The sequence below is a fragment of the Fringilla coelebs genome, assembly GCF_963513975.1.
Source record: "Fringilla coelebs genome assembly, chromosome: 20".
NCBI lineage: Eukaryota > Metazoa > Chordata > Aves > Passeriformes > Fringillidae > Fringilla > Fringilla coelebs.
In genome coordinates this window covers 11247240-11316448 of record NC_140046.1, presented here as the reverse complement: position 1 = coordinate 11316448, position 69209 = coordinate 11247240, and the positions used below count along the sequence as shown (strand labels likewise).

The following is a 69209-nucleotide window of genomic DNA, read 5'->3' as shown; positions in this document are numbered from 1 at the left end:
GGTGCAAACCTCCCTTTCAGACCATTTCTTTACTGAAGTCCCATGTCTTCATTTTCTAGCCTGATTTCTGTGGGTCTGCAGCTTTGTTTCCCCCTCTGTGATCCATTACAACCACCTTAGCCTGTCCCAAGCTGCCTGTCAAGATGCTGAAGAGAGAACTAATTTTAAAAGTACTGTCTGTATATATTTTAAAGTAGCAATGGGCATGTGAGTGACCTGGGAAACTAAGAATTAGGCAAAGCACAAAGAAACAAACATGTCAGAGATACAGAGGCTTTCTGGGCACATTCCACTCATGCTGTGCAAAAGAGGCTTCCCAGGATTTTGACCAAAACCATTTGCCATCTGTTCACCAGTCCCAGGCAGACTTCAGTCCTCTGGGATAACATCTGTTTGTGGGAAACAGAGAAGTACATCAGTGAGGCTTTTATGAACATCACAACTCCCTCACTCCTGATCCAATAGATCTCATGCTGCAGAGAAGGGAAATCCCACGGGCAAAGGGCATCCAGCCTGGGGGAGGGGGTGACAGATCCTTAGTCAACCAGGGAGCAGAGCAGGAGCCCTACACAGGGGCAAGTGGGCTGCAGAGCTGAGGAATTTTGTAAAAGGCTGTTTGGATCCTAAAATGTGTGATGCCATTGGAAATGAGAATCAATGTTGATGAGGGTAAAGTGAAGCACATCCCTCACAGGACACTGGGGGACTCTAGATGAATGCCAGTCAAGAGAGCTAAAGGTAACTGTAAGCAGTTCCCTGAAAACATCAGCTGAAGGTTTGCGAGTAATTAAAAAGTAAAAAAGGCTCCAGATATTGCAAGGAAAATACTGCTTGCCCCCATATAAAGCAAGCTCACAAGTGTGTGTGGCTTTGGTGCCTGGCTCAGAAAAGATGGACAAACATTGGAAAAGGTCACAGAGATGAAGAAAATGGGTGGTCAGAAGTGGGAATGGCATCCTTGCAAGAAAAGGGATCAGGACTGTTAGGAAAGAGGTGAATGAGGTGACAGGCACTGACAGTGTAGACATGAGTGCAGCAGGAACGGGGAATGGTGGTTATTCAGCACTTTTCAGAGCTGGAGGTTGGAGTGGATGATCTCCAGAGGTCCCTTTGAACCCTGAATATTCTGTGTTTCTGGGGGCACCAGGCAAAGGAAGGGCTGGCATGTTCATCTCAGGATGCTGTGAAACCAAAAGTCCAATCAGGAATTGGATAAACTGATGGAAGACTGGAACCATTAAAATTATTTGTGTGTCCAAAGCAAAGTTGACTGATGGGAACTCAGAGCTTGTAGCAATCTGGTCTAGTGCAAGATGTCCCTGCCCATGGCAGAGGGACGGAACCAGATGAGCTTTAAGATCCCAAACCATTCTGTGAGTCCATGATTTGATATCTACGCAATGAGGTTCTTGGTGATTTTTTCCTTGGATGGCCTCTCACATCCCCTGTGTGAACAGCTGGTGCTGACAGGATCTTAACACTCCATGCAGCAGCAAGACAGGGTAAGGAACATATAAAAGAAAATTGCAGCCTGCAGCTAGACTCCTCGTAGAATATTTCTGAGCTCTCCTTGTCTGCCAGACTTCCTTTCCACAGGAACCTGCCTGGCAAACCCTGGGCAAGAGCACCCTCTGGGGACCAGCAGAAATGTAGTGGCGATATTACACTTCTCAAATCCCTTCTTTTCACATTGATGTTGCATTTTAATTGAGTTTCATGATGGTGATGCATGCCAGGTTGTTTGCCCAGAAAGCGGAGCCTGCTGGAGAGGGCTGGCTCACTACACCCCATCTCTGTTACTCTGGGAAAAGCTGAACCTCCTTGGAGAGAGCAAGAGAGGCCTGAGAACACACAGCAGCCTTGGAGCTTCTAGGAAAAGTGAGGTATCACTTCAAAAAATCATGGAATGGTTTGGGTTGGAAGGGAACTTAAACAAATTTCATTCCAACCTTACTGCCATGGCCAGGAACACCTTCCACTAGACCAGGTTGCTCCAAGCCCAGTCCAAACTGGCCTGGAACACTTCCAGAGGCAGGGCAGCTTCTCTGGGCACCCTGTGCCAGGGCCTCGCCATGCCGACAGGAAAGAATTTCTTCTCAATATCCGATCTAACCCTGCCCTGTGGCAGTGGGAAGCCATTCCCCCTTGTCCTGGTACTCCAGGGTCTTGTGCAAAGTTTCTCTCCAGCTCTCCTGGAGCCCCTTCAAGCACTGGAAGGAGCTCTAAGGTTTCTTTCCCAGGCTGGACACCCCCAGCTCTCCCAGCCTGTCTCCAGAGTAGAGGGGCTCCAGCCCTTGGAGCACCTCAGTGGCCACCTCTGGACTTGCTTCAACAGTTTCACATCTTTCCTGTGCTAAGGACCCCAGAGCTGGAGGCAGCTCTGCAGGTGGGGTCTCACAAGGGCAGATGGGGACAACCTCTTCCCCCTGACAAATGTCATACTGGTTAAAGATAATGAGGGGACATGGTGCAAAAGAGACTTTTCTGCATCTTGCTAAGGAGACTCACCATGAGGATGGAATATCCAGTGGAATTGTCTTTCATGTCATGGAAGGGAATGCGATGCTAGGAGTCCAACACAGGTGGGTGGTGCTGCCCCTGAGCTGCCTCTCACTCTGCCTGGATGTATAGTGAGTGTCCAGCCTGGGGGGGAAGGCATTAGCAGAGGGTTCCTTTAATCATGCATCTCCATGTGCATCTCAAGGCAAGAGAGTTAGCCAAGAAAAAAAACAAAAATATTTCTAAATGCAACAAGAAATTCCCAAGTTTGACAGCCAAGAACATTTTATGTAAGCTATTGTCTCCTACACTGGGTTTAGTCTCCATTCTGAACTGGCAGATGCCTACTCCCACCTGTTACACACCTCACGACCCACTGCAGAGCACCAGGAGGCAGTAGGAGGCAGGGAGAGAAATCCCACCTTTCAAGGCAGACATGCAGTAAAACAACAGTGTAAAAAATCACACACAAGCATGACAAAGTAATATAAGATTTGTTGTTGATGATTTTTATTTTCTAGCTTGTGTCTCTATATTGCTTAGGAAACAGCTCTCATCTCCCTGAGCCAAAAGCACTCCAGGACTCACATGCCACTGGAGGCAATTTTAGTACATAAATACCATGGAGACTGGAAGCTGGAAAGGGTGGCATCTGCTGAAGGGTTCTGCCCTCAAAGATGAGGATGTATCATAGAATCATTAGGGTTGGAAAAGCCCTCTACATCAAGTCCAACTGTTCTACCAGCACTGACTCTGGAAAGTCATCATGGCCCTGGCTCAGGGAAAAGCTGAACTGCAGTGGTAGAAACCCTCTAATGCATTAACCTCTTTGAGAACTTCAAAGGTCTGAAATAGACTTTCACAATTCAGACAGTTCTTTGAATACCAAATTTTTGTCTAATTAACATTTATTAAGCTTTACCAGCAGGAGGTTCAGAGTGGGAAGTTGTCTGTGCATCTCAGTATCTTGAGCAAGATCTTCAGTAAAAATGAAACTAAGGATGTAAATTAACTGACAAAGCCACAGAAGTCTACTGGGTTGACCATTTCACATGTTGTATAAAGTGCACTACCGATCTGGAAACTTCTGAGTTTCCAAGACACTGTTTCTATTATTAATGTAATTAAAAGTATCTGACTCTGAACTAGAGGACACAGGTGCAGCTGAGAAGCAGAGAAAATCTACAGGAGAAAGAAAAAAATAAAAATGCCTTATTTTATTCAGTAGCTACATATGATCAACCTCTGCAAAGACCCTGTGGCACACCCAGTTTGGTTTTGCTTTGTTCCAATTCTTTGGAGAACCAGAATTAGCCCCAGGTTGGACAGAAAGGAAATGAAAATGCAACGAGCAGTAGGTGGTGGGTTTGATGAGGATGGCCGAGGCTCTGCAGTTCCCTGGGCACAGGCTGCCCCATGTCATGGCCCCTTTGAAGTTCAGACGCACAGAGTAACACCCTGAGAACCACCACCCACCCCTGGAGCTGGTGGCACAGTTCCCATTAGAAGTGTTCTGATCCTGATCTTTAGCAGAGTACTTCATGTTGTTGTGCACAGTGGTCGTGCCTTGGAGGCCATGGCATCCTCCGCTGTCCCCGAGTGCACTCCCAGCCTCAGCTGGTAGCTCTGGACTCATCATCCAGGCTAAACAGGCTGTAGTCTGCAAACTTCATGCTATTTGAAGCATCCCAGATGACAAACCTGACCTGGTAGACCTTCTGCCTGGTGATCTGGTGGATGTACTCAGTGCCCAGCCAGAACTCGGTGTGTACATTCCCAAAGCCATGCTTGTAGGTGCTCCAGGACTCGGCCCAGCTGACTGGAGTATCTCTGTGGTTCCTCTGGATGACAGTCCAGCCTCCATCCTCCCTGTTCATCTCACAGTAGACCACGATGGTTTGCAGTCCTGTGAGCTGGATGATGTAGATGCCACTGGGGCTACTAGCAGGGAGCTCATTGCAGAGTTTGGGCCAATCTGGGGCATGAGAGAACATTGGAGGACCAATGCACAATATCCCAGTCTGCTGTCCCTGCAACTCTGTCATCCACTGCATCCCAAGGGTTGAGAAGGAGGAAGCCTCATTCCCTTAGCATTAGACCCCATGGATGGCTGTGAAAGCCCAGGGACATCCTGGGACTGAGAAGGGACATCCTCTGTGGACTTGTGGCAGCAGAGGAATGGTAGCAAAGAAATGGCAGTAGAATCCTCTGAGATCACAGAATCCCAGAATGAGTTGGCTTGGATGTGACCTTAAAGCCCATCTGGTTCTACCCCCCTACCATGGCCAGGGACCCCTTCCACTGAACCACGTTGCTCCAAGCCCCATCCAACCTGGACTTGGACACTTCCAGGGATGGGGCAGTCACAGCTTCTTTGGGCAACCTGTGCCAGGTCCTCACCACCCTCATTGTCTGACATTTCTTCCCCATTTCCAACCTGACCCCACCCTCACTCAGTGGCCTTCAAGTTTGGAGGAGTACTTGGAGTTCTGCTGAAGCGCTGGGCTGGCTGATCTCCAGGCTGACTGCCAACCCACCACCACTACTGCACCTTCATTCCCTACACTGCCCCCTCCCCCCCTCCCCCTCCGCCCTGTTCCCTGGGGGATTTGGGTCCTTACTGCTGCGGTCCTGTGCCTGCTGAGCGTCAGCTGCCTGGTTCCACTGGATGATCCCTCTAGCTACATCTGCATTAGGAAAACAAGGAGTTAGAAGAGCAGCCCTGTGCTACGGCACAGAGGTAAGTCCACCCCCAGAGGATATTATTTCCAGCCCTGAGTTTTTTGTAGGGCATTTCAATGATGCCACTTGGCTCATTTTTCTTCCCGTGTGGTAGTTTTTGGTTGGAAAAACTTCAAAGGCATCAGAGACCAGGAATAGGAATGCTGCAGCCATTAAGCAGCTGCCTATTTGCTCCTCTCAGCAAGGAGCAGACAGCATATCTGAGTAGAACCACAGAATCATGAATGGTTTAGGTTTGAATGCACCTTTAAAAGACTACCTAGCCCAACCCCCCTGCTATAAGCAGGGACACCTTCCACTTGAACAAGTTACTCAGGGTAGTAGTGATGGGTAGAAATACGTACAGAGAGAGAAGGATCGAGAGGGATATCAGACCATGGGTGCTCTCAGACCAAGATCAAACAGATGGAAGGTGTTGCTGTGAACCTGCTTTTCAGTGATAAAGGATTCATGTGTTCATTCAATCCATAAAGAGCTCCAGAAACCTTCAGAGTGTGAGGGAGCTCACAGCTATGAGAGAACAATGCTCTGTTTCAGAGAAATATCAGCACCCATCTCAGTAAGACTGTTTCCCTGACAGCCTCTGGAATTTGTACCTCCATCAGTGGTGTGATGAAGTTTTGGGGCTGTTTAGCCACATGCAAGCTTCAGAAAGCATTTTCATTAGTCATTTATACAAAGTCTCTTGGAAGTTTCAGGGCTGTGAATGAACCATACAAATATATATGGGAAGAGAATACATAAAGGAAGAGAAACAATCTGTCTAGAAAAAGCTGCCACATTCAACCTTGTCAATAACAAAGAAGGCTGAATTACCAAATCTGGTGAAGTTTGGTTAAGATATTAAATTAGAGGATGATTTGATCAGGATCCTTTTATTTCTACATGACTATTTTCCACATCTCCCTTTCTGTATAGAGGAGAGGGCTCCTGATATTTGGATGAACAGACTTCAGGGATATAAGACAGAGAACAGATACCAGGAAGAGGCCCATTGGAATGGATATTAACCATTTCATCTAAATTTACTTTCAATCTCTCCAGGTTTTCAATGTGCAGAGCAAGAGGTGGGGATAGCAGGGCCAGCATGGGGGTGAAAAACAGAGGACTGTATGATAAGCAGCTGGAGAAAGAAGATACACAGTGAATTTGGGAATGTGAATCCTCTGGAGGAGGACTGATATGTTGGGTTGTGGGCATTGCTGGTACCTAAAGATACTCAGGAGCTGCGGCAGGAGGGATAAACAAAGCACAGGGACCTAGGACTTTGGAAAGAAAGGCTGGGATGCCCAGCTGCACACAGAATTCATCCCATCCCATCCCATCCCATCCCATCCCATCCCATCCCATCCCATCCCATCCCATCCCATCCCACACTCACCCATGCTGTCTCTGTTGGGACCCTGTGGTGTGGGGAGCTGAGTAGGTCTGGTCTGGTGGCAGCATGGCCAACCCCGATGTTATATAGGGCTCATCAGTGAGGTGAAGCAGCTAATCAAATAGCAGTACGCATCCATTCCTGGAAATTTATGGTCTGTTTGTCCCCTCTGCAGGTACCTCTGCTCACGCACCATCTCTTGTGTGTCTGTGGTAAGGGTTCCCAGCTGCCAGGGTTCACACAGGATTCCACAAAACCAAGAAAAGCTTCTGATAACACCTACCAGGACCCCTAGGGTCAGCCAGCAGGTCAGTGCAGAGGACCTGCTGGTGTTGCCCAAGCACTGGATGAAAATGGGGACTGAAAGCAGGGGGGGAAAAAAGAAGAGATTCCAGCCTGGTGCTGAGGATTTACCAAAATACCCTGCACAGATGTGACCCAACAGTTGCAGCTGCTGCCTGATGCACTGGCCACAAGACAATGGAGATGCTCTCTGAGAAAGCACCCGGGCTGGGGTAATGCCCACCCACACACAGTGAGGGAGAACAGGTCAGCAGAACCCTCCTGAGCTTGTTTCTCCCTCTCAGGACATATGGGATAAGGGCAGGGAGTGTAAGGAAAGCAGCACTGTATGACTACAAGGTTTTTGTTCAGAGCTGCCGCAAAGCATCTAGGAGTCAGGGATGACCCCTGGGAAAGATTGTTGACCTTGGCCCCAGGCTTTGCTGATGGAAGGCACGAGGCATCTCTGCCTGCAGCCCAGCTCTGTTTGTCAGCGAGGTGTAGTCAATCCAAACAGCAGAACTCACTCATTCCTGGAAATTTATAGTTTGCTTGCCTCCTTCCACAGACACCTCTTCTCACATGCCAGCTGTTGTGCTTCAGTGATAAGAGTTCTCAGCTGCTGGTGTTCACACTGAATTCCACAAAATCAACAAAGCTACTGATAAGGATTTTTCTCAGGGTTGTTAATACTTATGGGGTTTGAATCCAAGCCCTGTAGGGACAGTCTGTCATCTGGTCATGCCAGAAATCTCTGTTAGACATCCACCAGGTCTGTCCACCTTCACCTGGTGCATCACTTGAGGGGATGCTGTGCTCCGACATTTCACATGGGATTCCACACACACTGAGCACAAAAGGGCCTCATCTGCAGCCCTGACCCTTGCTTCCAGTGCCATATATAACCAGGGACTGTAGCATTTGTCTTAAACACATTTCTGGCAGTCCAATGTCAAAACGGATGAGAAGGGTCTCCCCAGTCCTTCCAGCAGCACTCCCCATGCCACACAGAAGCAGGGCTGGCTCTCTGCACCCACCTGGGCACCAAGTGCAGCCCCGAAGCCAAGGTGCCAAGCTGTGCCTGACATCCCAACCTGTGGGCACTGGGGTAGCCCTGGCTGCTGTTACCCCTTGGTGACATCATCCTACAGCTATAAGGGAGGTCCTTGCAGCCAGAACCCCACCAGGAGCCCCTCCAGCATTGTGGACCCCTGCCTGGTGATCTGGTGGATGTACTCAGTGCCCAGCCAGAACCCAGTGCACATTCCCAAAGCCATGCTTGTAGGTGCTCCAAGACTCATCCCAGGAGATCGCTGAGCTCTGCTGGTTCCTCTGGATGGCACTCCAGCTCCTGTCTGCCCCGCTCATCTCACAGTAGACCATGATGTTTGCAGTCCTGTGGGTTGGATGATGTAGATGCCACTGGGCTGCCAGTAGGGACCTTGCTGCAGTCCCTGGGCCAGTCTGGGGCAGGACAGAGGAGGATCGAACAAGCCCAAGGCACAGACCTGTGGCTGGTTCTGCAAGACCAAGACACTGCCAGCCCTACCTGGCTAAAGAGTACAGATGAGGCATATCCCATTGTCACGTGAGCACATTAATTCCCTTCTGGAATTAATGCCCGCCTCCTTGTCATGCCCACAGTTGTGCTCTCCCCACATCTGCGATGAGCAGTCACTGAGGAGCCTCTCCATCCCATTGCAGATAATGTTGTCCATCCCAGATCCCCTCCCAAAATAAATGCTGCCCAGGGCTGATACTGCATTACCCCTAGTCACACTGCCTACACACGACAGAGGCATCTGCTGTGTCCCAGGAGTCATCACACACCATCCCCCACACGTTGCTGTACCAAACCTCTATCCATCCCAAGCACTGGTTGGAGCCATTCACCAATCCTGCAAGTCCTTGGAGAAAAAGGGCTCAAGGAGCTGTCAGTGTGTGGACACAGACATCATGAACAGGCTTGAGCAGAGGCAGGTCTGAATATGGCTTTAGAAAGGCAGAGCCAACACCAGATTGAGTGTGACAAGAGCAGTTCAAGGAGGGTTTTAACAGGAGTTTAAAACGTTAGCAGAGTTCTCTAGCTCTTATCATTTTTTCCATATGTAAACATGTGATGAACTTCGTTACTGATCTTCCTGGTGTTGTCAACATCTGCACATCATTGTTCTCGACCTGAACCTGGCCATGTTTGTGATGTCACCCCCTGCCACAGAAAGCACAAGGTCACTGCAGAGACACAGGGATGAAACATAAGGACATTTGAGTTTGCCACAATAAGCAGAAAAATCAATTTCTCCAGATGAGTCCTTGTTATTCCAAACTCAAGGATGGAAAAAACAAGATGATACAGATGTGCTCCCATCATCCTGGAGACATCTACAAATAGGCACTTGTGACACCCTTTTTACTGTCAGGCCAGTGAGTTTTTCATATGCACTCATGGTGAGTGCAGCCCCACAATGCAAATGCCAGGACTCATCAGCTCAGCATTCGCTTTGCAGTGCTGCAACACTGGACAAGAGCATCCTCTTCCCTGTGCCAATAGCTTGGAAATATTTTGTGGTCAAGGCTACTTGTCTCATGTCCCAGGTGACTTTTCTTCCTACCCCATCCTAATAATTTGTCTATGGCTACAGGCTTGTCAGGTCTCTGACAGACACAATAGCAGCAATTATTGCCCTTTCCAGTTTCCCACACCACAGGGAAGAGCCTGCAGGTCCTCTCTAAACTTTCCTCAGGAGGAATTCAACAGTGCTGTGGTCCAGCCCCATGGTCCTGCAGTGACAAGAAGTGATGGGTGGCCGAGGAGAGGCTCTGGTTCCTGGGGAATCCGAAGCAATTTTTCAGCAGCAACACAGACACCATGCCAGGAGGAGTGTAGTGGTTTTGGTTCGCCAGTTTGAGATTTCAACCAGTTTTGAGATTTCCCAGCCAATACACCAATGCATGTGGTGGGTTAAGTGCTGGCCAATCACCAATACACTCACTTCCTGCTGTGAGGTAGGATTAGGAGAAAGGCAAAGCAGGGACAAAACTTTAAAAGGGTATAAAGAAAAGTTTATTAACAGTAACTAAAAGAAAGAGTAATAAGAATCAGAACAAGCCTTCAGGACACTTCTCCTCCCCCCACAATTTTTTCTTTCCCACTGACAATGTAAAGAAACAAAACCTAAAATTTCAGTCAGTTTACCACCTCTAAAATAGTCTTTTTTCAGTTCACTTGTTAATGTTATGGAGGTTTCTCTACAAGAAAACAGTTCTCTCATGGCTTTTAATTTCCATGAATAGCAGCTGCTGGGGGAAATCTGCAATCATGAAATCCTTCCCATTTTCCAGAAGCTTTTCCCACAGCTGTGTTTATGGGCCATGTCAACTTATGGGGTACTGTTTTAAAGATGAACTGTTCAAAGGCAAAGGTTCTCATTATCCATCTCTAAAATCATCTTCATCTTTCGGAACAGAGGTCTTCTTCTTCTCTCCCTGAGGGCACAGGGAGAGAAGGGGCACTCTTCTCTCTCCCTGTTTAAACCTCATAGATTACAACTGCTTTATCATCTGCTTGCTTTGGCATAGAGGCCTTTGCTCAATATCAGTTTGAACTCTTCATATCCCCATGGTTTCATGTGCTGCAGGGAAACAGAGTCTTTTCTCCATAGCACTACAAGGGAATTTCAGCCCTAAGATTAAGACATCTTCTCATCCCTCCCATCTGGGACTTAACTTCTCCACTGACCTCGATGTCTTCATGTTTCTCCTTTATATTGCCTGGATTTTATTCTTTTCTCTCACTCAAGGGAGGATTGAAGCACTGACAATTAACATCTTGCCCAGGGCCTGCGGATGGTCACTTGACCCTGGCCGGGCTGGGTGCTACAGAGGGCAGGAACTGTGGCTGGGGGCGGGATGGGAGGCTAGGATCTAATCAGCCAGGCCAGAACTCAGCAGGAGCACGGTGGGGAAGGTGGAGTGGCTCCTCCTTCCCCCTGCCTGGTGGTTGCAGGCGAACTTCCACAGTGGTAAAATCTTGGCCAAACAGGCCCGGCCCGGGCTGCTTCTGGCGGCTGGCAGACTCAGTTTGGCCCCGGGTTAGCGGCAAGATGTTAGAAATCACAGCCATGGCCTGGCCCAGCCCGGCTAACAGCACTCCCTCCCCTGCCCAGCAGCCGAAAGGAGGGGGCTGGCAGGTGCCCTGGGGGAAGGGGCCCCGCCCATGGCAGGGCCACCTGGCCTGGCCGAAACAGAGGGCCAGAGCGTGTTACCTCTTTGCCAGCTGGAAGTTCCCAGGTTTCTTTCATCTTTAACGTGTTTTTCACAGAGGTGTGTACAAGTTTCTAGTGGCTAAAAGCTTTGCATCACTTCCATAAATGTCTCCTGTGCAAAACCAGGACATTGAGGCACCACATACCTCAGCTGGAGCCACCAAGCTTCCCCCCCAAAAGGAAAACTGATGGAATAGCAGCTTGACATTGCCTCCCCTTGGCGAGCACTGAGGGCTGCAGGGAGACCTGTGGGATTGGGCCCTTAGATAGGTGTCTCTCAATTCCCCAGTCACAGAAACACAGCACATGTGAAGGAGTTTCCCTGCCCATTCCTCAGCCTGAAAAAAAAAAAGCTGGTTTTTAGGCCAGAGCAATTTCTCACCATGTAGAAGACAGCAAAGAGACGGGAGAGGACCCTTTCCCAAACGGTTCCTTGGGTACCAAAGGGAAGGTGGTCTGTTCAGATGCAAAAGCCACCTCTAGGCTCAGAAGCCTACAGCACCCTACTTTTCGCCCATATGGGTACAAAGGAGCTCCCAGCACATGCAGGATGCCCCATGGCTGTGACTGACCCAAGGCGGGATTTTCTCCTTGAAGACACGCAACTGTGAGTAGGTGCTTCCTACCAGGAATTTGGGAGGATTGGAGCTGAGCAGTTGAGTAGGGTTTGGCAATCGCACACTTTTGGTGCAGCTGCCTGTGCTGCAGTGCCAGTCCAGAACCCTTGGTTCAGGAGCTACAGGGATGTGTATTACTGGCTTGTCCTAGGGTGACTTTATGATACTTGCATCCCCAGTCATCTGTTCTGTTTATGCTGGATATTAAGTTCTGCACCTTTAAGACTGGTTCTGAGAGTGAAGCGGGGAGAAAAGAAGCAGTTTGTTTTCAGAAACAGTACTCGCTTCCCCACATTCCCTCTCAGCGACTGTGTTGTCTGCAGCATGGACAGACAGCGGGAGAAAGCTCTCCTTTTACTTTTTTTTAGCTAGCTAAGGCAGAGAACTTCCCCAGACTGTGGCTTTTCTTTTTCTTGGAACTGATCAGCACTACTCTGGACTAAAACCCCAGAAAAACACCAGGAACTCACACCTGTGGCCCACTAGGGCCAGGACGTGGCATCTTCCAGTGCAGGAGGGATTGATTAAGAGACTGAGTGAACCAAGCTATACCCGAGAAGGACTTTGAATTTGCCATCTCTTCAGAACAGCAAGAGGTTTTACTGGTTTGTTTTTTGGGTTTTTTTCCTTTTTAATGCTTGTGAATACTTTGCTTGTTAAAGAAACAGGTTTATTTCCACTTTTCTCCAGGGAAATCTTTTCCCAAACCAGTAGGCAGAGGGGCCACTTGAATATGCTTTCTAGAGGGATCTCTTTAGAAGTTTCCTTCCAAATTTGCCCTAAACCAGGACAAGCTCTGATAGTGAAAGATTTTGTGACCAAAATATAAGGATGTATATTTGCACTTGGGATGGCCATGTACTGCCTGAGCAAGACCACCTGCCCAAAAACATGCTTCAGGCTCACAGGTATGGAGTAAAGCCAGAGCCTTTGGTCCAATTCAAATGTTCACTGTTAGAAAGGAACACGATTATATCTAGCATCCAGATTAACTCCAGGCTGGAGCAGGAGAGCTGACTCAGACACACCTGGGATGTCATCACCAGCAGCAAAGGGAAAGAGCATCTGCAGATGTCCCATGGAATCTGTTGTGTGTGCTATGAGCCAGGAGCTGGGCGGTGTTCACCACCTGACTGGGAGAAGGTCAGTGATGCTGGGGATGTTTGGGGACATTCCCTAGAAACCTGTTGTTTTACCACCCCTGGGAGCTCTGCAGGTGCTGCTGTGCCCACTCCACCAGGAACCTGCATGCCTGGCAGGGACATGATGTCATCTCAGCATCAGGCAGGCAGCCAGTTCCACTGGAAGTGATTGCCTGGAATGGGTCAAGGAAAATAGTGTCAGAAATCAGAGTCTCCTGGGAATGTATCAAAGCAGCACCAGGCTCTTCATAGATTAAGTACTGTAAGCTGTCCTGCACATAGAAGTAGTAATGGGGTATGGCTTCCTGCAGGAGATAGTTTGATGTATCTGGGACATTTCTAACTAAATCCTCCCTGAAGTCCCCTCTTTGTGGCTCTTCCAGCTCCTCCAGGACTGATCAGCTCTCTCCTTTTTCTCTGAAAGACACAAGGCTACTTGCAGCTCCAAATGCAAAGCCCTGTGGGAGCTCCTCTCTGGGGCGCATCAGTGGTGACAGCAAGGTGGCAGCCTTGGCTACCCACCCACAGCTGTGTCCTGCTCCCAAGTCCTGTGTTCTTCATGGAAGCCCTTGCCAGCAAAATGTCCAGACAGCTGGCACTGAGTAGTCCAGCACTGTGTAGTCCAGCAGGCACTGGGATGAGGGCAATCCCTGATTTTGGATCCTGGCAGCTACCTGGGGTGAGGGGAGAGGCATGTTAAGACCCACATAGCCAAAATCACATTTAGGATCAATGACCTTGGAGCACTTAGGGCAAAGTTGGCTTCTGCTGGTTCACCAGCCCAGAGAAGAAGTAACTGCAAAGTCCAGATTGCCATGGGAAGGATGGGGAAACCAAGAAATTGCTTGAAGGTGTAGGAACACAGGAAGAAACAGTTTTCAAGCACAGATCACAAAAACAGCTGACAGATCAGCAGGATACTGTGCCCAGAAATTAGGCACATTGACTCCCTCCTGTGTCAGTACAGAGAAAGTCCATGACCCAGAGAAGGGCTTTGCAAACCACCAGGTCAAACACCAAGTGTGTTTGGAAGCTCTTAGGAACAGCATCAATGCAGTACCTCCTCAGGTGCCCTCAGGCAGCCTGGACAGACCCCTGTGTCACCTCTCTCACCATTCACCAGCTCCCCACTCCTCTGGGTCACCAACTCAATATTGCTCCCTGAACACACATGTACCAGACTTGCAAATCTGCTTTTGTTTCTGAAGACGGAAAATCTGAGAACATCCCCATGGACACAGCTTCACCTCCTGTATTCAAGTCATTCAGATAAATCCACTTAGTTCCACCAACATTTAACAGGAGTGGAAGGCAAGTCCAAATGCTTTTATTTCCTGTATGTCCACTGCTGGTGAAAGCAAAGGAAGATGGGGACTGAGGGGAAAGGCAAGAGCAGTTAAGGGCTGTAAGGAGCAGGGGGTCCAATGGTGATTTCCATCATGTGCTCCCTGCTGGAATGCTAAAAGCACCAGCCACGGCTGAGAAGAGGCAGCTAGTGGTAAAGCTTCATGACAGTGGGCTCTGTCCTCATAAGGATACTTTCATCTGGCTGTGATTAAAGCCTTCACACCTGGAGGAGCTGCAGCTGGATGGACTTCATATCTCCATGTCCTCTATGGTGATAACTACTTGACAGTGACACCAACCCACTGCTGGAGTTTCTGCCACCAATACACACCCAGGAATGCCTGTCTGCTCAGCAGAGACTGTTCTCACAGCTCACCACCCCAGTTTTGGTATCTCCCAGAACAGGACAGATCACCAGACCCTGCAAATGTGGCCACTTCCCTCCCTAGTAGAGCCAAACAGGTTGGGATGATGATGGGATTTTCCTCTTTAGACAACCTCTGGTGTCTGGAGGAGAGCTGCACACACTGTCCAAATGCAGGAGTGCCATCTCCTGGGCACTGGGAGACAGTACACAACAGCCTTGGAAAACCATCCTGGAGTAACTCAGAGCTCCTGAGGCTAAGAAGCTGCTGCAATGGGCAGGCACCGTCCATGAAGAGAAACCCCAACCTTTGTGTGCCTCAGCAAGCAGTTATAGGGTCAATGAACAGCTCTCAGGTCAGTGCATGTTTAACCTGTGCTAGGAACTACACACAGTTTCCCAGCCTGAAAAATGACTGAGGACACCAGACCTTGACCAGTCCTGTATCAGCACTGGAAGGTTGCCATGCCTCAGATCCCGATGGTTTGCTATGGAGGAACAGGCACACGGCTCCACGGTGGATATGCAGGGACAGGCACATCAGTCTCCCATCCCTCCCTGTTGTTCTGCCTCCCTCAGCTCCCTGCCCTGCCTCCGGCTCCCCTGAGGCTGCTCCCTGTCCAAGGACTAGCCCTGTGCCTGCAGCCCCTCTCCCTGCATGCTGCCATTCCCTACGGTCAGACCCCTGATGTGTCCCCACAGTGTCAGAGCTACAGAGTGGCCATATTCATTCAACACTGCCTTTCAGCTAAGCATGTTCTTCCCACATTATACTGCTCCACAGGTCTGTATCTGCTCCTCATTCTCCCTCAGTTATTTCATTACGCTCAGTTTTCCTTCTCCTCCCCACTTTGCCCTGCAGCCCAGAGAGGCAGACATACACCACATAGTATTTCAGCTCAGGGACTCTAATTTCTGACAAAATTACATGGAATGAAGCCAAGCTCCACGTGAAGTCCCACAAGAACCCGTTTCACTGGCTGTGAGCTGACTGTGCTTTCAAGCAACTCTTACAGCCCCTTACAGGGGTAATGGGAATCCTCAACAACCGTACTTACACTCACTGATGGATTTATGGCAATACATATCTGCTCTGGTACTAAACAGAATCATAGAATCATAGGATGAGATGGGATAGGTTAGAAGGGACCTTGAAGACCATCTTGTTCCATCCAAATAATGGACAGGGACACCTTTCACTAGACCAGGTTGCTCCAAGCCCTGTCCAGCCTACCCCTGGACACTTCTAGGGATGGGGCATAACTTCACTCGGAACTTGTTCCACTGCAGAATACTACTAGTACCAACAACAATAATGTAAGAGTGAACACTTATGTTACAGCACTACCCTTCTTTCCTGCCTGTTTACAATGATGTGGAAAATACACTGCATTTCTGATTCCAGCAGACCCTGTGCTCTGTGTTCCATTATGCAACTGCTGTGTTTCAGGGATACTCACAGCCCAAACTTCTCCCCAGAATTACACAACACATCAAATGAGTGTGCACCCAGGGAAGTTAAATGATTTTCATACTTCACCAGCAGAAATGATGGGCTCCTCATTCCTATAAAGCAACCTAGTAAACTAATAATAATCTGATTATTACATCTACAATCTGGCAAATACTGTGTGGGATCCAGTTACTCTCCTGTCTTCTAGGGAAATGAATGATACCATTAATTCTGTTGCTCCAGAGCAGAACTGGTCCCAGTTCATACATCCCCTTGGGCCAAATCACCCAGAAGAAACAGCCCTTTACATGCAGGGGGTAATCTGAGTGTCCATCTGCCTGACACAGTGCATGGTTAGATTGGGTATTGGGAAAAAATTCTACCCTGTGAGAATGGTGAGGCCCTGGCACAAGTTGACCACAGAAGCTGTGGCTGCCCTATCTTTGGAAGTGTCCAAGGCAAGGGTGAACAGGACTTGGAGCAGCTTGGTCTGGTGGAAGGGATCCCTGCCCATGACAGGGGTTGAAACAAGATGTTCTTTAAGGTCCCTTCCAACCCAAGCCATTGTGGGCTTCTATGATTCTAAACAGTTTGCCAGGGCTGCTGCTTCTCATCCTGTAGCAGCCACAGCAGGGCTGTATAAAGCAGACCTAGTCCTCAGTGCTATGAACAGCACAGGATCCCTAGAATGTATTTGCACATTAAACACAAATCTGCTTTCTAATCCCTGGGAAAGACCTATGAGATCACAGCTTCTGCTTTGACTGCTTTAGGCAGGCAATGCTCGAGCTGCTGCCACTCCAATACGCAGGAAATGTTCATGCCACAAAATCTCCCCACACATTTCCTATGAAAAAAAAATAAAACCATAAACCCACAAAACCCAACCCACAACTCTCGAATTTTTGTCTTTCCTCCATTCCCAGGAGCAGCACCCACGGGGTGGCCGGCCGGCCCTCCCTCCCGACTCTCCCAACAGCCCCCAGGCCGCAGCTCCTGCCTCGTCTTCAACCTCACCCGCCCCAGACGCCGTCCCGCCGGAGCCGCCGCTCCGCTTCCCCACAGAGCGGAGGGACCCGGCGCCGAGGGGAGGCTGAGAGGCCGCACCGGCGGACCCAGCCCGGGACTTCTTACGATAGCGACGGCGCCCGCCACACAAACCCCACAATGCCCCGCGCCAGACGCGGAGGACAAAGCCCGGCGCGCGGCCCCGCGGAGGTACCCGGATAGGCGCGAGGCGGGGCGGCGGCCGGAACGCGCTCTGATTGGTGGCCACGGGGCTGGAGGGGGCGGAGTGCCCTGTGATTGGTCGCTGCTCGGCAGGGGGGGGAGGGCGGATAACGGGGGGCTACAAAATGGAGCCGTGCGCTGCGCCGCCACTTACATAACGCGACCTCTCACCCCGCCGCGCCGGCGGGGCGGGGCGAGGCGGCACGATCGACCGGCCGTAAGACCAATCCGCAGCTGGCGGAGCAGGAGCCTAGCCAATAGACTGTCATTGCCACGGCGCGGGGGGTGGGTGCTGCGGGGCGGGACGGCAGGGTCGGGGCGCGCGCGCGGGGCCGGTCCCGCCGCCCGCCGTGAGGGGGAGCGGAATCTCCCGCCATTTTTCAACCGTCCCGCTCGGGCCCCGCCGGATCTCACCATGGCGCCGCTGCTCGGCCGCAAGCCGTTCCCGCTGGCTAAGCCATTGCCTCCGGGGGAGCCGGGCGAACTGTTCGTCATCCCCCACACGCAGGAGGCCTTCCGCACCCGCGAGTATCCGCCACACCGGGGGGACGCGGGGGGGGGGTGGGGCGGGTCCCGGGGCCGTGGAGCCGAACAAAGCGGTGGTGGGGTCGGGCGGGTAGCGGGACCGTGAGGAGAGCACGGCGGGCGCTGCCCTGGGCTCGGCAGGGTCGTTGTTCCCTGAAGAGTTCCGGAGGGTGGGGAGGGTGTTCCAGGCGGGTGGGGGAAGTGGTGCAGCAACTCCCCGGGGCTGGAGCGGGCGGGGAGCGGAGCTAACGGGGACCGGGGACCGTCAGAGCGGGCTATGAGAGCAATTCATGCACTCCTGGAGCGGGTGCGGACATTGGGGTCCCGCGGGCCAGGAGCACACTGACACCGGAGGCTTCCGCAGTTCTTAATTTCTAGAGAATTAAACAGCGGCGGGAGCTCTCGCTGTGTACATCCCAAGCTTTCGTTCTGAGCATGTATCTTCCTGGGCTCCTTTTGCATAAAAACCAATGCTTTAATTTTTTATTTTCTCTGCGTGTGACAGTCTTTGATCGCAGGAAGTGGCCGTAGGCCAGGCTGGTGACTGACAGAGCTGCGCGGCAGCAGAGTTACTGACCAAGTCCGCATCAGGGCTGAAGGGGCAGGACCTCGGCGCTGTAACATGCAGACTTGCTGCTTCAGAAGGCTGGGTTGGTGTTTGTCACCAAAAATCAGGACCTGTGTTGAGAACTAAGGAAGGGCTCTGAGTGAGAGGGAATGCATGGATGTAGGAAGGAGGTGTTGGCAGTGTGGAAGACAAAGGGGCGCCAGAACTTCCATAGCCCCTGTGTTGAAGAGTGTCTTGTTTCTGCATCGAGCAGAACAGGCAGAGGAAACCCCTAAGAAGGATTAGGTGGCCTTTGAAGAGGAAATGCATGTCTTGAGTGCAGGTAGGCATTGTTAATGCACTCAGCCCCATAAAACAAGTTAGGTGGAGTGTTCAAGACTTGCTTTTTAACTGTGTTTCAAATTAAAACATGCAGTCTGTCACGCCAACCTGCTCTTTTGGTGTGTACAAACTGCAAGTAGCTCAGTCATCCACCTGACCAGGCAGTTCTTTCTTTTTCCCTGTGAGGAGTGATCAAAAAGATGAGTTTAAGCCTAAAGACTACTTTTATAAAAGAAGACAGGGCTTTAAGGGCCATCTGCCTTGTCAGAATAGCACAGGGGAGCTCTGGGGCTCCTGAAGGCACCATTTTGTTGGGTGGCTCTTGTGGATCTAGCGAGTAGGTGGAGGACATGTTTCTGCAAACACTTGGGTGGTATTAAAATTAAGGGGGGAAAAAAGATAGTTTCTGATCCTGAGAGGGGGGGGTGTTAGCTGTAGGGTTAGAAGGAAAGAAGAAACAAAGGCAACCACTGAGCTTCTGGAGAGGCTCTTGGAGGAAGTATTTCATGGGGTACTGTGGGAGGCAGCCTAGCATGTTCTAGAAAGTTCATCTTGGCAGACAGACGTCATGAGGCTAAAAAGAGAAACCAAGCAATGCTGGGTTTCTGCTTTGCCTTGTTGACGGTGTATAATGTATGCTAGGCCAAAAGTGGAACAGAAAATTGCAAATGAGCCAGTGAGCTGGAGGGAGATGTTACCCAAGGCAGACTTGGAGGACTTTTTTAGTCACTTCCATTTATCCTCGATAGTGTTGAGGAGGAGTGGCTCTGGAAGATGGAAGAGCCTACTAAGAGTGTGCCAGGAGGTACCTGAGTTTTCACCCAATGTTATTTATGCCAAGACCTGACAGAATATATTCTCCTGGTTTGTTTTCTATCTTGGAAAATTATTGATTACCTCTTCCCCTAAAGATTGTGTAAGTTCTTGTACTGCACAGCTACAAGTGAGGCATTTGGAGGACATCAACACTTCTTTAAGCTTTTTTTTTTTTGTTGTTAAGATTTGCAGCTGCAGCAGATTGGGTCACACAAAAAATGGAGACTGTGGTGGTATGCATGAGGAGAGACATCTTCCCCTTGGGTGTGTGTTATGGAAGTGTTTGATAGCAGTGGGAGTGGAATAAGCTGGTCAGCAGAGTTCAGGTGTTTGTTTGGCCTCTTTTTCCTTTGTAGCTTTATGTGGTTTCCTTTGCCAAATCCTACAAAAACCTTATAAGAGAAGTCCTGCTGTGTAGAGCCCTTAGCATCCTGGCAAAGCTTTGTCCTGCTAGGCCTCGTTCTGGTCCCCCTCACGGTGGGTCCTGCTAATTGTGTGGGTGTGGGGATGGCAGATCATGGGGCAGCCAGGGATAGACTCATCCCTGCAGGAGCTCAGTGGGGTCTGCTCTGAGCTACCTGAAGTGTCAGGAAAATGCTTTGCATGTGTACAGTGCTGTCACCAGTGCAGTGGGTGCTGAGTATTTGCAGTCTCCCAGATTCCCTGTCTGTACCCTGGTGAACAGTCAGCTCAGCTGTGGGCATGTGGGTCTGCTGCAACACGGTTTGGAAAACTGCTACCGGATCAGGAGATATGCTGGGTTCAGAGAGCTCAGCTGGCCTGGGCTGTTCCAGCCAAAGCTTTTCCTCCAGCTTCCAGTGCATGGTTTTGGGAAGCTGTATTGTCTCCTCTCTGGATAAAAGCTTGCTGTCTTTCTTTAGTTCATACTTCTGTATGATATCAGCGCAGGGAAGAATAAGGGTAGGGCTGGGTTTGGCAAGTTAAAGGCTGCTGCTCACATCCTCACATGCGATACTGGCCAGACTCTGCCTGGAAGGTGGCAGCACCAAGACACTGCCACACATCCAGGGAGTAGCACTTATTATAAATGTACCCACATTTCTGGGAAGTTTACCTTCTTGGCCAATGTAAGTGCAAACAATTCAGATGGAGTAAAACTTTTTTGGAGTTGATATTAGTGCTCTCCCAGAAATTACTAACTGAGGAAAAAGTAAACATTTTATTCCGTCAACTGTCGTTTTGTGCAGTGGTTAGCTTGGTTACTTTTAAACATCTTTCTTGGAAAAAAGAGTCCCTTTTTTCTACTGTAATTTTGTTTGTACTTTAATTTCGACATCTTTCAGCATTGGGTGATCTGCAGTGGGATGCAAGCAGATGTGATATATTAACAGCCACACAGTGGATAGTGAGCTGTTTCATTTAATGTACATGTTATTTGTAGCTTTTTGGGCAGTGTTCACAAGTAGCTTGTGTCCAGGATTTTTTTATTTATTCATGTGTTGGGAATTTTTGGCAGTGGAGGCTCCAGCTGTGTAGAGAGGTGGGTTGATTATGGCACCTGGGGGCATGATGGGGGCATGATGACTTGCAGTCCTGGGTCAGACCTGCTGAACAATCTGAAATTTCTTGGGTTTGTTTCCAGTCTGAGTGGAAAAGACAAACAGTATATATGTAGTGGAAAGTTTGACCTATAGTAAACTTTGCAGAAACGTCCTCCTGCATTTTGGCTTTGTGCTGGTCCCAAAAATTCAAAGCAGGACCTGACCTGGAGCTCTTGGCAGAGCACAAAGGCAGGGTCAGCACTGTGGGACAAATCTGGAGCCCTGGGTAAAGAGTGTGTCCCAGGGTCAGTGTTAGATGAGCTGACCAGCTGGAGGTGGAATTAAATTGCATGGGAGAGGCAGATCTGTGCTGAACAGGGAATGACCCTATCTGTCACTTCTAAATTCCAGGCTTGTCTGGGAAATGTGAGTCCTGATATGGTGAGGTTAAGCCTGTTCTCGTAGGTGTGCACAAGGAGTGGAACATTCATACGGAAAAGTCTCTTGGATCTCCCTACTGATATGGGAAATGATGTTAGGGAAAAAATGTGTCGTTCAGTTATTCCGCAGATACACAGAAGGAAACCAAGGGGAGAATGTTGAGGCATTGCTGGCTGAAGATGGCTGCTGCTCCTGCATTTATGCTCCTGTCTGCTGTGATGATTTGATTTGGTTTTAAGGCTGTTCTTAGTGGGAAAGGCACAGGAATAAATAGCATTATGGTTGCAACTTAGTCATTATTAAAGTGATTATTGAATCATAGAATCTCAGAATGGTTTGGGTTGGTAGGGATCTCAAAGCTTATCTTGTTCCACTCCCTGCAGTGGGCAGAGACACCTTTCACTAGACCAGGTTGCTCCAAGACCTGTCCAACCTGGCTCCAGGGATGGGGCAGCCATAGCTACTCTGGGCAACCTGTTCCAGTCCCAAGTTGCTGTAAATTCAAAGAGGATTCCTGGTTTCTTGTTTGATTTCATTTTTATTATATTTTTTCTCTCCTAGCTCAGTATCACTACACCAGGCATCACAGTGGCATTCCTGGGCTGGTCAGTGGGGCTTTGCAGATCAGCTGTGATTTTTCCTTGCCTCTGTTCCACCAAAATGATCACACTTCCTGCCCCTGAACCACAGAGCCTCTTTTTTCTGTGAAAAATTTAGTGTCTTTTAAACCCCAAGGAGGGTAAGAATGGACCAGAGGGCTCGAATCGTAGTGCAGTGATGACTTGTCAGTTCTTTTCTTCTGCTGAGGAGCAGGAGACTCCACAAGCAGGACAAGCTGGGACTCCATGGGGTTTCTGCTGGAGTTTGCAGTGTGCTTCAGGAAAAGGGAGTACTGTGGCACACTCTACTGGAATTTACTCTATTCCTTGTTAAAACCTTTGCATTGATTCATTGATTACGGAGCAAGATTGCTGTGTCTGCAGGTTACCTGTACATCAACAACCATAATGCAGCTGCTGTACTTTATTATGCTTTACCTTGGGACTGTGAGGAAACGTTTAAGGAAATTTGCATTGGTGGAGTTGTAATTCCTAAAAGGAATCTTAAAAAAGAAAAAGACATAGGTTGGTCACACTACAATATTCTTGAATGGCAGAAGGTGTGAGACACACCAAGTGCTTTGCTGTGGCTGATGGCTCTGCCTGTGCAAGAGTGTAGAGCAATCTGCTGTTCCCACAAGACTGCGAATTGGTGCTGGTGCAGCAGTGGGCTGAGCTGTGGCTGTACCCAGTGTGCTTTATGCTGGCTTTGCCACTGGAGGGCATATGCAGGAGAAGCAAAAGGTGCTTTTCTTGCTTCTCTTAGAATTTCTCCTCATAACTTCCCATTAGAAGGCATGTGGTGTTAATCGCAGGGCAATTGGTGTGGATTTACACCACGCTGATAATTGTGCTTATGCATCTTCTGTCCATAGTGAATGTGAAGTAACTGCTCTCTGTTTACCCTGACTATTAATTACCACTCAGGGGGAGCAGGGGGAGCAAAGATGCTCACAGCAGAGTAGCTATTGCTTTCTGCACCCCGATGGCTTGCCCAGGCACCCTTTAATTGTGTAATTCCACCTGGAATAACATAACCTTGAGGCAGGTTGTGACATAGGAGTGTTAGCACCTGAAGTGAGCCAACAAGAAAGACAGGGACTTTTTACAAGAGCATAAAGTGACAGGACAAATGGGAATGGTTTCAAATTAAAAGAGAGTGGGTTTGGGTTAGATATTAGGAAGAAGTTCTCTGCTGTTTGGATGGTGAGCTCCTGGCAGTTGTCGTATAGGGAAGCTGTGGAAGTGTTCAAGGCCAGGTTGGACAGGGCTTGAAGCAACCTAGTCTAGTCCCTGCCCATGACAGGGGGATGGAGCAAGATCAACTTTAATGTCCCTTATGACCCAAGCCATTCTGGGATTCTGTGATTCCATGGAGGTGATGTAGTTGGTGAGAGAGTTCCTCATGCTGGAATGCAGAAGGCTAATATTGTTGGAAACCAAAGGAAAAAAAGGCCTTTTTAGGGGTTTCAGTTTCAAATGGTTTAGTTGTTGTTTTTTCTTTTGTCAAAAGATTGGTGATAATGGGTAGCCTGGTAATTTGCATCTGGATTTTGTAACACCACCATAAGGCATTAGTAGTAGCAGTACCACAACAGTTATTGCCAGGAATTTAGCAGCAATCCATGCTGTACTTCCTGCATGTGCCTGTGACATTGATTGTGCTGTTTTCCAGTGTATCAGACTGGAAAAGCTGAAAAGTAAGTTAGCAATGCTGTGAAACCTTCAGCCATCTGTGTTCCCCTTGTGCAGTGCAGCTGAGCTATTGGTGGTGTGGAACCTTCTGTGCCAGGATAAGCAGGACAGGCATTTTGGCCTCAGAAAGCACCAGCACATTTGATTTAGCTCAGCATCCTCATGGTAGTTACAGGGTCAGGCTGTGTTGAGGCTCTCCTTAGCCTTTGTACACTCCAGTCATAAGAGTTTAATTAGATTTTACTGTTTTGTGCTATGGTGATTGTGGTTTCCATTGCATAAATCCTGTTTTCCTGAGCTGCCACTCGTACAGAGAGTACGAAGCACGTTTAGAGCGATACAGCGAGCGGATCTGGACGTGCAAGAGCACAGGAAGCAGCCAGCTGACACACAAAGAGGCTTGGGAGGAGGAGCAGGAGGTTGCTGAGCTGTAAGTACTGGTGGAGATGTGGGTTTGTGCCTATCTTTAGGTGTTGGGGTGTAAGAATGGGCTTGGGAAAGTGTGGCTAGTTTGTGAGGTGAGGTAAGGAGCTCTAAGGAGATCTGGGTATTCTGGAGTTAAAAGCAAATGAAGTCCAAATTTTAAACCATCACTAATACAATTTGGTAATTTACTTATTTGGTGTTGTATCTTGGTATTACTTGAACCAAAATAGTTCAGCATATGGCACTTGGCATATTTTAAAGCCCCTGGAGTGCTGGGAATATTTTAGAGGGAAAAATAACAGATCTTGAACAATGTGCAGTCAAAATAGAATAAAAGGACACAGTTGAAGTGTTTGAGATCAGCCAGGTCTGCACCTGTAATTACTTTCTCCAGATCTGAATTAGAGTTGTTGCACTTATTAAAAAAAAGTTGTAATGAGATTTTGGGGAATCTACTCTACTTGAAACAACGAGGGTCCTTGTTCTGTGCAGATTGTGTTTCTCTGGGCTGCTGTGGCCCTGACCTTCTCCTCTAGCCCACAGGAATCCTTGGATGAGATCCAGTATGGCCCTTGTCATAGAAGTGAATTTTCTGTAAAGGTGCAAGTCCTTGTCTCAACCAGCACATATAATTTACTGTGTGATTACCAAATCATAGGAATTATGTCAAACAAGTGATGTATTTCTCCATTCTGTCAACTTATGACTTGGACATCTGTGACTTTTTTTCCCCTGGGTATAAACTGTGGACAATGTCAGTGGTACCACCCAAGAGCTGGAATTTTCTGCTGCCTCTCTTCAAGTTTCTCATCCTTTGGCAAAGAGTTCACAGCCTTCTCCTAAGGAGAAATTCACCATCATTTGTGGTTAATCACAATCTTAAAGCCAACAAATCAGAAGCCCATTTGCTAATACTCCTAATTTCTTTGAGGGGTGATACGCTACTGCCTTCAGGCTTTGCTCCCCGGTGGTCTTGTTTGAGAGGGCAGGGGAAGTGTGGAGGCAGCTCCATAAACTTAAAATCCTGAGTCAAAACGCAGTGGTCTGCTGCTACTTTCTTTTGGTTGTCTGTGTTGTATTGATTGACCGCTTCTGGAAACTTTAAGAAATGTCAACGAAATAGAAACGGGAGATTTCTCAAAAACAAATTTAGCTATAGTCTGTCTAATATGGAGTGGGGGAGTGGGGTGTGGGAAGATTCTGTGAAATGAGATTTTGGTCTTGTCTCTTTGAAATGGGATGAAAAGCTTCCCAGGTAGTTTGTCTGCTTTAATACCTGACGCTAAGCTGGATAAAAAAGTTCATTTAGACAGGTTGCTAAAGGGATATATTTACTTATGGCAGTTGTAACACAGTGCATATAGCTGAGGGTTCTCAGCCACGGATCCTGGAGTCTGGGAAGATGAAAGTACTTTGGAAAAATGGGGTATTTTTTTCCTCCTTATGGTAATTTGAAACGGACTTTACTTTTTAGCCAGAAGGCTTTGTGCAACATATGCCTTAGTGCCCCTGCCAACTTCCTGAGGTCAACTTTTAGAAGAGAAAGAAGGGAAGTTAATGTCACAGTCCTTTTGCTTCTTTGAATGAAAAAGTTTGAAACATGTGAAACATGCAAGATAATATGATTATGTAAACCTGCCCCTGTCTTTACTGCACTGACAGCCTGTTGGGGGAGAAGTAAATACTAAATCTTTATCAGAATCATGTTGTTACTGGAAACAAGCATTTTAAAATTACAAGCCAGAGGATAATTGCATCATCTTGATCTGTATTAAATATCTAATAGAGAAACAGTAATAACCATCATGAAAGGGTTCACACTCAGTGCTGCTCTTCCTGAGTGTTTACAGTATTCCTTCTGAGAAGAACCAGGACAATTGGGATTTTCATGCCAGCTAACACCTGGGGAAGGGAGGGGAGCAAAAAGCCTTTGGATGTTTGCATGCTAATGGAGCACCCGCCTCATTGTGGCTGTTAACAGGAATTCCTGGAATTGGGAAATAGGAGGGTACTTTGCATTTGGGCTTTTATTCCCTTGAATAATGAAAACTTCCGTGCTTGCTCAGCTTAAAGGAGGAGTTTCCTATCTGGTATGAGAAACTGGTCCTGGAAATAGTCCACCACAACACTGTGTCATTGGAAAAGTTGGTGGATGCAGCTTGGTTGGAGATCATGACCAAATTCGCAGTGGGTGAAGAGTGTGACTTTGAGGTAAGGATATGTTTTCTGTTTTATCCTGTGCTTCTGCTTAGGACTAATTCCAGATAGCTAAAGGTGGGAGATGGGAAGAATGTTAGCCACTCAAGTTATTAGAAGGATCTGAAAATTTATTCTCTATAGAATCCCAGTGGCAGCACCTATTTTTGGATGGAAAATGGTTCTGTAAGCCATACTTCTGGTGAAAGGTGTCCCTGTCCATGTCAGGGATTTGGAACTGGATGGTTTTTAGGGGCCCTCCAACTCAAACCATTCCAGGATCCTGGAATAATAGCAAGCGAAAAATTACTGATACATGTGTGTGCATGGGAAACAGATAAAATTGTTATACTGCTTAAATATGTGATGATCTGTTTATATATAAATACATTATTTAATTAGAAGAAATTAAAAATTATCATCTGTCATAATCTTTTCACTTGACACATTGCCAGAAGGAGCAGTAGCCTGAAACAAATGGGGCCTGAAGTCAAAGGTTAAAAATCTCTAAAAATACCCTAAAGATTTGAAAATTCCCTCCGAAACTGGGAATGTTAATGAAAACTCCAACTTTTTGAAAATGGGGAGGAGTTAATGTTGTGTGTAGGCAATGTTTAAGACATAGTCTCTAAACTGGGTTCGCTGAGAACTAACTTGTGCCTTGTGCATATACTGTGTCCTTAGGCTGAGGAATTAGCATTGGAAAACACTGTAGGTTGGGAGTTTTGCTTTTAGGCCATCTTAGCTGGTATTTTTCCCTTCCTCATAGCGTTAAAGCCCGTTAGCTCACCTGTCTTGTTCAAGTTCAGTCTTCACCAATATTTCTATGCAGGTTGGTAAGGAGAAAATGTTGCCTGTAAAAGTTGTGAAAATGCATCCCCTGGAGAAAGTTGACGAAGAGGCCTCAGAAAAAAAATCTGACGGAGCTTGTGATTCTCCATCCAGTGACAAGGAAAACTCCAGCCAGGCAGCCCAGGACAACCAGAAGGAAGCGATGCTGAAGGAGGATGACAGCAGGAAGGATAGTATGAGTAAGTAGAGCGACAGCATGGCAGTAGGTAGCACCTGGCAGTGAGAGTTGGAGTTTGCTCAGTGACCAAATTTGCATCTCGGTACTGGGCTGTGAATGTCCAAACAGTGTTATAGGGTGAAAATCCAGAAGTTGTCCTTGTTAATGGTGAATTTTTGGGGCATCAGTGCTGTTGGCTTTCAGCTGCTCTTGCCTGATTTAAAGCAGAAAATGCGCTGTCATTCTAAGGTGTAATACCAAAAGCAATGCATGTAATGTATAAACATATAAAGTGTAACAAGTGTTATTTTTAAAAAAAAATGAGGGGAGCAGCAAAGGTTCATTCAGAATTATAAAGTTCAGCTGCAGTATTCATCCTCAGAGGAAATCTCCCTGGTTATAAAGTGTGTTAATTTGGAGTCAGAGATGAGCTCTAGTTCCCTTTGTCCCTGGTTGTTATAAAAACTTGAGTTTTATTAATTTTTAGTTTATTCTCTTTCCAGTTTTCATATGTTGAGACAAAATCTTTTTTTTTTTCCGTAACAGTTTGAAATAAAGCATCCTTTAAAACCTTTTTCGTCTTTCATATGCTCTTCCTTGGTGCAGAGATAGCTAGTGCTGTCCAAGGCTTTTCTTGACTCTGAAAAAAATCCAAACAAAGAAGGAAAAAAAAAAAAAAAAAAAAAAAAAAAATAAAACACCCAAACAAACACATTGAGCTTGTCCTTTGTCCTGTGCAACTTCTTAATATGGAATTATAAGATTCTTTAAAACAGATTACAAAAAGTGTTTTCAAACAAACCGACCCCAATCCCACGACATAGTTCTAACCTGGAGAGATTTATTTTCAAGTCTGAAACTGTTCGCATTTGTAAATAATGCCTCCAGCATTCAGGAAAGTTGTGTAAACTCCTCTAATGTGGGGAAGAGAAAACTTTGAAAATAGCCCAGCAAGAAAATAGCAAAGTCAAGAGTGGAAAAGAAGTTGTATCAGGGTCTAGTCCTGAGCTTAAAAATTGTCAGCTCTTTTTGATGCGTACTGTTGTGAGTTGTTCTGATTTCATTGCAGTGTTCTGTATAATCAGGAAGCAAAAAAAAGGTGTTTCAGAAACAATCTGGCCTTATGCACATCATTGGAAACAGGGGTTGTGCTTGGAGAGGGGCTAATTATGCTTTATTTATTTATACATGTATTTTTTTAATTGAGTGATGATTCTCTCGAGATGCCACATAAGAGGCATGAGAAGTACCTTTTACTTCAAAAATGCTCAGTGATCAAATTTATGGCAGCAATTTTGGATCTGGATGTTTAAAAAGATTTACCATGATCCTTTGGGCATTGATGTGCGGTGTTCCAGCAGCTGTGGGCATTGCCAGGGCAGCACTGCAAGATCAGATACTGCAGGAATGAGGGTTCCTGCTCTTGTTTCAGTCCCTGACTCAGTTGGTCCTGGCGTGTATGTAATCACCTGTGGAAGCTGGGACTGTCCTCCCCTTCCTGGAAAAGATGAGCCTCAACATTTTCCAGCTCAAGATGCTGTCAGAGTCATAACCTAAACAGTAAACTTGCATTCTTTTATTTCTTTTCCTTGTACATATGCTGTTATTAAAAGGCTATTTTATTGCTAATGCTTTTATATTCTGGTTTATAACAGAGCATAGGCTCATAGTAACATCATTGAAACAAATTCATCCAGTGTGTGTTACTATAATTGTTGCAATTCTTACAGTTACACAGCAGACTGCAGAAGTAGGAAATGTTGCATTGCATCCACCGAGGCTGGGGGTTCCCAGTGACACTGACCTGGACTTTTTCTCTCTAATAATGTTCACGTGTGGCCACTTGATGTAGGTTGAAGTCACTACACTAGAGTGAGTAACTGGAAGCAGAAACAAGCTCTGTATGACTGTGATGTAGGAGCTGTGTGTGCCAGTGTGCACAAGAGGGGACAGAGCAAACCCTGGCAGTTCTGTTAATACTTGTGTCAAACTTGCTGGTTTTGTTAGAGGAGAAATGGGGCAGAGAAAGATAGCTTCAGCCTCTGCTTAGGGGTCTATCGTCCTTCAGAAGCTTAAAAAGCATTATACCAGCTTTGTTGCATCATTTGTTACTTTATCATCATTTGTTACTGAAGTTACTTTATATTTTTAGTTGGTTAGGGAACGAGCTCTGGAAAATCTGCAGGAGCAAGGAAAGGCTAGATTGTCCTGAAAATTGATGGTGAACTGCTTAAGGCTGGTTCTGTAGCTTGAGCTGGACTTGGAACCTGTACTGCTCTGGACAATCTGAAATAAAGTGAATACAGGAGACAACACAATATAGATGCTTTAGAAACACAGAATCAGCTGTATTTGGACGGACCTTAAAGATGCTCTCATTCCAACCCCCCTGCTATGGACAGGGACATCTTCCAGTAGCCCGTTTTCCTAAGAGCTTCATCCATGTGGCTTTGAAGTCTTCCAGCTATAAATGTATGTTCTATTACAATAAAATGCAACAACAAATGAAGTTGGCTTTTTTAAAATTAGCTTCAGGATGGAATGAATAGTAATTTCTTCTTCCTCACCCAAATATCCAGGTGCTGTTTGATGGAATTCCCTATAGCCATCCCTGTTTGTGGAATCTAGACAGTAAATCACAAAAGAAGAGGTCACTTGGGTTTATACCATGTTAGGTAGAATGGTGCTGGAGCTTCAGTGCTCTGTTACGTGATTCTGAGATCTATAGTTTTATTTAGGTTTAACATCTACTTTATTCTCTATATATTTAGTAGATTATTACTCTCATTCCTCATGCTTGCTTTATTGTTTTCTTTGAATCCTAGGAAGAAATTCTTCCCTGTGAGAGTGGTGAGCCCTTGGCACAGGTTGCCCAGACTAGCTGTGGCTGCCCAATTCCAAGACCAGGTTGGGCAGGGCTTGTAGCATGCTGGTCTAGTGGAAGGTGTCTCTGATCTAGTGAAGGGAGGGTGGAATGAGATGAGCTTTAAGGTCCCTTCCATCTCAGACTGTTCCATGATTCTGTGGTAGCCACAAACATGAGAACATTTGGAGATTGCTTTCTTTTCTTAAGACAAAGCCAAGTCAGTGATTCCTGCCATGGAACTATTTCAAAGAAGGTATGGCATAGGCAGCCAGGGCTGTTGGAGGCGTTCTCTTAGCAGGTTTACTGGTTGGGTTATATCTCCCCTTCATAAATCTTATAGATATTTTTTGCCTTTGCTTAGGTGGTTGCAGCTTACTGTCTGCAGAGAGATGGGTTTAAATGAAGATGGTCCTTTGTACTCCCTGAAGATAGGTGTTACCTCCTTAGTTCAGAGCTGGCCTCTATCTTCTGGCTATTTCTAAAACCCAGTTTGGGTTATATTCCTAATGTTCTAGTTAACCAAACACTGTACAGATATCAAGAGTTAGGATGCCCCATCCAGTAGGGGTCTGGATTTTTTTACTGAATTTTTTCCTTTTTTTTTTTTTTTAATAACTGTAATAATAAGACCATGTCTCGCCTTCTTTTATCAGATGATCGAGCACGTAGGTCTCCTCGAAAGCTTCCCACTTCGTTGAAGAAGGAAGAAAGGAAGTGGGTCCCACCTAAATTCCTGCCACACAAATATGATGTCAAACTGAAAAATGAAGATAAGGTGAGTTGTTTGCTTGAGTCCTATCTATTATAACATGAATATGCAAGTTTAATTTATCACTGCTGGTGATTATACAGCACAATGTAGTACTTTCTGCCAGAGTCATGGCATTGGAAGCAGGATAGGTGTCTGTGAGGCTGACCAGCCTATCTGTTTCTATCTGTAATTAGGTTTTGTGCATGGAAACACTTGGTACTATACACACTGAGTCATAGAGCTTTATTGTGGTTGCTGTTAAGTGCCTCATCTCTGGTCTTGCAGTTCATGACACCAGTGAAATCATGAGTGGCAGTTCTTGCTGTTGTCTTCAAGCTGCTCTGAGTTGGAGGTGGCAGTGCTTTGGGAAGCTCTGGATAGCTGCAGCACTGCTCTGTGCTTTTTGTCTGTTCTTTAGTAATTTGACAAGTGAGGCAGTGCTGACCTCAAAGAGTACCCTGTGCAGAGGTGCTCCTTTGGTCTCAGGAAAAAAATCAAATATGTATATGTACAAGCTTTAAAGTCAGTAGCAAGCACAAGCTACAGGAAGGCCAGAGATAAAACAGTGGGCTTTGGCAAAAAATCTGCATCATAAACTTATGGTTTCTGCTGTTTTAGCTATCTGATTCTCCTACCAATCTCTGTATATCTCAGTTCTGCAAATTCTGTTTGGTTTAAGTCTTTCCAAGACAGCTTTGAATGAGCGAAGAGTTTTTGGATATGAAGCAGTACAATGATCCTGGTTCCTTATAGGAATATGATCTGTATTTATAATGTGGTTGGAAGTTAATTATTAACAGTGTGTCTTTTATCTCCAAGATCATCAGCAATGTTCCAGCAGATAGCTTAGTCCGTACAGAGCGTCCTCCCAACAAGGAAATCCTGAGGTACTTCATCCGTCACAATGCGCTACGTGCTGGCACGTGTGAGAACGCCCCGTGGGTTGTGGAGGATGAATTAGTGAAGAAGTACTCTCTCCCCAGTAAATTCAGTGACTTCTTGCTCGACCCACATAAGGTAAGAATTCCTAAAAGTACCTGCTTTGTTTTGCCACCCATTCCTTGAGTCTTGGCAGAGACTTCAGTGTGCTGGTTGGGTTTTAGAATAACAAAATCATTAGGGTTAAAAGCCCCCTAAGATCATCTAACCTCACTGTTACCCAGCACCACCGAGGTCACCACTAAACCATGTCTGCAAGTGCCAATTCCACATATCTGTTAAATCCAGAGAGAAGCAGAGCAGGAAAACCTACTCTTTTGAAGGTTGACCTTTTGAGAGGTGACATGGCTTGAACATCTGGAACAGTGGTCTGCTTTGAAAATTTGAGATGCAACTGCCTTTTAATTTTTGCAATGCTTTGCATTACTTGTCTACAAGTAAAGACATGCTTTCCTAGTGTAAGAGAAATGGGAGAGTTGCAGTCTTTATGTGGTAGTGTCAGGTATTGGGCCCAAGACCTGGGTGTATGTGACTTCTTGAGGCCTGGTTCATGTACAGGACTGCATTGAGCAATGGCAGATACTACAAATTTAGTACTGAATACATACATGGCATGAATGGGTTCTTCCAGCCCTTTGGGCTAACCCGCCAAATATAATATTAACCAACTAAATGCCATACCATGAAATGTGCTGTTTTAAAATCCATCTTCTCGTGTAGAAAGCACTATTTTGTTCATTCAGTAAACTCACTTTTTCATAGACTGTCAAGTGTTGTCGTAAAACTAGAAGATCAATATTTGTTCAGGACAAGGGGATATGACTTCAAACTCACACAGAGTAGGTTTAAATTGAATATTGGGAAAAAATTCTCCCCTGTGGGGGTGGTGAGGCCCTGGCACAGATTGCCCAGAGAAGTTGTGGCTGCCTCATCCCTGGAAGTGTCCAAGTCCAGCTTGAACAGGGCTTGAAGCAACCTGATCTAGTAGTAGATGTCCATGCCTGTGGCAGGGGTTGAAACAAGATGATCTTTATGGTCCCTTCAAACCCAGGCCATTCTCTGACTCTGATTATGATTGCAGAAGCCTGCTACCCTTAATGCAATGAGCAATTTCATTAGGAAAAAATATTTTAAAATGGGCAAAAATAGTTGACAGAAAGAAATCTAGTTATTTACCTTTCAATATTAATGCAAAATCATTCTTCTTTTAATTTTAGTATATGGCTCTCAATCCCTCAACCAAGAGGAGGACCTCTAGGTCACCTGAAAGAAAGCTTCCTAAGAAATCCAAAGCAGACGGATCTGCACTGGGACAGCCACTGAGTCCAACCCTGTGGTGTCACGTGCATTTGGAAAAATCTATAATTAGCTCTCCGCTGAAGGTGAAAAACTCTAAGAACTCAAATTGTCCTAAAGAGGAGCTGGAAGAGGTGATGAAAATTGTGTCACCTGCTAAACTTGGTTCTAACTTTCACATTCCAAAGAGGAGCCGACTAGGAAAGGGGAACAACAAATCCTTGGACAAAAAACAAAGAGGTAAAAGGGTTCTGAATGGGCAGAAGTCGTCGGGGAAGGCAAAGTCTCCCAGGAAAGGTTTGAAGACCCCCAAGATGAAAATGAAACAAATGACACTGCTGGACATGGCTAAAGGTACCACTAAGGTGTCCAAGGCTCCCAGGAATTCTGGAGGCACCCCTGGATCTTCCAGGAAGCCCCAGAAACATCTTCCTCCTGCAGCGCTCCATCTCATTGCCTATTACAAGGAAAACAAAGACCGAGAAGACAAAAAAAGTGCTCTATCCTGCATCATTTCTAAAACAGCTCGGCTGCTTTCCAATGAGGACCGTGCCCGTCTCCCTGAGGATTTGCGGGGGTTGGTACAGAAACGCTATGAGCTCCTGGAACACAGGAAGAGATGGGCCACCATGACTGAGGAACAGCGGAAGGAGTACATGAAGAAGAAAAGGGAAAAGCTCAAAGAGAAACTGAAGGAAAGAGCAAAGGAGCGGAAGGAGAAGGAGATGAAGGAAAAACTGGAGAAACAGAGGAGATTTGAGGACCAAGATCTGAAAGGGAAGACATTGCCTACTTTTAAACTGGTTGATACTCCAGAGGGACTTCCTAACACACTTTTTGGGGACGTAGCCATGGTGGTGGAGTTCCTGAGCTGTTACTCAGGGTTATTGATGCCAGATGCTCAGTATCCCATCACAGCAGTGTCCCTGATGGAAGCCCTTTGTGCAGAAAAGGGAGGCTTCCTGTACTTGAACAGAGTACTGGTCATCCTCTTGCAGACCCTGTTGCAGGATGAAATTGCTGAGGATTATGCTGAGCTGGGAATGAAACTTTCTGAAATCCCACTTACTCTGCATTCCGCTTCAGAGTTGGTTCGCTTGTGCCTGCGCAAGTCAGATGTGCAAGAGGAAAGCGAGGTCTCAGATAATGTAGATGAAAGTAAGGATTCAGCAGCTTTCGAGGATAATGAGGTACAGGATGAGTTTTTGGAGAAACTGGAGACATCGGAGTTCTTTGAGCTGACTCCTGAAGAGAAATTGCAGATCCTGGGAGCCCTGTGTCACCGGATCCTAATGACGTACTCGGTGCAGGACCATGTGGAGGCCAAGCAGCAGGCCTCAGCTGAGCTGTGGAAAGAGCGCCTGGCTGTCCTGAAGGAGGAGAATGACAAGAAGAGGGCAGAGAAACAGAAACGAAAAGAAATGGTGGCTAAAAGCAAGGGGAATGGGAAAGAAGAGCATATGATGGGAAGAAATGAAAAGAAGAAACACGAAATTATGAAAATAGAGCACCGGGTGGAAATCGAAGCCGATGATATGATCAGTGCTGTGAAGAGCAGGCGCCTTCTTGCCATTCAAGCCAAGAAAGAGAGGGAGCAACAAGAAATACAAATGAGAGGTAAGAAAAATTACCTAGCAAGTAGAGTGTATGTGTGTTGTGGAATAACTTCATGGCAAAAACAACAGCCTGTTTTTAGAAGCATTGTCTGAATGCTTCATTGCCTGAATGAAACCTAAATAAAACCTAAGTATGTAGATCTCAGAATCACATAATAGAGCACTGAAGCTCCAGCACCATTCTACCTAACATGGTATAAACCCCAGTGACCTCTTCTTTTATGATTTATTGTCTAGATTCCACAAATAGGGATGGCTATATGGAATTTAAGGGATTTTCTCACTGGAGATTTATAATTCATCTCTTGTGCTTCTTGTGGCAGCATAAACTTTGTAAATTTAAGAAAAAACTATAGCTGCTTCTAGTTTTTTATTTGTGTGTGTCTTTTGTTCAGTACCTTTCTAATTATGGCAGGCCCAGAGAGGTTGGACAACACAGTATCTGTTTTGGGAACAGAAAATAACCAAAAATTAGTCTTCCAAACATCATCTGGTTCTTGAGTACAGAGGAGATATTTCGTGCCTAAAATCAGTTCCTACTGCTGCTGCTGGCCCTGCTGCTGTTCCCATGGCTAGGTTGTTGCCAGCAGTCCTTCTCTCATATCAGGATTTGGGCAATAAATCTCAGTTTAGTGTTTCTCGCTTTAATGAATTAGTTATGGAGCTGTTTAAATATAAATTGTCCACTCAAACGTCTCTAAATCACGAGTTGCGACACCAGACACCAGTTGTCTCTGTGTAAGTAGTGCTGCTTCAGGAGTATAGGTGTAAAGAGAGAACACTTTGGAATTGCAGTTTAGGGGTTTTATTGGTTGTAAATGTGGATGATGGGAGGATGGAAGTGGGCCGTGTAGCTCATCTAGGTTATTTTCCTTCTGAAACAATGAAGGATAAGCACCCCTCATGGAGCCTGGCTTTTGCTCCTTAGCTGGAATGTGGGAGTATCTGTTCTGGGAGACCAAGAATCACAGAATGGTTTGGATTGGAAAGGACCTAAAAGTTGATCATGGTCCACCCCCTTTTCATGAGCAAGGACACCTTCCACTAGACCAGGTTGCCCCATCTCCCATCCATCCTAGCCTGGCACAAGGTTGCCCAGAGAAGCTGTGGCTGCCCTATCCTTGGAAGTGTCCAATGCCAGGCTGGACAGGGCTTAGAGCAACCTGGTCTAGTGAAAGTTGTCCCTGACCATGGCAGGATTGGAACAAGATGATCTTTAAGATGTCTTCCAACCCAAACCATTCCATGATTCTGTGATATGATGGTTTTTATCCAGAGTTTCTTCAGCCCAGTCCATTCTTACACCTTGACTACTACTTCTATATATATCTGTATGGGTTGTTTTGGTTTTTTTTGGTGGAGTGAGTGTGTGGTTGTAAAGAATGTTTATTAAAATCCCCAATAAAACTGCTTTTTTTACTCCCATGGTATAGTAAAATAAGAGACAATATTCATGTCTGGATACAAAAAAGGAAAGCTAATGCTGCTCTTTGCTGATTCTAACAGTGAGGATGGAGAAAGAAGCAGAGGAAGAAAGAATCCGGAGGCATAAAGCTGCTGCTGAGAAAACTTTCCAGGATGGAATTGCAAAAGCCAAACTGGTGATGCGCAGGACCCCAATTGGCACTGACAGGAATCACAACAGGTGGGAAAGGAAATGACCAGGAACTTCCATCTCTGCCCTGAGAGAGGGGTTGTATCAGATACCAACCATCCCCCAGGAAGGGATTGATAGGGAGGGTGTATGGAGTTGCAGAGAGAAGGGGAAAGTATTTGTGTATATGAAGTGTAGTGGCTGGTTACGTGCCCAGCTTTTTGAAGCCTTCCCAGGGAGGTCAGGACCAGTGGAGGTTCAAGTGCTGGCATTGGGTGCTCAGGAACCTCATTACCTTTTTTTTTTTTTTTTTTCATGGTTGTACAGGCATGCTCTTGGAATGGATTCTGAGCTAAGGTTTCCCTGTTTTTCAGCTGGGCTAAACAGAAAGATATGCATGCATTCAGCTTTTAGTGAGTTGAGCACACAGATGCTTCTCCACTCAATGCAAATAAAAGTGTGTGTGTGTTTACCTAGCCAGAAAAGGAGACAGGTACCTAATAACACATATTTCTTACAGGTACTGGCTGTTTTCAGATGAGGTTCCTGGTTTGTTTATTGAGAAAGGCTGGGTACATGACTGTATAGACTACAGATTTACCCTTCCCCATCAGAAAAAGGAAGATTTGAAGAAGAACTACAGCCCTGGAGGTACAGTCTCTTGAGGGTATTTCCTCTGGTCTGACTATTCAAGTGGAGTCATGAGTGTGAAAGAACTGTCTTGTCCGAGTGTTTTCATGGGGATACTCTGATTTAAGCCTCCTTTTAAGTCTAGAAGCCTGCACAAAGGAGGTGCTGGTGATACTTCCATTCTGCTGCTGCAGGTTTGCAGACTTGACTGCAGTGTTCCACCTAAGGACAGTCTCATCTCCTTCAAGTAGCAAGGTTGATGTCTCTTGGTATCATCCCTCTGGTTGACTCTAAACCTGCTGAGTTGTAGCGTGCCAGACCCTTGCACAATTAGCTAGTTGTGCTGCAGAATGAGGATGTCTATCACAGTGCTGATATTCTACTGCTGCCAAGACTCCTAGATCAGCCTGTGGAATAGTAACAAGCAGGGCAGTCTGTTAGATACGCACAGCTTTGCTGATTGAGATTGTTTTGGCGAACATCCCTCATGCACTTCCTCTCAGCCTTCTCTTCACCTTTGCTGAATGTGCAGGTGAGATGCAAGGGACTTGCTGAACTTCTAGTGCTTTGTGATTTTGCCTGGCTGACTAGGAGCCTTGGGTTCTGGAGCCTTGCAAGCTTGAACAGGGACAAAAATCTATCTGTACAGAAGGAAACTTTAACATTTCTGTGTGGAAGTAGTTCTTGGTACAGAAGATACTGCAATAATCTGACTCAACTGAGTTTCAGTCGTGATCATTTCTTGCTTTTGGAACATCGCATTCTGGCATTGACTCCATCTACGGCAATCCTGCATGGGAGAGCTTATGGAGTGAGATCCAAGCCCTCACGTGGTAGGATTGTCTTAGACAAGGGGCAAACTAGACCACCTGTTTAGGTGGTCTAGTTCCTGTTTAGGTGGAATAGAACAGGGCAAACAAACCTACAATGAGATCCTTCATCCAGGTGTAACTCTACAGACACCTGTGTCTTCAAGACTGACTGAGCTGGAGGTGTATCATTCCAAGCTCCTCTGTGGGTATATTTTCTTACAAGAGCTGTTTGAAATACTGACTAGCTGTGTTCCTGATCAGCTCTTATGCTTCCAGCTGTTTTCATCTCTCAGCCGCTGCTGCAGTGGGCAGGATTTCAGCACATTGCTTTGGAAACTTAACAATTGAAGGCCTGAATGAGCAAAGATTTAAATTCATGTCAGAGTGTTTTCTGAGATGCTCAGAAATAAAAATTTATGCTGCTTATACCTCCTTTGGTTTTCAAAGTGCTTTGCCAGTATACAGCTAAAAAGTTAATCTAGTTTTCTGTATTTGGAATAGTAGGAATGCTGCTCAGGAATCTACCTGAGCCTGTGCTTTTCTTTTGCAGAGAAGCGGAAGAGCACAGGCAGTGATGGCCGAGGGAACAAACTGCACCGCTCCATCCCCACTACAGACCTGCCTGCTGAGACCACCACTCCCAAGCAGGGCCAGAACTTATGGTAACACATACTTCCATGGCTGCAAAGTACTCAAAGTGTAAAGGTCAAGGAATCTAGACAGATTTCTTTTACTAAACCTGCTACAAACCTGTTCCTCTTTCAGTGCTGAGCAGTTGGGTTGGTTCAGCAGCTCCGCAGGCCTCTGTTGCTGATAGTATTACTGCCCTGCTAACAGGGTAACGAGTCTAAGAGCCAGTGGAACCATCATTTAACGTAATCAGTCTTACAAAGGCAGTATAAATTAAGCTTTTAAAATGCTTCTTTGATGTATTGCTTTTTAAGTATTTTATTCTTCCATGTTGACAGCCTCTTATCCCTTTAATGCTTCCCAATGCCAAGCAGTGTCTTCTAAGTCAATCAAATCTACCTTTGAGCGTGGTTGATTGTAACCTGCTCTAGTAATTGGCCCTATCAGTGTCCTTAAAGAAATTCTCCTGTGTTGAATGTTGCTCTGTGTGGTAAGGAGTGCTCATCAGCTGTCCCCATGCCAGAAAACCCTGGCTAAGCTTCACCTGTTAACTGCTGTGGAGCATTGTGTATTTTTTAGATAACCCTGAAGATAACTGTTAGAAAGTATGTGCTCCTGCAGCTCCCCTCTTAGCAGTGTCTGTCCTACACAGTTCCACTGCTGACACAGAGTGGGGTTGCTTGGTCTTTGATAAATAGAGCTGAACTCATCTCCAAGAGTAGTTGCCAGTCAGAACTCCTTTACTAAACGTTTACCTGGTTCCCCACCAGGAACTGTAAAAGAGATTGAAACAGTGAGTGTCTTGATTTATCTGAATCGCCAGCTTTGGGTGCTGACTCTTGGTATTGCCCTGCTGCTTATCTGTCATGGCAGCAGGTCATAGGATATCACAGAGTTCCTGTGCTTTCTTTCACTGCCCCATCCTCCCATGTCAAATCCCCACCCTGTTACCTCTGGGCCTTTGCACATCTTGCCAAAATTCAGGCAGTTGGGCTTTCCTAGGGAATGGGTCCTGCACAGGCAGTGTGATCCACAGGGAAACCCTCTGCTCTTCCTACCTGCCTCCTCTAACACTTGATCTTTACTGAGGAGAGATGGCAAGGTGTGTTCCAGGAGAAGAACCAATTCCATAAGGAGAACAGTAGCTTAAATTTACAGAGCACATTGCTAATACTGAGGGCAACATAGAACCAAACTGGATGAGTTAATTAACACAGAATTCCTTTAACTTTTGTCACTCCAGGCTGAACTTGAAAAAGCACAGTATTTGATGTGCTCATTCAGGTTGTCAACTCCCAACAACATTCTGAGGGAGACCAGTGTGGTGACAGAGGCAGGAGTGCTGTGTGGAGTAACCAGTCACAGCCTGGGAGGAGTAGCTCTTGGAAACAGGTCCTGGACACACTCAGTGTGCAATTATATTCTGTCACTAAGAGCTGCTTTGTATGGAGTGACCATAATGGATGGTATTCTCCTTTAGAAAAGAAAGCAACAAAAAGAGTTAGAAGCGTCTTTGAAAAAAAGCTTAAAGTGACAGCCAGAAGCCCAAAACACTTTCAAAAATATTTGCCTTAGAGTTTCCTACTAAATGGTCAGAGTAAGTGCTGTCTTTTACCTTTGGAAAAAAAAAAGGTTGAGGAAGTTGGAAAAAAAACTGTAGCAGCAATAACAAAACATTTTGAATTTACATCAGGATAAGGAAGCTGTTAAAAGTAAGAAAGCCTACTTAAAACCTGTGGTGAATCTCAGTGAAAGAAATAAAAAGAATGGTAAAGTGAAGTACGGACTAAGGGCAAAACAATTTTCTTTTCCCCTTGGGGAAAAATCCTGCTTCACAAAATCTATTGTTACTGGGTCTGCCTTTGGAGAAGAGGGAAGCTCTTTGCATGAGAGAATAATTGGCTAAGAAATACTAAATAAATAACGGAAACACTCTAAACTTGTACGTTCAGCAGGGAGTTGGAGAGTAATGCTAGAGGAAACTGGGGAAGTTTCCTAAAGAGGTTTTCTTTGATAGAGAAAAGAAGGATCAGGAAATAAAAGTAGCAAATGGCTGTTTTGAAATAGAGAGGAAAGTGCTCTGCAGCTGTACACCTGCAGCTGAGGTATACAACTGGCTGCTACCAACTGCTGTGGATCTGTGAATTGCACCTGTTCAAAGCACCTGTGGACAAACTGCTGAGAGAGGAGTTCATTGAGGAGTAGGAAGCGCAAAGGTAATTGTCCTGGCACACAGAGGAGTCCTCAAACCAGCAGATGCTGCAGTCTGGAGGAGTAGGTTGAAGAACTGTCACTGCATACCTGCTCTGCCTTTTGGCCACTCAGACATCAGACACTGAGCTGTGTTGGGGGGGTTTTTGGCCTGGCTGTTATACCACAGTGTCCTTAATTTCTGTTCTTTCTTGTCCCTGCTAGGAAGGCCTTTTAAGTGCTGACAGTCACAGCACTTGCTGTTTTTTCACATGGGTCTTGTGCCTGTGTGCACTATTCTGCCAGGCAGGGGCAACAGTGCAGGTGGAAGATCTGAGCCAGGTGTGGGCCTTGAGCAGGGCCACAGAGGCAGCTTCTCAAAGCTCACATAACCCCTTCTAATTGAGTGCTATGCTGACTGCCTCTCCCTGAGTGATAGGGCATCCAAAGCCATGCCTGCAGCTAAGCAATAAGGTCTCTCGGCTGAAAGGCTTTTCGATAAAGATCTGGAGCTCCTTAGGGTTTGTTTGCTAAGTACCTATCTGACACCTGCCACCACTTACATGTAAGCATCCACAGAAAGCCAAGTGACAGGCCAGGAGCTATTACTTCAGGGGCTACCCAGGAACTAGACCTTTTCTTTGAGGAAATCCATATTCGTATTCCTGTGTTTTCCTTTGGGGCCTTTGCCATTTATCTCAAGGACTGCTCTGAGCATAAATGGTTATGGAAGAGTCTTCTCCTTGGCTGCTTTTTGCACGTTGTCCTTGGACACCGTGAAGAGCCCCAAGCCCACACTGAAGTCCTTGGATATCTCTGTTGTTTGGATACAAGGACTTGTCCAGCTATAACTCCTAATTTTGGCATGTGCATAGGAAGTTGCATTTCTGTGTTCTGCTTTAAGTTGTGCTGTCTCTTTTCCTAGTGGTATGTGGGACGTGAGATTGAGTAGGCTCAGAGTGCACATAGAGCATCTTCAGCTTTACCCTTTTATCCTTTAGAGTAATGAGACTGTGAAATTAAACCCCACATTAACTCTGATTCGTTGTATTTTCACAGTCCTGCCCCTTTTCCTCTTGAGGATGGGAGCTGGTAGGGTACTAATAAAGGGAGAAATAGATCTGTACTTCTGTCAAGAGTTACATAAATAATATCGCAGGGAAGTAGTTCTGCTGTCAGTACTTTGTTGCAAAAAAGAGTGTCCAGTGTTCAAGTATTAGTTCAGTGCTGCTAAAAGTGCAGCATCATAAACACTTGATTACTTCTGTCTTCTTCAGACTGAGGGACCACTGTCTCTGTTCACCTTGTGCTCCACTTGCACAGATGTTGATCCTTATTAAAAAATCTCCTTGTTCTGGGCACATTGGCTCTGAAGAAGTCTCTGTCCATACCATAGTGCTTGTGAGCTGTGTACTTTCTGATCTTTCCTGCAAGAACCATGGGGGAATCACAGCCTTGGCAGGAGACGTCTTGTTCATCCTGGTCAGAAAGGGGTTGAATTTTGGAAACAGTGGCATCTCTGCAGAGTAACTGCCGTTGTTCTTCATCTGTTAGGAATTCAGCATGGTGTGGTGGGTCCCCTCAGCAGACAATTTGAGTTAACTATGAGTAGGTGCTGACAGACTCCCTTCTCTTGCCTGTATTCTGCAAATGGAGTTCCCCTGTTTCCACCAACTCTCCAAAGCAGGTACTGGTCCTGGGCTCCTCTAGTTGTTGTCCTCTCAACTTTGTTGTTCTTAGGCCAAGTTTTAGACATTTCTGTGTCCCTTGCATCCTGTAGCCTGAAAACAGGTAGGAATATTCAGCTTGAGTGAATACTGAGAGCTCCCTTTGACTTTGATGCTTGTGCCATTTGTGCCTTCTGTTCTGGTTGCTGACCAGTCTGTTGGCTTGTGTTGCTAGAAATGTCAGGAGAAAATCTAGGCTGTTCTTTGTGAATGCAGGAAGCCCTGACATCAGTCAGGATTTCCCCCTTGTATATAAATTTGAAGACCCTCACCTGGTCTTGACTTTCCCAAAGGGATCTTTCCCACCCCTATAGAGTATGTGATTAACCTCTGGCAGGCAACATGAAGGGCACCAACTGTCTTACCATCTCTCTCTGCAAGACTCACTTTTGCCTTCCCCATTTAAAATGCCAGCCCTGTCTTACCATGTCAGTGTTCCCAGCCTGGAAGTGGTTGAGCTCCAGTTGGATGTGCAGGTAATTCCTGCAGGTAGGGCATGCCTGTAGCTAGTTTGGGAAGCAGGAGCTATGCCTGCACAGAGCAGAAGGGGGTCACTAATCAAACTAACATGATGTCTCTGATATGTTTGTATTTTGCAGATGAGGCTTAGGTTCAGGCTTGAGTTCAGGCTTAAGTAGATCAGTTCCCTGTCCCAGAAATCCCAGTTCTTACTCTCAGAAGATTTAAGTACTTGTTGCAGATATTCTTCCTTCTTTGTCCCGTGTCCTTTTCAGCAGGAACAAAGTTGTACCAGGGCTTAACTCTAGCTTTCTTAAAAGGGTTGGAGCTGTTTCCTGCAGCTGCCCAGCAGCCTGTGTTGTCTTCCCTCAAAATACTGGAGAGTAGAAGCCCTAGACGATGACTGTTTCCAGAGCCCTTTCCTTTTTACAGTGGAACAAAGCAGTGCAGTGAGTTCCCTCCTTTAATTTGTTTCCATGGGAGAAAGCAGGGAAAGCTCAGACATTGTCATCTTGAGTATTTGTCTAGTTGGATTCGTGGTGTATCACCAGCAATGTCTGGTGTTGTTTTATCATGACCTGGGCAACCCATCTCAAGGGGTCTGGAAAATACTCCTGTGCTGGGTATCTGTAGAGCAGATGGTTTGGAGTGTGGTTTATGCCATTCCCAGATGGTGACAGATTCTATTGGATGAAGGATATCTGAAGCTGCTCTGTCCTATTCCTCAGGGAGAGGTGTAGAGAGTAGTGGTGCCCAAAGGTTTTGATCTCAGGGTGCAGAGTTGAGGATGATGCACAGGGTCAGATGTACTGAAGATGACTGGCTTAAAGACATCCTGCTTCCATTGTTGAACAATCAATCCTATGTTTTATTAGAGTAATGAATTTCCTTGCTGAATGCAAATTGTGAGGCTATTGCCCTAGTAGGACCATACATAGAATTACGAAATACTTTCCGATATGGTATTTAGTAAGTATTTTTGCCAGAAAAATAAGCATTGTGGAGACTAATATTCCAAGAAGAGGCACAGTGATATCTTTCTCTAGTTGTTGCTTGGCTCATCTGAGCTCATGCCCAAGAAGAAAGATTATATCTGGAATCTTCTGGTAAGGATCACAGAGTGGTCCTTTGCAGTTGTTTCCAAATAAGGTTGATCCTATTTCCTGTTTTTCCTCTTCTACTGAGCAATCCTCTAATAGAAGATAGCGAATTAGTTCATATTTTCTGTAAATGACCTCTGAAGCTCGAGTTGAATCCACATCCCATCACATGAAGAGTCTCCATGGTTTCCTGGAACAGAATTGGAAAGAAAAGAAGGAAAGCGCAGAATTTCAGGTTGTCTTAAATCTCATTTAAATGTACAACCCAGCATGCAAACATGATCGTACTTTGGAATTGAAGAATATCTTGATTTAGAGAACTCTGTAAAAGTAGTTCCCCTTTTAGATTGGACTAACTGCTGATGACCATCGCTGTCCTCAAGGATTCTTGAGCAAGAAGGTTTCAAGCTAATCGATATGGTTTTCAGATTCTGCACTTGGGCTTTCAAGTTCGGGCAAGCTTCGAGAGGAGGACTTATGCACTTGCAGAGACAGAGCCTACACAGGCACACAGCTCCAGCAGCAGAAGTTGTGGGATCAGCCAGGACATCTCCTTTTTAATCTGGAAACTTCTGTTAAATGAAAGACAATATTATTAAATTGCCATGCTGTCAGTGCATAGTATGTTAGTCTTTTCTAGTACATCTAAAACAACATTCAGATCACTTAAATTAACTGCAGAGTAGTGAATGGAATCCGTGGGATGGACAACTAAATTCAAATGTCAATGTTTTAATAAACATATAAATACATTTATAGATGTATTTTCCTTAATAGGGAAAATACATCTATAAACCAGTTTTGTGTTTATTTTGATTCTGTTTTTCTTACCCTGTCATTGGCTACATTTGGGGACCTTGAAACGAAGCCAACCTGAGTCAGAATTCTTCTACCAGCATTTCTGGAAGTGTTTTTCACCTTGCTCCATGGTGTCAGGATATAGGTTACCTCTTATCCCTACCTGCTGATCCTTAGGAACTATTTAGAAGAAGAAATTGTATCATCACAGAGATACCCTAGGTGGTCTAGGGTAGTGGTCTAGGTGCGTTTTTTTTATCTTTCAGGTTTCTCTGTGACAGTCAGAAGGATTTGGATGAGCTGCTGGATTGCCTGCACCCCCAAGGAGTAAGGGAGAGCCAGCTCAAGGAGCGCTTGGAGAAAAAGTGAGCCCGCTCTTTGTTTTTCTTATGTGTGCCTTCTCCAAGTCAGAGCATGTCCTTGGCACAGCAATCCTTGCCGTTCCTGGGGCAGTATCCCAGGCTGGGCTTTGATTATTCCTGTGCTGAAGAGGGGAGGACATTCAGGTTGAGCAATTGCTGGTTTTCTTGGGCAGATTCTTGATAAATAACACCCTGAGCAGTGAGGAAGTTCTGCCAGTCTTTAAATTCCTCCTTGAAACCAGGAACAAAGGCAGTACTGGTTGCTCTGAGCCAGAGCTGCCATATGCTTTCATGTGTCTTTCAAAGAATGTTCTGCACTGGTGGAGCCCATAGCTCTCAGTGAAGACTGTTGTCCCAGAGCCTGCCCAGCTCCCAAGGCAGTGCTCTGCCTGTACTCAAGGGTTGGGTTTGATTTTCCAGGTATCAGGACATCACACATTCCATCCATTTGGCTCGGAAACAGAACTTGGGCCTCAAATCTTGTGATGGCAACCAGGAACTGCTGAACTACCTCCGGAGTGATCTGATTGAGGTTGCAACGCGGCTGCAGAAGGGAGGCCTGGGATATGTTGATGTGACACCAGAATATGAAGCAAAAGTGAGTGAACAGACAAAGTACTGAACAAGACAAGTGTGGGATGGTAATTTCTGTGGAAGGTCTTCATACTTTTTTTTTCCTCAGACAAGAGGAGCAGGAAATCAGTTTTCTCATTTGTCCTTTAAACAATTATTTCAAGATTACAAAGCTGGTGGCTTGAGGTGAAGGCAGGTTGTAATGTTGGAGCTGAGTGTCCTGTTCAATTGTCCTGTTTCCATATTCTCATGACAGGCTTCTTTACAGAGCAAAACTCCATAGCTGATTTTTATCTTCTATATCAAAGCCAGCATGTCTTTTTGAGACAGCAGCAATATGCTGGTTCCATAACCAGGTGTGGTAGGTAACCACACTGCATTAGGTACCATGGGTGTCCATTTGCAGACGCACTTCAAGCAGCAGAGAGAGTAATATCCACCTGTTATGGAGTCATATGCTCTTCCAACAGGTGTACTCGCTGGAGAGCCTAAAGGATTTTGGAGAGTGTGTGATTGCGCTCCAGGCTGGTGTTGTTAAGAAGTTTCTGCAAGGTTTCATGGCCCCTAAGCAGAAGAGAAGGAAACACCAAGGAGAGGATTACATTGCCAGGGCCGAGGAGATAGATGAAGACAAGAAAATGGCAGAAGAAGCCAAGGTATTGTTCACCTCAGGGCTCTGTTTCAGTCTTTCAGTAGAACTCTTTGAGCAGTAGCAGTATATTTCATGGGGTACTAAATCTTGAGCAACTTCCTCCCATTTCAGATTTGAAGTTGAGTGTATTTGGTGTCTATGGGGCCAGGTGTTGCCTGTTTGTTTTGAGGAGTAAATGTATGGGGAAAGTAAAAATAATAGTGAGGAGTTACCTAATTTTCTCTCTGTGGATAGGAAATGGGTCAAGTTCCTTCCATACAATTCTGCTTAAATAAAAGTATATTATGGAACGTTTTCACAGAACTTAATAGGAGTTGTATCTGCCAGAGAGAACTGATGGTGCTTTGGCCCACAAAGAGAAGGAGAGACATGTTGGGGTTCTGGTGACTTCAAGGGGATGAGATTCAGGTAAATACCACATTAGGCAGAGGGAGATGCAAGTTATTGGATGTGTGGAAGCACTTGGAGAGATGTCTGGGCAAGCAAGCCTTCAGGAGAAGAGCAGTATTGTGAGTCTAAATATGTATCCCTCCTAATAAAAGGGATAGAGAGGAGCCTGCAGAGGGTTGGGAAGGGTACTGCAGGCACTTAGCTGCACCAGTATTTCACCCTAACAGAGGTACTAGAGTTCAGGGGTAGTTTCTATATACTTAGTTCAACAGGACATTAATGCCCTGTGAGAAGACTTTCCCCTCTGCCCTGACTGATCACTGACTTCAGCAGAGGCAACAATATCAGAATTGGATCAGCAGAAGTACTTGAAAGTCCCAACTTAAAAAAAAACAAATAATAGTTCTTCACCTGTATTTACCTGCAGGGAGCAGGCAAGAAAGGTGGAGAGAGACTAATTTACAAGGGCATGTGACAGGACAAGGGGAAATGACTTCACACTGATAGAGAGTGGGGTGAGAGTGGATATTGGGAAGAAATTATTTCCTCTAAGAGTGGTGAGGCCCTGGTACAGGTTGCCCAGCGAAGCTGTGGCTGCCCCATCACTGGAAGTGTTCCAGTCCAGGTTGGATGGGGCTTGAAGCAACCTAGTCTAGTGGTAGGTATCTTTGCCTATGGCAGGGGAGGTTGAAACGAGATGAGCTTTAAAGTCCCTTCCAACACAAACCCTTTTGGGAATCTGTAACTGAGCCTAGAGGTAGTTTTTTTGCTGTGGATCTGTGGGGCTTTTTTTAAAGCTCCTGTCACTATATGCTGAGTGCTTGTTTGAACATCAGGTCTTTGCTAAGCTGTGCTATTGCTGTGTTACCAGGATAATTTGGATAGGTGCTAGAAATTTTCACATTCCTCAGTTGTCCTGAAGTATTTAAACTTTGCTAATTTTAAATCTTCCATCCTAAGTGCAAGGGTAATGGGAGGATGCTGTATCCTGAAGGCTCACAGCAAAATGGAGTGCTGTAAAATCGGTGAGGTCTGAGGCAGAAAGGACTTGGATCAGCACATTTCCTGTTTCTACAGCAGCACCATATTGTGCCTTACTCCAATCTGCCTTAAGGCTGTAACCCTGAGGGCTGTACCTGTAGGGCATACTCAGGGTAGCATCAGATTTGCTATAACACGATCCTGATATGTGATTGTGCAGGTCTCCCCCCTCACAAGCACTAGCTTTAGTGTCATGCCAATCTCTCTGGAGCATTTATTTATGCAGTGCAGTGCTTACTATCTCATTCAGACTCTTCTAGACCTTTGTGGTGGTACAAACAATGTTCAACTTTTGGGGGGATGTTTGTTGCTTTGTTTGGTTTGGCAATTCTTTTTTAACCTCAGTTTATCTGGAATAAGCTTTCTTTTTGCCAAAGCAGAAAACCTTTACAGATGACCTTGAAAGAGCAGCCTACTTCTTAGATACAGTTATCTGAGGAAAGTCCCTGACTGCCAGGCCGACTGAAGAAAAATCTCCTGCATAGGCTAGGAATTATGAAGCCTTTTGAGCCAGAACTGCACTGAGAGCACATAGGAGGTAAAATACAGCATAGCCACACTGGAAAAACACACCCAATGTACTTCCAGACTTTAGAGGAAGAATTGCAGCCCCGTGGTATGGGTACGTCTCATTTTCCCTGTGAGAAACAAGTTATGGCTTAACAGGCACCCGTTTGCTGACATAATTGTCTGTACTAAGGGTTCCTGCTGGCTCAGCTGCATTGCTGGAGCTCACACTGCTGAGTGGCGAAGGGAGGATTGCAGTGAGACGTTGCTTGTGGCCGCTCCTGAAAATCAGGCTGTTGCCTCTGTTGATGAAGACATTCCCATTTCCAGTGGCAGTAGCATGCTGGACTGTCCCAGAACAGGACAGGGAACATATGACCTCTCTGCAGCATGACCTTGCATCACTACAGCGTGAGCAGAGTGAAGAACATGGGTGGGTTATCACCCCTGTGACCCATGTTCTGTAGTCTGTGCAAGGGGAGAGAGTCAGTCTGCACCTGCAGACAATCCCTCAAAGAGCAGATTCACAACCAAGCAATTCCAGTTTCAGCTGTTCAAGGGGTTTCAGCTCAGGGTGCCAGGTGAGAGCCTTTGTATCCGGAGCCTTGTCTACCTTTACCAAAAGAGGTGTTTTCTGTCACTCTGAGGTTGACATGTGACTGAGGACTTGTCCTTTTATTCTGGATTTTCTTTTTGGGTTTTTTCCCTGCTCGGTTGCTTCTATCCAGTAAGGAGGGGATTTAAGTAACTTCCTCCAGTCTCCCATTTTGCCTTGTTGGCAGCTGGAACTCCCTTGGTACTGGTGCTGCTCAAATGCCACAGTCTCCTGATGCTTGGGAGGCAAGGCTAGAAATTTGTTTAATTCCACAGACCTGGGGAGAAATATCTCAGCAAAACTTGCCAGCAGCTTTTGCAGATTTATCTTGGCCCAGCATGTTAACAGCAAAATCCATGGAACAGTTCCTTGGAAAATCAATTACACCGTATGCAAAGCACCTCAACAACATTCTGCAAAGAAAGAGTGCAGAGCTGTGTAACCTCCACAGTGGGCTGGGCAGCTTTATGTTTGTCTCCGGTGATTCTCCAGGATCCACACCAGCAATGGCAGTAGGGATGCTGGCCTTTCAGAACAGTTTGTGTTTTTCCAAGCATCTAATATATGCTGTGCTTCCTCAAATTCAATCAGAGGAGAATGTGCAACTCTGCAAAACTCCAAGGTTTTGTTTGGCTCCCAAATTGCTATCAGCTGCAGAGTTTAGATTTTCCCATCTGACACTTCACTGTTTGTTTTTTCATTCTCCGGGGGTAGAACTAAAGGCCTATTGCATCCCTGTCATGTCTGGGCCATCACCTCCCTGTTGTAGAGCACAAGATTACCATTGGAGAGGGACATGGCTCTGGATAACTTCTGTCCTGCTGCATTTTTGGATTTATCAAAATGGTGTTTCCTAACTCCCTGAGCTGGGTGTATGGTTTCCCGTTGACCTTGCTCTGTGCCAACCCTGGCAGCTGCCCTAGTGCGAAGCAAGGCTTTGATGCTGTCATCCTCATTACCAGTTTCTGGGATTTCATATGAACTGAGGCCATAGTGTCTCAGGGAAGCAGCTGGTTTCATATTTGGCTGTCCAAATGCCTGTGCAGTATGATTGTAGCTGGTGGCACAGGGTTCCCTCTGCCGCCTGAGCAGCTCAGGGACCGCATGGGTGTTGCCGAGATCCAGGTGCCTGTGTGGTACCCACTGGAGGGCAGCACAGGCCACTTCAATCCTCCTTCCACTGTGATTGCCAGCTGTTCCACAAATTTCCTCCCACATTTTACAGTGCTAGATTTCTGCCTTTTATTTTCTTAGCCTGCTGATTATTTGGGTTAGACCTTCAGAGCAAGAATTTAGTGGAGTTCACATAGATTGATTCAATCTGACTGTGAAATGCAAAACAGTTGACTGTTAGGAGCAAACTGTCTGATCCAGGGAGACTGGACATGGGTAAACCACAACCAGAACTGCTGAGGTAACACAGAAGGAAAGAAATATCAGAGTTGAACTTTGGTTATGAAGGGTCCCAGCTAAGGGATATAAAAACATCTTCAGACTGAAGGGATCTGTGTCTGTGCGTCATCGTAAGATGTTAGGTCTGTCTGCAGGTTGCTTCAGCCATGGAGAAATGGAAGACAGCAATCCGTGAGGCCCAGACCTTCTCCCGTATGCATGTACTGCTGGGAATGCTGGATGCCTGTATCAAGTGGGATATGTCAGCAGAGAATGCCAGATGCAAAGTGTGTCGCAAGAAAGGTACGCATTCCTGCCCACGGAATTCCTGCCTGTGCAACAGTTGGATGCTGTCACCTCTCTACTGTGCTTATGTGATATGTCCTTGTAGTCTGTCACTCTGACTGTGGCTTTATTTTAAGTTCTGAATGTCAGGATTTACAATCAGTAGCATTGATCTCTCAGAAACATTTGACCCTGACTCCAGTAAACCATTCTTATGTAGCCAGTATTGCAGAGCTGCTATCCCCTGGATATTTAGGGTACTTGGACGAAAGTCATCTACAGATCCTTCTGGGAACATTTGTGCAACTGTCCATTCCCTAGTTTCATTTTTGGAATGGTCTTTGGATCTCTGAGCCTTGTCAGTTAATCCTGTGTTTAAGATGAGGAGCAAGCAAGGAGGGGTTGGGAAGGTTATGGGGAAAGCGAGGTGGGATATTGCTGCTCTGATGCCAGAGTGGGAGCAGAACTACTCAATGAGCTGGGGAGGTCACCAAGCAGGTGATGAGGGGATACTTTCTCTGTGCGCACTGTAGAATGAAGGACTTTAGAGTCTTCCAGGTGGAGGGTGAAGTAGAAGGGGTGTCAGCAGAGATCAGGTGCTGGTATTTGTTCTGCCATAGCCTCTCCTGTTGGATGGGAGCCTGGAGGAAAGAGCCTGGTGGTACATTCTGCCTCATCACTTTTATATTTGCTGAAACTGTAGTGGAAAATGAGGGCAGGCAGAGCTTGGGGGACTGCTGGGCAACTTTTGTTTACCACAAGGTTTGCAATCCATCCCTTCAGAGAAGTAAGGGCTACACTGGTGCAAAATCTGCCTTCACTGCAGAACCTCAGGGGTTTGCCAAACCAGTGCCAAAACTACCCTGCCTTCTGTTGAGAGGAGTTTCTAGGCAAAAGTAAGGGGGGGCTCACTTGAGACTAACACAGTAGTTTCACAGAAGCTAAGAACTGAGATGGTAGAGAAAGACAAGCTGGCAAGCCCTCTGCACTTTCTTTTTCCACTTCAGTAAAGGAAAGCTGGCTCAGGATTGTTTCCCTGTTTCCCTTCATCAGTGGGAGGCACAAAGAGGCACAAAAATCCTGCTGCATACTGATTTTCAGTGTAGCCTTGTCACCCTGAGTAGAAAGAAGATACCAAGTAGGTTAACCAGACTGAACATAAAACTAGAACAGCTCCGTTTTTAGCTTACAGCTCTGGGGCCCTGTTTGCTGCAAACTTTCCCCATGTTCGTCTGAGCGGAACATCTTTGGCAGATTTCTGTCTTTGCCTTCAGTGAAATCTTCAAAGGGTGAGGGACTTTGCATTGGTTTTGTTTGTTTTTAAATGCTGCTGTTCATAAATATAGTGGTGGGACAGAAAGAAGGATCCCCAAGGAAGGCCATCAGAGAAAGGGTCCCTGCCCTTAGAGGGTTGTCTGCATCTTTGTCTTGCTTAATTCTGCCCTCCAGCACTGCAGCAGCTTCTGCCTCCCGGGTTAACTGAGGCTGTGCCTTGTTACAAGTGAGCTGCCCTTTCCTAGGTGAGGATGACAAGCTGATCCTGTGTGATGAGTGTAACAAGGCCTTCCACCTGTTTTGCCTGAGGCCAGCACTCTATGAAATCCCAGATGGAGAATGGCAGTGCCCAGCGTGCCAGCCTTCAACAGCCCGGCGCAGCTCACGAAGCAGGTGAGTGACCTTCCTGCCCATAGTCTTGTCACAGCACAGTCCTGGTCCTCTTTTCACAAGACCCAAACCAGCCTGGAGCAAAGCCTCTTTAGAAGGTTTGAAATCGCCCAGTTAAAGCAGCACTGAAACAGAAGAAAAGCAGTTTCAGGATGTAAGTTTAGCATACATGTGTTGTACTGATGCATTACACATTCATGAGTTTTAATAAATAACTTGGGTTTGGAAATGAAAACAGAGGCAAAACACCCACCAAAGTTAGCAGCACTATGGGTTGCTGTTTCCTTTGAGCATTCTTCATGTAGTTGGTGGCTGCAATTCAATGGGTCCCTGGGCTGCAGTGTTCCTGTAAGCTAGAGCAGACATTACTCCAGACTGCAGCTCAATCCCTACTCTGCTATGACAAGTCAAAATGCCGTGCTAATGGTTTTCTGTACCTGGTAGCCTTAGCAAAACAGGATCATCTTATAGTGTGACAAAGGGAATGTGATTTGAGGAGGTGTGGCAAATATGAGTAGTTGCCTCCTGACAGCGTGGGGTTAGATTGGTTTTTTGAGTTGCAAGCTGCAACTTAACCATTTTACAGTGAGTGTCATTTGCTGGTAGTAACTGTGCTACATCTCCCTGTGTATCAGTGAGGTGAGGCTGTCAAGTGGCACCTGATGCAGAAGCAGAGAGCAGATCCTCCCTCACAGAGGAGCAGCACAATAGAGGTGTGCCAGCCAGTACCAGGTGGTATATGGCCTTAAAAGTATTACTTACTCCCTGGACAGCATTTAAGAGTTCATCAGGCTTGTACAGAAATGACAGGGCTTAAAGGCAACTCTTGTAGCCTGAGTTCATAGTTACTTTGATGTGGGGAGTCACCTGCAAGCTGCTCAGCTCCTGGCCCAGAGCCATCAGGTGGAGAACACCTGTCCTGTTTTCTGCTTTCTGCTCTTGTCTTCCTGGCTGAGATAGGAAAAGAATGTCAGCCTGGCAGATCTTTTACCTCTGTGCTTTGGAAGATTTATTCCTTTTATTGCTCAAGATCCTCTTTCTCCAGGAGATTTAGACTCCCACAGCAGCTTTGCCTGTGTCCCCTTTTGCCTGGGCATGCTGGTTTTTACTGGTCTAAATGAGACCCCCACCAGCAGTGCTCCCTCTAGCTCCGGAATCCCCAGCACAGGAACGACATCAACCTGTTGGAGCAAGTCCAGAGGAGGCCACCTAGTTGATAGGAGGGATAGAGCACCTCTGCAGTTAGGGAACACTGAGAGAGTTTGGATTGTTCAGCCTGTAAAAGTGAAGGCTTTGGGGTGACCTAATTGCAGTCTTTTAATACCTGAAGGGAGCCCACAAAAAAGATTGAGAGAGACTATTTACAAGGGGCAATGGCTTCCTTGACAGAAGGCAGGGTTAAATTGGATATTGATGGGAAGATATTCTTCCCTGTGAAGGTGATGAAGCCCTGGCACAGATTGCTGAAAAAAGCTATGACTGCCCCATCTCTGGAAGTGATGGCGCTTGGAGTAACCTGCTCCAAATGTCTGTAGTGTCCCATGCCCATGGCAGGGGGATTGAAGCAAGATACATTTTAAGGGCCCTTGTAGCCCAGACCATTCTATGATTCTATGAATGATTGAACAGACACAGATGAGAAGCCAGAATGTGCTGGGCAAGGAGTCTGCGTGGCTTCTGACTTCAGCATGTGAGGAGCCTGACATTCTCTTCACCGATTTGTTTCCCATAGTGTAAGGAAATCAACTTATTTCCTTAAGTATAGGGAAAATATTCCAGCAGGAAAAAGTGCCCCTCTTGAAACTCTTTAGGCCAGGCCTGCAGGCCTGGGCAAATAGCAAATCGTCCTCTCAGGGAGGAGCACACAGCAATCACAGTCTTATAATCCCCTGCCCTGTGGTCATGGTGCCTAGAATACCAAAAAATACCAGGATTCATATCTTGGGAATTTTCAGTCCAGATGCTTAGCTGAGGAAGTGCCGTTTGAGCTGTAGCTATAACTTGATATTCTGGAATACAGCAAGCTGCTTTTGATTGAGCCTGGTGTTTGTTGTACAGCCCAAACAGTACCAGGGCCCCTGGGGCCACTGATGTTCAGGCTCTTGTACCACAAACATGTACACCTGCCTTGTTCTAGGAACTATGCAGAGGATTCTGCTGAAGATGAAGGTGAAGAAGGTGAGGAAGCTTCTGATGAACCAGATGCTGAGGAGGAAGAAGAGGAGGAAGAAGACTATGAAGTTGCTGGACTAAAATGTAAGGCTTTGACCCTGTAGGGGAATAACAGAAAACAGTAACCCTCCTGCCTTCAGTATCTGAAACACTGTTCCTCTTTGGGACTTTTGCTTTTCCTCATGCAGACCAGGTTATAGGGCTGGGAGATGTCACAGGGAAAGGCGGTGGCTGTGCTGTGGTTACCTGGGGAGCTGGGGTAAACCCATGGCCATTTGTGATGGGGTCAGCACTAGCAAAGATTGAAACTGCTCGCTGCCCAGTCACTACCTGGGGACACTAATGACACTGGTCTGGGGGCTAAGAGGGATCAGTAGAGACTGCAGTGGGCTGGGGGATTAGCAGAGCCTGCAGAGGGGTGGGATTGTCAGTGTCTGCACCTACCAGATTTGTTGTACACTGGAAGCTGTTTAATTGCTTATGGGAGCTCTCACCAGAGCCCCCTCTCTTTTCTTTTTCCCACCAGTTCATAACCCCTTAAGTGCAGGACTTCTAGTGATTTGGCAAGGAGGCATTTTGAAATAGGAGAACTAGCACTTCCTCTCTTTATTCCAGTGAGAAGGCACAGTGCTCCAGGTGTAGTGTGGCCTGGACCAGCAGCACCCTTTGATTGCATACAGAGACGACTTGGGATGCTCTCGGGGCACCTGGGAGGAATAAAAGACTGTTTTCTAGATTCCTTAATGTCTGCTTCTTCACCTAAACATATTTAGTATGTGTATCCACTTTGGTTTTAGGGGAATTTGATTCAGTCTCAGTTGGGCAACTTGCTGCACTGAAAAGCTCAGTCTGGGAATGGCATGCTGCCAGCATTTGCTTTCTGTCAAACTGTCCTTGACTGACATAACATTAAATACAGGTTGTCTTAAACAGGGCAGATGTAATCCAGAGACTGGGACTCAAGAGGATTATCCCATGTTCTTTTGAGGGTTTCCATCCAGGCCTGAGCCTTGATTCCCTTACTTTATTCTGGTTTCAGGGAGGGTCGCTGATACCACGGCTGTGCACACTGCTTGTTGTCCTGTGGTGTATCCATGTCCACACTTGGAGTGTGTATAGCCTGTGTTGCATGGCCAAGGCAGAAGCTGAGCCAAGCTTTCCAAACAATGGCAAAAGAGGGTTACGGTCACTAAAAATAAAGTGCTAAATGCAACCCCTGGCTTTAGAGAGCATTAACATGGAAAGGTCACCATGGAAAACTTTTGTTTTAATAGAGAAATCACATTGATCCTCATGGCGTTTATCCTGAGGGATCTAACGTAGAATGTTGGATTGTCAGACATCTAGCACGTGCTGCACGCTTGACACACAAGCAGAGTGACAGCAGGTGGGCGTCCTGCAGCCTCGCCACACACCCAGCATGATGATTTATGGGACAGGGCTGGATCAGAGGCTGCAGCTGAGGTATCCAGTGTGCTGGATACAGCTCAAGGACTTGGGATCAGGTGGAAGGGCTTTGACTTGGGAAGGCAAACACATTCTCCTCGTACAGAGGGTCGTGGGAGAAATTTAAGACAAGGGAGTGCGTCAACATGCTTGCATTGCCACCAATGTAGAGCTCTGAGAGGCAGACTCACACAGGCAAGTGCATTTCTCTAGGATGTTATGTGGCAGCCCCAAGTCTTGGGGAATAAAATCCCATTGTTTTCCACTTGGAGCACATGGAGCAGCTCCCAGCTGCAGTAATTTGATACTCCCCCTGCACACAGTTCCCTTCTCAGGGGGCTTATCCCACTATGTGGGCCACTTGGAATAGCACCCATCCCCAAAACTGTGAGGAGCAAAGGGGCAGCAGGAAACTGAGGAAATTCCAGATTTCTGCTTCCACTGCTTTTGGAGGGTATATTGCTGTTTGAGACAGCTGTCTGTTCTTGCACTGCTTTCCTGTCTTTCCCTCAAGCCTTGATGTGTTGGGGTCTCTTGGTGCTGCAACCAGAGGGGTTTGCTGTGACCTGCAGTGGATGATCCAGGAGCTCCCAGGATTCCCTTGGAGCTTGAGGATTGCTGTGTGTGAGTACCCTTTTAGCAGCAGGCTGTTGCCAGCCATGGCCTCTTCAGGCAGGGGGTGATGACCCACAGATCTCTGTAGAAGGTGTGAGAGTGTAGCTGAGATGAGGCCAGGTGGTCCCGGGGCTCAATAGCCTGAGTGAGGCTCAGCTTAGTGTGGGAGGCAAAGAGTGGAGTCTGCTCCCAGATGCACCCAGGCCTCTAAGCCCATGGCTTATCTGTTTCAGTGAGGCCCAGGAAGGCAGCCCGGGGCAAGCAGGGCTCCGTGTACTCCTCGAGGCAGGGAAGGCACCAGAGGAAGAAGCAGACACTGCACCCTGTACGGGGACCCCGGCAGCGCACGGCGCCTGTCAACGGTGCAGACATCGATGAGCTGGTAAGAGCCAAATTTCTCCCTGGAGACCACTCACATCCTGAGTTATAAACCAAACAGGCGGCATGCTTCCTCCCGTCCCTTCGCAGAGAAATACCCTGAATCCTAGTGGAAGTCTGGGTTGGGCTGGGTTAACAAAGGAGACATATCCTTAAGGGCCTGCTGTAGACAGAGCACAGATATGCCAGGCATCCCTCCCCAGCCGCTTTCACACATTGTCCCCTTGAGCAGCAGGCAGCCTGCAGCTTGTTAAAGGTTTTTAAATAGTACCCATATGTCTCTGCAGAGAGGTGGGGGAACTGAGGGGGTCCTGGATGGCCAAAGAATGCCAGCAATGCTGGACCCTTGCTCCCCAGCCTTGGCCATTTTATGACAGTTGCTGTCTGTATGGTCACTCCCCAACTTCCAGGACATAATTTGGCTGGTTTAGGTTTCACTTGATATTTAAAGAATAAAACCATAGGCTCCGGCACAGAGCAGTCTGTGCATGCTGGGTGGGGGAAGCTGCAGCGACTGTCTCTGGGGAGCTATACGCCATAGGGGATACATGAGGATACTCCAGCCCCACAGCCATGTCACAATGCCCTGCAGATGTGCCATCTGTCCCGTGACAAGCACTAGTGGTGCTGGTGTGTCCTGTCACTCTCCTTGCTCATGGACTGTAGGCTCACTGCTGCTTATGCTAGGTCTGGGGAGACTGTGCTTGTGGTCTGTGTTAGACCCTGGAGGGCAAGCAAGCCCAGCATAGACAGCCACAGCCAGCACAGAGGGATATTCCAGTGGGGAATATCTTACTGGAACACCACACTGGCTCAGAGAAGACTTTGCCATGATTTATTACTTGTCCTGGGAAGAGACTGGAGCTGGGTCAGAATAGTGAGTACCCTCTGCTGTGGAGCATTCCTGTCATTCAGTGTTTTCCTCAGCAGTAATGTACCACGAGCTGAGCTCTGGAAGCTATGGGGATGTCCCCATGCTGGGTGTGACCCATTCTGGGTCCCTGGGCATATGAGTGACCTTGTGGTGAGCCTGCACGGGGATGACAGTGCTCAGGGCACCAGCTGCTCCCTGGGATTTGAAATGGCACAGTCAGCTCTGCCAGGGCAGAACAGCAGCACAAGTGCTTCTCCGTCTGCCTTGGGTGCTGCCCGCTGCAAACTCAAGAGAAGGCAGGGAGAGGGAATTCACATTCTCCATTTGCTGGCATTTATTTTTTGTCTGCTTGTTGTGGCCATATTGTCTTTGAACTTATTTGAAAAAGCCACCTGCTACCAGAGGAGAGCTGGGCAGTTTGTGAGCTGTTCCCACCAAGCTCCTGAATGGAGCTGCTGTCCTGAACCCAAGTGGCTGCTGCATTTCAAAATCACAGAATGGCCTAGCTTGGAAGGAGTCCTAAACGCATCTCATTCCAACCCCTCTGCCATGCGCAGGGACACTTTCGACTAGACCAGGTTGCTCCAAGCCCTGTCCAACCTGTCATTGAATGCTTCCAGGGATGGGGCAGCCGCAGCTCCTCTAGGGAGCCAGTGCCAGCGCCTCGCCATGTTCAATGGGAAGAAATGTCCTGGCAGTGCTAAGAACTATCTCCTTTGGCCTCAGGGCTGTTAGCTGAACCCCGAAGCCTGTAGCAGTTCCCTCCTTTTACCTTTGTGTGGGCAGGTCCTTCAGACAAAGAGGACAGCGCGTCGCCAGAACCTTGAGCTGCAGAAGTGTGAGGAAATCCTCAGCAAGCTGATCAAGTACCGCTTCAGCTGGCCCTTCAGGTGAGGGCAAGTGACATCTTCCTCGTCTGTGGGCAGGACTGGTTGCAGGCTGTGTGGGGATGTGGGTTGGCTGTGGTGCAATCCTGCCAGATCCACTTGGGAGACTTGGGGCTCCAAAAGCAAGTCATATCTGGGAAGAATTTGCTCCAGAAGAAACCACCATGTTCTCAGTCTTCTGCTGGACTGAAGACATGGTGCCCTTCTGAGGTGGCAGGTTTTGGGGCTGATGCAGGAGGTAGGTGTTCTCTACTGCCCCCAGGATTTTTGGAGCACTGAGGTGCTGTGACTGAGGGAAGCTTCTCTCATGGACCTTCCCCATGCCTGAACCAGCTGCCTGGGCTCCTGTGTTATATTCCCGTGCTATAGGGCTGATGTATCTGTAACATTGTAGTGGTATTGCTTGGGCTTCTTGCACCACCGTGGGGCTGCAGGTCATGGGTGCCACAGGGGCGAAGGGGTGGTGGGACCCCACTTCTCTGCAGTGGTGCCAGGGTTGGCATTCGCTTCCTATCGCTGTGGCCCTTCCTTTGGCAGGGAGCCAGTGACCACGGAGGAAGCTGAAGACTACTTTGAGGTCATCAGCAACCCCATGGACTTCCAGACTATGCAGAGCAAGTGCTCTTGTGGCAATTACCGCTCTGTGCAGGAGTTCCTCTCCGACATGAAGCAGGTGTTCTCCAATGCTGAGCGCTACAACCAGAATGGGAGTCACGTACTGTCCTGCCTGGAGAAGACAGAGCAGTGTTTGATTGACATGGTGCACAAACACCTGCCGGGCCACACGTATGCACGCAGGAAACACAAGAAGCTCTCTGCCAGGTCCCAGGGACTGGAGGAGCAGGAAGGGGACAGCGAGTCAGAGCCCCTTGAACATTCCCGGGGGCAGAAAAGGAAGAAATGAGGGATGGGGAGGCTTAGGGGGAGAGCCAGAACTGGAGCAGGCCCTCTGGTGCTGCCAGGCAGTCGGATGGGTTATCTGGAGGGAGTTGAGAAGCAGCGGGCACTTCTCTATTAATCCAGCCTTCCCTTGGGTCCATCCTAGTTTTAATTTTTCTGCAATTTCCTTAAGTATTTGGTCATCCATTGAATGGCTATGACTTAATGCTTCCTCCAAAATCTACAAAGCTCTTCATGAGTCTGTCCTGCCAGGAGGGGAACGTGGGAGGGCCTGGCCAAGCTTGGCTGGGCAGAGGAACACCAGCATGCTCCAGTTCAGGCACTGTCAGTTTCCTGGAATGAATCGCTTCCTTGCCTCTGCAAGCAGCCAGAGTGCAGTGGAGCCGTCTGCTGCCAGTCATGTGAGCACACCAGCCTCCAACTGTTGCGGGGGGGGGGGGGGGGGGGGGGGGTTGATCATGTTGCTCCACAGAAGGACTGGGTGCCATCAGGCCAATGGGCTACTCAGGCTTGCGTGTATATATTTATATGGTGTTAATTCTGAGCCTTGGTTACAGGCTGTGTGGGGCAAGCAAGCACTTAGGTGTACCGTGGTCTGGCTTTCACCAGCATCCCAACACCATTGCTCCAAGGTCCTCCTGCTTTCCCCTCTCCTTGGGGAGCAATCCTTGGAGGTCTCAGTCCAAGGAGGGCTCTGAGGTCAGCTCCCCACCTGTACATGCCAAGAGGAGGCTCCCTGCTCTCCTGGACCTGCATGCTGTCATGCAGCCCTGTGGAATGCCAGCAGCAAACTGGAGAGTGTTGGTGTCTGTGCAGCCCAAGGAGAGCTCTAAGGCCAGGGGAGAAGCAGAAATGTGCTGTGTAACTTTTTAAATTAATTTTTTAGTTGAAAGTGGCTTCGTTTCTAGCTGTGATCTTGTACAAAGAACACCTGTAAGATACCCTTGTCTTGCTTTGGCACATGTACAGTTTGTATAAAATCGTGTTTGCTTTATATTTCCCCCCTCTTTAAAACTCATTTTCCTACCAGTAGCAGGAGTTACATCAGGTGACTTTGGGGGGGAGAGGGAGATCTAGTCTCTCTGAGCCACACTCTCATGACACTTCGTAATAACACCCTTGTTCCTGTGCCATGGCCCAGCACCAGCTCCTGCTGCACCAGACGCTGACTTTTCCCTAAGAAAAGGGTTTGTTTTCTCATTCTCTCTTCCTCTCCATCATGACAGGTCATGGATCATACAATCAGGGCTTGAACTTCTTATCCCAGAATTGTTTGATGTGGAATAAATGGGCCATGGGGCTGTTCAGTGCTGGTTTTGCAACAGAAAAGCAGAAGCAGCTGTTGTAGCTCCTGGGATTTGAGAAGAAAAGAATAATCAATTACAAATTGCATCCTAGCTTTGTGAATGTTTTAGGTTTGGGTTTTTTTTTTTAACAGGTACTTGTTTTCAGTTCTGGACTGTCAATGACTGCAGATGAGGCAAGTTTCCAGCCCCTTCCCTCTCCTCAGCCTCACTCCCTGCCCCACAGAATAGCACTGACATTTGTATCTCACATGCCCTTCAGAGGCTGTTTTGTCTTGTTTCCTTGAGATCATTTCTGCAGGTCCTAGATGGTGGAACCTTTGGAACTGCACGTTCTCTTAAAAATCAGTGTCATTTGGGGGGAGGGGGTTTCTGCAAAGGGCTGTACTTGTAATAAATTGGAAACTTAAGAATAAACATTATGTACTTGTGTTTGTAAACATGGCTTGTGTGAGTTCTTTGTTGGTCCCTGTGTTGGTGTGGGATTGTCTGATATGGCTCTCCTCTGCCTTCCTAGAGCTATCACCGGACATCTCTGCAGCACAAATGGAGCTGTGGCATAAAGGAATGGTGAGTTCGGATCAGATCAGCTTCTGGGATGGTGCTGGTGTGTTGTCACCCTCCCCAAGGACAAGGAACAGAGCTATGCTCTGCCTGCCCCTGGAGTGGGGAGCAGTCCTTGTTCCTTGTGCCCTTCAGGGTACCAGTGTGACACTTGTCCTCCCTTCCATTCAGGGTGGCACTGGGTACTCCTGGAGGAACTACCTCCAGGTGATGGGAAGCTGGGATATCCCTGCTCTTTTGCACTAGCATGGCCTGGCTACCCCCAAAACCTCTTCCCTCATGTTGGAGTGTGTTTTGCAACCTGAGCCATGCTTGCAGTAAGGATTATTGCTGCTGTGTCCCAGGCCCCCATCCTGATCTCCAGCAGCCCAGCAGGGACACTTGGAGCTCCAAGGGCAGCAGGGCTGGAGCAGTGATGTGCCAGTGCTCATGACCACAGTTGTGACACAAAAGGTTTGGCTGAAACTTTGCTTGTTTCTGCTGGGACAGCGAGGGTTCCTGGGTGTCTTCATCCTGCTCCTCACTGCAGATCTGCACTGGGAGTGTTCCAGACAGGCCCCATACTGCTGGGCAGGGAAATCCTGATGGGTTTAAGGGCTTGAAGGCTCTCGGCAATGGGTGGATGCTGTTTTCCGTGGAGAACCCTCCTCTCTCCACAGGAGATGGTTTGGCTTGCTGGTCATGCAACAGGACCTGGGTGAATCTGAGTGATTCCAGCTGGGATATTTCCAGGCCTCAGCATGAAGATCTTGCAGCAGCATCTGCTCCAAGATCTTTTTGGAGACTTGTTTTTTATAGTAGCCCCTCCATGGCATCAGTGTCCTGTGCAGGGCTATAAATAGCTGTCCTCACACCTGGCAGGGCAATGTGGGGGCTTGGCAGGCAGCCAGAGCCCTGCTATCACCATCATCAGCCCTGCTGCACCTGCTGCCTGCAACAAACCCCCCGGGAGCTCCTATGATTGCTGGAGTTCCAACGTGGCCTTGGGAAAATGAGACACAACTTTGGCCCCCTGGATTTCCTCATGGCTTAATTCTCAATCATTAATTAATATTCTGGGTAACGGAGGTTTTAGCAAATTCCCAGAGAACAGTGGCTTTTCTTTTGCAACTCAAACCTGGAGGGAGCGTCCACCCATGTGAGGGTGGATAAACTCCATGGCTCAGCAAATGCCAGGAGTGAAAAGGCTCCACTTTTCCATGCTGAGCTGGACCAGGACCTCAGGGACGTCAGGATGTCCTGGCCCCATTGTCACCCAGCTGGCAGCCCTAACTCACCCTCCACAGCCATCCCAAGCCATGCACTGCCCTGGCTGAACTGCTGAACCCTCCTTGTGGCTTGCTCGGGGTTTATTGGAGGCAGATGTTTGGTGTCCTTGGGGCTACTCTGAGGAGGATGGAGATGGGAAGCAGGGATGAGTTTGGGTGGGGGTGTACAGAGAGAGCCTGAGCCCCACAGCACGGGGTTGAAAGAAGCTGTGACTAGGAGCCAGCAGTGTCCCTGGGCCAGTCCTTCCATGTGACAGCTCTGCTTTGCAACAGGCTCTGTGGAGTTGTGTCCTGGCCATACGCAGCTCTCAGGACTGGCAAACTCCAGTGGAGCCAGCTGGGCTGCTGGGGCTGATAGTGGGCAGTGGTGGGCGCCGGCGGCCCCTCTGGGGCCCGACAGCAGGGACCCATTGGGACGGCTTATCTGGGTGAGCGCTCCAGAGGCAGCCGTTCCTTGGCAAGCACTGGGTGCTCAAGGGCAGCCTGTCCCCAGGGGTGCCGCCAGCCGGGCACCAGCACTGGGCTGCGTGCCTGGTGCACAAGCTGAACCCGATTGGCTCTGGCCTTAGAACCTGGGGCAGAACACAGGGAGAACACATGGCTATGTGTCCCCTTCCCAGGCAGTCCCTGCCTAGAGCCATGCCCAGCTCCCCAGCTGGACTTTGGAGCCTGTCCCACAGCCAATATTGACTCTTCTGCCCCAGGTCATGGCCCTTCTCTCTGCCCAAAACAAACTTTCCTGTGCAAGGGAGCTCCGGAGGCTGCAGCCCACCAGTGCTGGGGCCAGGTAGGGTCCCTGCCCTAGCATCATCCTCACCACCAGCCTGGGGATGGGGCTGGTTGCCCACTAGCACAGCCAGGGGTACCCAAATCTGTTGAGAGACCCTCAGTGTTCCCCCAGTGACACCACATGGCACTGGGGGCTCCTTCACACCTTTTCTCAGCTCAGTGACCCAACTTTTCCTGCCTTCCTGGCATCCCAGGGGTGGCAGGGAGCAGATTGAAGGTGCTTTACCGATACCACCATCACAGCAGCACAAAGCCCTGGCACAACTTGATGGAGGGTGAGGGGCCCCGACCCCAGCCCTTCCCCCACTCCAGCCATAGGGGGGTGTCTTGCCCCTGTCCTTCAGCCACAGTTTGGTAGTCTGAATCATGAAGGCTTCATCAAATGGGGGCCAAGGGCTGTTGGAGTGAGCAGTGGGTGCCAGGTTGAGTGCTGGAGAGAGGGTCCATTGCTGGATTGTTGCTCCCTGGACAAGGGTTGACCCTCCCTAGAGTCCAGATCTGCGCAGCCTGCAGGCTGGCTAATTAGATGGACAAGTGTAAGCATCACTAGAGCTGTGTTGCCCCTACAAATCCTGTTTGCCACAGGCGCTGCACACCAACCCTACCACAGGCCCCTGCCCACTTCTCTTCCCTAGCACTGGGAATCCCTGGCACATCCCTGGGGACAGCCAGGCAAAACGGCCCCACCAAACCCCTAGAGAGATGAGCTGGCCCCTGCCAGCCCCTCAGGATGTCTCAGGGAAGGGTAGGCACTTCCCCCGCTCTGAGCCCCTGCAGAGCCACACTCTTGCCCACCCTGTGCCCACCAGCCCTGGCTCCCCCTGCCAGCTCCACCAGCACCAGCTGAAGCTTGAATTTCCCTCCGGACAATGGGGAAGGCGAGCTGGGATTGTAACCAGAGCAGGAGATAAATAAAGCTGTCCAGAAGTTTCCATTACCCGCACCTCAGGCTTCTGTGGGGGGACATCAAAGCTGAGCCCTCTCTGCCCCAAGGTCCCGTGTCCCCAGCCCATCTCCCTGGCTCCTAGCCTGCCCCCTCAAAGCCCCTCAGCCTGGCACCGAGGCTCCGGCAGCCGATTGCAGCAACACTAATCACCTTCAGAGCATGGAGTGGAAAAGATGATTTGTGTCATAGCACAGGAAAACCCTCCTCTTCCTCCTCCTCCTCCTCCTTGCCACGGGGCAGAACCAGCCCCATGGAAGCCACAGAGGGGAACTGGATGACGGTACCTGCAGGTACCACACTCTTGCCAGCGACAAAGGCACCCCAGCATAGCCTGGCCCAACATGAAAGCCCCCAAACTGGGGTGGGCTCCCATGGGGGAGCTCTTGATCCCCTGGAGTCCCTGCAAACAGCACCAGGCTTGGATCAAATAACACATCCAGGGTTTATTTTTTTTTCCATTCCTTGCAGCTAATGATCAAAAAAAATTTAAAATAAATTACAGAATTAAATAAACACGGATGGATTATTCCTCTCCCTGTCCCTTCCCCACCATCCCCCAAAGAAAGCGTTAGAAGAGTCACTGGATTTGGCAACAGCAACAACAAAACATCCTCTAGGAAAAAGTGGCTACTTGTTGGTGAGTGGTGCTGGGGGGTCCTGCAATCTCGCCCCCCTAAACCTGGGAGTGTCCCTCCTGCTGCCACACAGCCCTTGCCCTTGCCCCTTACCCGTGAGGCCACTTCTTCCAGTGTGGGGGGCAGCCCCCGTCTCTAGACGTGAGTCGGGTTGTCCAGGTACGGGTCTGTCTTGGTCATGTGCAGCATGACTGTGGGGGCTTTGTAGTGGCAGTGTCCCCCACCACAGCTGACCCCACTGCAGGGCTTGCTCCGCGTCCTCATGCCCAGCCGCCTGTTGCACAGGCTCTGCCAGGTCTGCAGCGTTTTAGAGCTCCACACCCACACTCCGCTGGTGATGCCCACCACCAGTGACATGAAAATCTTTAGCATGAAGACAGCCACAGTGGGCACCGAGGCTTCAAGGGAGCAGTCGGTGGCACGGCGGCCAGGCAGGTGTAGGCAGCCATGCTCCAGCGCCCGCAGCATCCAGTAATCCACGTTCAGCCGCTCGTAGAAGTAGCACACAATGACACAGGTGGCCGGAACAGTGTAGAGGATGGAGAAGACCCCAATCTTCACCATCAGCTTCTCCAGCTTCTCTGTGTTGGTGCCGCCCGTCTTCATGATCTTCCGGATGTGGAAGAGGGCAACAAAGCCAGTGAGGATGAAGGAGGTGCCAATGACCAGGTAGCAGGAGAGGGGGATGAGGACAAAGCCAGTCAGGGCACTGATGTCCATGCTCCCCACATAGCACAGCCCCGTGAGCTCATCCCCTGCCACCTTCCGCATGGTGAGGATGACAATGGTCTTCATGGCTGGGATGCCCCAGGCAGCCATGTGGAAGTAGCTGCTGTGGGCCTCGATGGCCTCATGTCCCCACTTCTTCCCAGCAGCCAGGAACCAGGTGAGGGTGAGGACAACCCACCAGAGAGAGCTAGCCATGCCAAAATAGTAGAGGATGAGGAAGACAATAGTGCAGCCTGTGCTCTCCAGCCCCTCCTGTATGATGTAGAGCTCACCGTTCTCCCGGTCACAGGCAATGTTCTCAGCCCCGGCCACAGATCTGATGATGAAGGCCACAGAGTAGACATTGTAGCACATAGAGAGGAAAATGATGGGCCTCTCAGGATACTGGAAGCGGTGGGGGTCGAGCAGAAAAGTAAGGACAGTGAAGGCAGTGGAGACAAAGCAGAGGGTGGACCAGACAGCCATCCAGATGAAGGCGAAGTCCTTGTCCTCCCGGGACCAGTACACGTCCACCCCAGGGGAGCACCTGGGTGCGCAGGAGAGGCTTTTCTCCACGTACTGGAACTTCTCAGGATTGTCGCAAGCCCCCAGCCCATTGGGTCCCCGTCCCTCGGTAGGAGTGCCAGGTGGCCAAGGCCGGGGCGCCACTGGCAGCATACCCTGTCCCTTGTGCGGCTCAGCAGCTGAGGCATTTTCAGGGGCCTCCATGCAGAGGGCATTGGGGTCATTCTTGGTGGGCAACCTGCCACAGTCAAGTGACTCAGGCCAGCCGAAATTGAACTGTTCCATGATGGGGACGCACTTGTGGCGGGCCTGCTCACACATGGGGCGGCAGGCAGGGATGCTGGCGCTCACCTGATCGGTGCACATAGGTGCGTAGAGGGAGCAGAGGAAGAAGCGCAGGTGAACGTGGCAGCCGTACTCCACCAGCGGCGCGAACTCGTGCAGCTTCAGGGCGGCCTCACGCTGGCTCTCATGCCCCAGCAGGTTGGGCATGCGGGTCAGGTTGTACCCGATTCCCCGGCACATCGGGATGTCCACAGGCTGGCACCGCGCAGCGCGCCCCCGCGGGCCCTCCAGTCCCGCCAGCTCCAACCCGCGACCGCCCACTCCAAAATGCCACAGCACCCACAGGGCCACCCGCAGCCGTGCCGCCGCCATCGCCCGCCGCCCGCACCGGCCCCGCTGCTGCTACAGCTCCGCCATCGCCCGGCCACGCTGGCCCCGCCGCCACGGGGCCGATCGCTGCGGTGCTGGAGGCGCCGTGCCGGGGCAGCCCCCGGCCCCGGCCCCGGCCCCGGCCCCGGCCCCGGCCCCGGCCCCGGCCCCGGCCCCGGCCCGCGCCATGAGGCGGCGGCCCCGCCGAGCGCCCCGCGCCGCCCCGCGCCCGCCGACACCGGCAGCACCCGCCGAGCGCTCCCGCCCCTCCCCGCCCCGCCGGGCGTGTCTGGGAGGGGGCCGGACGGGACGGGGAGGGGCGGGGGACGAGGGGCGGGACCCACGTCGGGAACCGGCAGCGAGGTCCGCGCAGCCCTGGAGCTCCCCGGCGCCGGGGACACGCGGGCGGGGGAAGCGCAGTCACACACCACACACATACGCACATACAGACACACGCACGCGTGCACAAACAGAACATTTACACAGGTATAGATCCACAGATACACACGTGCGCGCTCTCGCACACACTAATGAGCACGTGTCCCTGTGCACCCTCACACCGGTAACCTACACACTGACGGACATGCACACCCCTCCGCACATCTACATACACGCATGTGCACACTCTAACGTGCACATGCCCACACACACGCACACACACGCACACACACTATCACACACTAAAACACACACACATGCACACATTAACATGCACGAACACACACAGACATAGCTACACACTAATGTGCACATGCACACATGCATTGACACGTGTGCCCATACCGTGTGCATATCCATGTGTACACACACATACACTCATGAACATGCCCACACACGTGTAGACAAGCACAAACAGGCAAACACATGCACACAGACATGCACACATAAAAGCGTACACATACACTAACATACACATGCACATATACTCAGAGACGGACACACGTGCACATCCACACACTGCCAGCCAGGCCCCGCACACCCACAGGGGCGTGCAGTAGCACATGTATGCACACATACACCTGGGCACAGGATGACCTCACGGCTGCCTAGACCCAGCGGGTGCTGCCAGACCCCCCCCGTGTGCCAGCAGGGTGTCCGTGAGCGGCTGAGCACACTTGGGGACACCCCAGGGCTTGTTGTCCCTGGGGGAGGGATCCTCTCCCCGCAGGGTGACTTCCCTCCGTTTGGGAACACAAAGTGCCGCTTTGGTGCCGCTGCTGAGAACTGGGGAACTCACAGCGCATGGCACACGGTGCCTATGCCCCTGGGGCTGAGCACGTGGTAGGACAGTGGAGACTCCGGGAAATGGCTCAGCTCCAGTGCCCACAGCACAGGCTGGAAAACCCGTGTCCCCGGCGGAACGGCAATTCAGGGCAGGCACAGGGCAGGGGACAGCAATGTCACTGTAAGGCCAGGGCAGCTCCTGGGGGGTGACATAAGTCAGGGTGGTCAAGCCGGGGTTGCCAGACCCAAAGTCCAATGTCCCACTCACAGGGTGACAAATTACATCCAAGGCTTGGGGAGGTGTTACACTCTGGGGGTGGCAGCACCCCTGAGGACAGGCTGTGCTGGCCAGGTCACCATCACAAGGTGCAATCAGCAGCCCCCACTCCTACGAGTGGGCAATCCCAGGTCAGCCCAGGTTCCTCTGTGCCATCTCCAGCACCCCTTTTGGAGCAGCTTATCCACCCTGGGGTGATTCCAGCAGGGTCCCTGGAGTGTCCTGCGGGACATTTGGCATCCAGTGCCTGGCTGGCGCCAGGGGGTCCGGGCATCCAGCCATTCCTAGGCATTCCCACAGCCCTGCGATTTCTTTAGTAACAGCATAACAACCTGTCAGCGCGGTTCCTAATCACCGACACCCACTGCACAGGATCCAAACATCCCGGGTCCGGCACTATAGGGAAATTCCATGGGAGCTGCTTATCAGCCATGTAACTGAGCACAAGATACAGCGTCGTCCCGGAATTTCCCTTTAACATGGGGTGTCTGCACAATGGGCCCCGGGGCCCTGTGAAAAGGATTATTGGGGGATATTTGGGATTATTTGGGATGTTGGGATGTTTGTCACTTTTGCCACCAGCTCTGGGGTGTTTCAGAAATCACTGTACCGTGTGCCCAGCAGCACAAAGCAACTTCAGGGGGCTTCATGGCATGGGTTAGGGCCACATACTCTAAGAAATGGCTGTTTGTGGGTAGTTTGGGCTGTGGTGCAGTCCTGGGAACAAATTGTCATGCATGGCTGAGCAGCAAAGTG

The 69209-nt window shown here is 48.2% G+C and overlaps 3 protein-coding genes across 3 annotated transcripts; 1 reads left to right on the top strand and 2 right to left on the bottom strand.

Annotated features, from left to right (window-relative positions):
• Nucleotides 1-3727: 3727 nt before the first annotated feature.
• Nucleotides 3728-6330, bottom strand: LOC311161344 (fibrinogen-like protein 1-like protein; the record flags this gene model as incomplete). The annotated part of the gene is given in 5 exon segments (XM_084218851.1): nt 3728-4066; nt 4072-4125; nt 4131-4474; nt 5121-5186; nt 6222-6330. Coding segments are annotated over 5 exon segments (912 nt in total).
• Nucleotides 6331-17618: 11288 nt separating this feature from the next.
• On the top strand, nt 17619-61256 carry BAZ1B (bromodomain adjacent to zinc finger domain 1B). Its single transcript, XM_084219240.1, has 19 exons — nt 17619-17847; nt 24100-24216; nt 26279-26423; nt 27241-27439; nt 30937-31058; nt 31854-32051; nt 33191-34886; nt 36392-36530; nt 37000-37130; nt 38472-38583; nt 45092-45190; nt 45608-45785; nt 46231-46416; nt 50493-50640; nt 52143-52290; nt 54425-54543; nt 56754-56902; nt 58559-58662; nt 59197-61256. The coding sequence occupies exons 1-19, from the start codon at nt 17735-17737 to the stop codon at nt 59561-59563; spliced, it is 4470 nt and encodes a 1489-aa protein (XP_084075366.1). The 5' UTR covers nt 17619-17734; the 3' UTR covers nt 59564-61256.
• Nucleotides 61257-64853: 3597 nt separating this feature from the next.
• On the bottom strand, nt 64854-67117 carry FZD9 (frizzled class receptor 9). The gene has a single exon (XM_084219138.1). It carries the CDS (start codon nt 66953-66955, stop codon nt 65201-65203), a length of 1755 nt encoding a protein of 584 aa, XP_084075264.1. The 5' UTR covers nt 66956-67117; the 3' UTR covers nt 64854-65200.
• Nucleotides 67118-69209: the final 2092 nt, after the last annotated feature.

Excerpts from the sequence above, each read along its gene's own strand:
- FZD9 (XM_084219138.1), bottom strand. The coding sequence starts at position 66,955 with ATGGCGGCGGCACGGCTGCGGGTGGCCCTGTGGGTGCTGTGGCATTTT.
- BAZ1B (XM_084219240.1), top strand. The coding sequence starts at position 17,735 with ATGGCGCCGCTGCTCGGCCGCAAGCCGTTCCCGCTGGCTAAGCCATTG. Across the intron at positions 34,887-36,391 it reads ACAAGAAATACAAATGAGAG|TGAGGATGGAGAAAGAAGCA; the intron begins GTAAGAAAAATT and ends TGATTCTAACAG. Across the intron at positions 46,417-50,492 it reads AAATGGCAGAAGAAGCCAAG|GTTGCTTCAGCCATGGAGAA; the intron begins GTATTGTTCACC and ends GTCTGTCTGCAG.